Source organism: Salmo trutta, chromosome 29 (assembly GCF_901001165.1).
Source record: "Salmo trutta chromosome 29, fSalTru1.1, whole genome shotgun sequence".
Classification (NCBI taxonomy): Eukaryota; Metazoa; Chordata; class Actinopteri; order Salmoniformes; family Salmonidae; genus Salmo; species Salmo trutta.
In genome coordinates, this window is record NC_042985.1 from 8313992 (window position 1) to 8386080 (window position 72089).

The 72089-nt window shown below is 43.3% G+C and overlaps 1 protein-coding gene across 4 annotated transcripts; it reads right to left on the minus strand.

Annotated features, from left to right (window-relative positions):
* Positions 1-12029: 12029 nt before the first annotated feature.
* On the minus strand, positions 12030-59724 carry LOC115166852 (golgin subfamily B member 1). 4 transcript variants are annotated; one of them, XM_029720732.1, is made up of 28 exons: positions 59575-59724; positions 57333-57395; positions 56286-56450; positions 55070-55213; positions 54785-54898; positions 51585-51755; positions 50506-50694; positions 49519-49641; positions 49042-49155; positions 47962-48259; positions 47654-47769; positions 47220-47337; positions 46493-46584; positions 43802-43952; positions 40694-40809; positions 40156-40291; positions 39252-39385; positions 37555-37664; positions 37042-37210; positions 36852-36956; positions 24485-36619; positions 24114-24226; positions 21362-21566; positions 21053-21193; positions 20696-20796; positions 20242-20349; positions 15979-16093; positions 12030-14695 (listed from the first exon to the last, which is right to left on the minus strand). In XM_029720732.1, the coding sequence occupies exons 2-28, from the start codon at positions 57375-57377 to the stop codon at positions 14537-14539; spliced, it is 15687 nt and encodes a 5228-aa protein (XP_029576592.1). In that variant the 5' UTR covers positions 57378-57395; positions 59575-59724; the 3' UTR covers positions 12030-14536. The 4 variants fall into 4 exon arrangements, with proteins under 4 accessions (XP_029576592.1, XP_029576591.1, XP_029576589.1 ...); XM_029720731.1 differs by having other exon boundaries at positions 40189-40291; positions 40694-40853; positions 43801-43952; XM_029720729.1 differs by having other exon boundaries at positions 24114-24223; positions 40694-40853; positions 43801-43952.
* Positions 59725-72089: the final 12365 nt, after the last annotated feature.

The window sequence follows — 72089 nt, forward strand, 5'->3', positions numbered from 1 at the left end:
GAGCTGGCAGAATATGTTTTAAAGTATAACTATTTTAGGTTTGATGATGAATACTACCTCCAAACGAATGGAACATCGATGGGTTCCACATTCGGTCCGAGCTATGCTAACCTTTATGTGGGTCTATTTGAAGAATGTTTTGTCAATAATAAAAACGAAAACCAATTTTTGAATAAAATCCTGAAGTGGTATCGATATATTGACGACATTTTTTTGCATATGGGAAGGAACTGAACAAGAGCTGTCAGATTTTATGGCACTACTCAATGACATTGACCCCAATCTCAAATTCACTATTGAATGTGACACTCAACGTGTTCATTACCTCGATATGTGGATTGAGAAATCAAATGGAACCCTGTTTACAACTCTGTATAGAAAAGATACGGACAGAAATACTCTATTATAGGGGGACAGCTTCCATCCTGAGCCATTAAAAAGAGGACTTCCAAGAAGCCAATTTTTCAGACTGCGCCGTATATGCCACTCCACAGAGGATTATCTAGAAAAAGCAGCGGAGATGCGCATTAGGTTTCTAAGAAGAGGCTATTCGCCACAATGTGTGGATGACACTATCAAGAGCAGTGTGCGGTTTCCTTTTTCCTTCATCCTGTTTCAACTGTTGCCATGCACCTGCAATAAGATTGTTCAGATGTGCGAGTGCCTTTTGAATTTTCTATTAACTCATGTCCAAATAATGTTGTTGACACGTCTTATACTCATATTTGTGGCCAAAGAGAGGGTTTTTAAGATGGTGGGTGTCAGAGGTCACAAGAGTGGAAGGTCATGGGATGGTGTGCCCCTAGACACTGATCTTGGGTCAGTTTTGCACTTATGATTGGGGGAGGGGAAGCTGATCCTAGATCTGTAGCTAGGGGAAACTTCACAACTTCAGTATATGACCCCCCCCCCCCATCAGGAGGATGGCGGGGTCATATGCTGGTTGGAGTGGGATACGGGGGTGGAGGGAATGGTGGTTAGAAGCACCTCCTGTGGACGATGGAAGCTCTGGCCTCCTTGTATTCATCCTTACTGATCCACATTCGCTGGAAGGTGGACAGGGAGGCAAAGATGGAGCCACCGACTCAGACTGAGCACTTATGCTCAGGGGGATCAATCATCTACACGATACACGAGGGGGGAGGTTTAGAGAGCAGTGTTGCATATGTATGAAAGTTTTCTCTATTTTACATGTCCTTTTTATTCAGTTGCATTCTTTCATGTAGTTTTGTTATCATAAGAAATAGCAAAAATGGCAAGTGCCTGAGTGTCCAATTTCAGAATGTTAATTCCATGAATGAATGAATCTATGAAGCACACACACACCTGCTTTAATTCGTAGCCAGATACACCAACACAACGTCGCTACAGTAACGTGTGTGTGTGTATCGTAGGCCTGTTCTCAGTCATTTACCTTGATCTTCATGGTACTGGAGACCAGGGTACATGGTGGTACCACCAGATAGGACATTGTTGGAGTACAGGTCCTTACGGATGTCAGTGTCACTTCATGATGCTGTTGTATGTGGTCTCATGAATGCCACCGATTTCATACCTGGGAGGGGGCGGCACAGCATCCTTATTTCAACACAATACCCACCACCGGTTTGTGTGGCCAAGGAGCTAGATTTTAATGTTATCTGACCATAACCCCGGTCCAGTCCAAGTACCAATGCCGTTTAGCAAACTCCCTGTCAGCAAACGCTCTTGTATGACATGAAATGGAGCTCTTACGCCACACACACCAGTGGTGGGTTTGGTGTTGAAAGAAGGATGCATAAACAGAAAATAACCCCATACTTACTGTAAAAAAATTGTGGTGGATCTTTGATGTTATGGGGCTATTTTGCTTCCACTGGTCCTGGGTCCCTTGTTAAGGTCAACAGCATTATGAACTTTACCCAGTGCCACAACATTTTAGCCCAGAACCTGGTTGCCTCTGCAAAGAGGATGAAACTTGGCCACAGGTGGATCTTCCAGCAAGGCAATAACCCCAAGCACACATCAAATCTAAAAGGAAATGGTTAATTGACCACAAAGCCAACATTTTGCAATGGCCTTCTCAGTGTCCAGACTTGAATGCCATTGAAAACCTGTGGTTTGAATTGAAGAGGGCAGTCAATAAGTGCAGACGAAGGAACAATTCTGTATGGAGTGAATTCCTCTTGGCTTAGATCCCTCCCAATGTGTTCTCCAATCTCATAAAACATTTTAGAAAAATGCTCAGTGCTGTTTTCCTCGCAAGGTGAGGTGTTAAAAGGTATTGAAAACAGGTACTAATAATTTTGACACATCTCTTTTTGAGAAAAATATGAATTACTTGTTAAACAAAATCTCTTTCTCTGAGAAATAATATAACTTCAAAATATTATTTTGCATACAATATAGGTCAGTATTTGAATTATTTATTTTATACAGGTTTTTTTTCTTATCTTTATCAAGGGTGCCAATAATTTTGCATCTAACTGTATACACACACACCTGAAAAAACAGGTAACTTGAATCTCGTGTTTAGTGGGTTTAAATAGATGTATTTTGACGTCTTTTCAATCACACCATATATACAGGTGTGATGATATATGCATCATATATATCATCAGTACCATGGTACCACAACACCAACGTTAGATTGCTAATCACAATATTACTGTTGTAAAACACCGACATTCTTTCGAATTACACAGAATGGAATTTCACATAACAATAAAATAAGGTTCCTTTGAATCACTAATCAATTTGACTGTAGGATTGTTGGTTTGGATTCAAATGAACTTTGAAGTTCCAATGTACCCATCAAACAGACCATGGACCATGACAAGAAGTTTAAACTTGGTGAACTATAGTCAGTACAAAGCAGAGCAATAACTTTAGCTACACAAAATATTCTGAAACAACTCCATATTTCCTAGCCTTGTCCCAAATCTGTTTGTGCTCTCATTGTCAAGGCAAACGTGTTTGGTATAACAATGAGTGACAAAGAGTTGGCATGATGGCACAAACAGCCTGTCACTCAGGCTTCATATTTCCTAGTGCAGAGATGTAATAAACACACTTGTTACTAGTATGACATTCTCTCAGTACTTCCCATGCTAAACTTGAAACAGGTAAGATAAAACCAGAGAATGATGAGTTATACCTCAAAGGGTTCTCTTATGTAAGATACCTCCTGCTTATCAATTGTGATTTAATCAGCATGTTAACAATCAATAGATGGAGTAGAAATGAACAGTGAACAGCACAACAACGTCTTACTTTCACTCTTTCAAGGCTAAATACTCACAAACTCCAAACGTGTGTGTGTGGGGGGGTATGTGGTAGGTTTTTCTGACCATCTGACCTGACCAGGATAAACTCTAGGGCACAGTTAGATCCTACTACTAGGGCCCAGTTAAATCCTATTACTAGGGCCCAGTTAGATCCTATTACTAGGGCCCAGATAGATCCTATTACTAGGGTCCAGTTAGATCCTATTACTAGGGCCCAGTTAGATCCTATTACTAGGGCCCAGTCAGAACCTATTACTAGGGTCCAGTTAGATCCTATTACTAGAGCCCAGTCAGAACCTATTACTAGGGTCCAGTAAGATCCTATTACTAGGGTCCAGATAGATCCTATTACTAGGGTCCAGTTAGATCCTATTACTAGGGTTCAGATAGATCTTATTACTATGGTCCAGTTAGATCCTGTTACTAGGGGCCAGATAGATCCTATTACTAGGGTCCAGATAGATCCTATTACTAGGGTCCAGATCAGTATTTCCTTATCAGGACACGCGGTCAGATAAAACTCCTGGCCCTACATTATGTTGAATATCTTTGCTGAAGGAGAGAAGGGAAACCTCCACCCCCTGATGAGAGATGAGATGCATACAATTGGGAGTTTTAGTGCATAGCTTTGAATGCAGCAGTCTTGTATAACTAAGCTTGTGGGGACACAGAATTCAGTCCCATTCAAAATCCTATTTTACTAACCCTAATTCTAACCCCAAGACTAATAACCTTAACCATAAACCCCCTAGAAACAGCATTTGATTTTTGGGGGAATAACAAAATGTCCCCAGTTGGGCAAATGTTTTTTGTTTACTGTTCTTGTGGGGACTTCTGGTCCTCACGAGTATAGTTAAACACGTCCACACACACACACACCTCAAAAACAAGTAACTTGCTTCTCGTCTTTTTCAAACAGATTTATTAAAATTCCTTTCTTCGTAAAAGTCAACCTCTCTCCTAAGGTATTGCACACATTTAATGCCTGGATAGGATAGCATTGCTGTCCCAAACGATTTGACTTCTACAAAATAGACCCTATTTAGAAAATATTACATTTCAGCTTATAAATAGATGTATTTTGTCATCCTTTCCTCAATCACACCATATATACAGACCATCAGGACCACGGTAACATAACACCAACGTTAGAACAGGGTGGTATCCATAGAGATAGAGGACTCATCTTTGTATCTCTGCCATTATAGCATCTGTGACAGCATTATTATTTTTTTAATTTCACCTTTATTTAACCAGGTTGGCTAGTTGAGAACAAGTTCTCATTTGAAACTGTGACCTGGCCAATATAAAGCATAGCAATTCGACACATACAACAACACAGAGTTACAGATGGAATAAACAAAACATACAGTCAATAATACAGTAGAAATAAAGAAAACAAAAATTCTATATACGGGGAGTGCAAATGAGGTAAGATAAGGGAGTTAAGGCAATAAATAGGCCATGGTGGTGAAGTAATTACAATATAGCAATTAAACACTGGAATGGTAGATGTGCAGAAGATGAATGTGCAAGTAGAAATACTGGGGTGCAAAGGAGCAAGATAAATAAATAAATGCAGTATGGGGATGAGGTAGATAGATGGGCTGTTTACAGATGGGCTATGTACAGGTTCAGTGATCTGTGAGCTGCTCTGACAGCTGGTGCTTAAAGCTAGTGAGGGAGATATGAGTCTCCAGCTTCAGAGATTTTTGCAATTCGTTCCAGTCATTGGCAGCTGAGAACTGGAAGGAAAGGCGACCAAAGGAGGAATTGGCTTTGGGGGTGACCAGTGAGATATACCTGCTGGATTTTCCTTTTCCAAATGGGCGGTAATTTAGAATGCATAAGATACTGTATTTGCGACAGCATAGCTGCTTCCTTTGTTCCTCAGTCTTCCCGCTCTTTCATTCAAGCCCAACCCCCTCTCTTTCTGTATGACATAATTTGTATTCTGTGTATATGTAATTCTGTGTGATTAGTTAGGTATTTGGTAAATAAATAATTAAACCCATTTTTGTATTGCTGATTCAACATGTTAGCCAGGGTTCGTGAAGATAACCAAGAATTTACAACTTTCAGATGAGACTGAATAAGGTGACGATTAATATTGCCTGCTATTGATGTAAAATATTACTAGGTCTTTAAGAGTTTATTCGGAAGATAACAGCTCTATAAACACTCTTCCGTGGTGTCCCGACTTTCTAGTTAATTACATTTACATGATTAGCTAATCAGGTGATATTAATTACAGAGAAAGGATTTTATAGAATAGCATGTCATATCACTTAATCTGGCATAGCCAAAGACACGACACCTCCTAATGACCCGGTTGGACATGACTCCAACAGGGTCACCAGGAGGGATCAGCCAATGAAGTTAGAAGACCCACCCAGTTGACTACATTAAAATGGTGGAAGCCCTCAATGGCGCAGCCCATGCTAATACAGCCTTTTGGCCACTAGAGGCCTCTATCATTCTCTATGGTGGTATCCCACAAAGCAGGAGCAATGTTTTTAGCTCAGCTGGCTAACTACTGTAAATATTCTGAAACATAATATTTCCTAGCCTGGTCTCAAATCTGTTTGTGCTCTGGCCAACTCCATTGCTCATTGTCAAGCCAAATGTGTTTGGTATAACAATGATTGACAAAGAGTTGGCATGATGGCACAAACAGCCTGTCACTCAGGCTTCATATTTCCTAGTGCAGAGATGTAATAAACACACTTGTTATTAGTATGACATTCTCTCAGTACTTCCCATGCTAAACTTGAAACAGGTAAGATACGAACCAGAGAAATACAAATTATATCTCAAAGTGTCTCAAAGTAAGACGGCTGACATATTGCCTCCTGCTTTGTGAATTGCCGCCCTGCACTATCAGTCAAGTGATTAAATCAGCATGTAATCAATCAACAAATGAAGTAGAAATGTACAGTGAACAACAGAGCATTGGGGGGCACAGAGCAACAGATATAGATACATAAATACACAAAGTAGACTTTCAAGGGTGCACACTCGCACCCTTTTACAGTGGCTTGCGAAAGTATTCACCCCCTTGGCATTTTTCCTATTTTGTTGCCTTACAACCTGGAATTAAAATAGATTTTTGTGAGGTTTGTATCATTTGATTTACACAACATGCATACCACTTTGAAGATACAAAATATTTTTTATCGTGAAACAAACAAGAAATAAGACAAAAAAACTGATTTGTATTTCCGTATCAGGACACGTGGTCAGATAAAACTCCTGGCCCTACATTACGTTGAATATCTTTGCTGAAGGAGAGAAGGGAAACCTCCACCCCCTGATGAGAGATGAGATCCATACACCTTGGAGTTTTAGTGCATAGCTTTGAATGCAGCAGCTATAGAATGCACCTTATAATTGTGCCAAGGCCACCATGAGACAGTTATTACCCAGGAGACACCAGGGGGTGCCAGCGGGAACATTGTGCCATGGCCTGGTAGTGCCAGGTTGAGCACACAGTGGGTTTGGTATTAGGGAGAAGGGTTGAGCAGCAGTGCAATAACATAGGCATCTTTGCAGAAATAGTAGTATGGGTAGCTTTTCCCACCCTTCTCTCCTGAAATACCGTATCTGCGTCTTGCCAGACATCAGCATCGGTCTGAGTGGGGCATTTTCAGCATGTTGTTGATGTATCATCTCAGACTTACACCAGTCTTTGTTCTCCAAGGTGAGAGAGAGAGAGGGTGAGAGGTAGGGTCGACAACAGCAAGTTATAGACTATTGCAGCATAGACACTGGGGGCTGAGACAGGGGGGCTTGGGGGACACTGTGGCCCTGTCCGACGATACCCCCGGACAGAGCCAACCAGGCAGGATTTAACCACACCCACTTTGACAAAACACAGCCCCCACACCATTAGAGGGATATCAACAGACCACCAGCTCACTGTCCTGAGACAAGGCTGGACTTGCTTCCATTCAGCCACTAGAGCATTAGTAAGGTTGGGCACTGATGTTGGGTGATTAGGCCTGGCTCGCAGTCAGCGTTCCAATTCATCCCAAAGGTGTTTGATGGGGTTGAGGTCAGGGCGTTGTGCAGGCCAGTCAAGTTCTTCCACACCAATCTAGACAAACCATTTCTGTATGGACCTCGCTTTGTGCACTGGGGCATTGTCGTGCTAGCTGCAGACATACACTTCATAAAAACCATCGAGGAAGTAGTGGAAGTAGCCCACAGATAAAAAACAGTCAAACAGTGCCTTATGTTGCATTAGACAAGACAAAGATGAGTATAGTTCAATGTGTATTATCAGTGAACTAAAGACCAAGGCTTAAATGAAGAGAATGGATACATATCAGTTTAACAATCGAGGGAAAGGCTTGGTTGGCTTCATCCTTCTGCTGTTGGCAAAACAACTTCAAGGTACAGACTAGAATCTTTTCATTCAAATTAAGTGGAGTATTTTATTAAAGCATGAATTTACTTTCCAATGTTTTTAAAATAACCAGTGGTGTAAAGTACTTACGTAAACATACTTTATCTGGGGTATCTATACTTTACTATTTCTATTTTTGACAACTTTTACTTTTACTTCACAACATTCTTAAAGAAAATAATGTGATTTTTACACCATACATTGTCCCTGACACCGAAAAGTACTCGTTACATTTTGAATGCTTAGCAGGACAGGAAAATGGTCCAATTTATGCACTTATCAAGAGAACATCCCTGGTTATCCATACTGCCTCTGATCTGGCGGACTCACTAAACACAAATGCTTCATTTGTAAATTATGTCTGAGTGTTGGAGTCTGCTCCTGGCTCTCTGTAAATAATAAAATAAGCAAGACAATTGTGCCATTTGGTTTGCTTATTAATATAAGCCATTTGAATTTATTTATACTTTTGATACTTAAGAATATTTGTTTCAATTATATTTCATTTTGATACTTAAGTATATTTAAATCCAAATACATTTACTAAAGTAGTATTTTACTGGATGACTTTCACTTTTACTTGAGTCATTTTCTATTGAGGTATCTTCAACAAGTCACATGGTGTAAATTGGATGAACAGAGCTGCAATCCTGTGATCCAAACCACTCACATCCAAACCCAGTGGAAATCCTTAACAAGTAACTCTGGAATTTCAGTTCTGAAATTTTCTAAAGTTTCTATGGATGATGCTGGACTGTACAGCTGTCAAATGCCCAGTGTGATGAGCCATTCCATTGCTGTCATAGTCAATGGTGAGATAAGCTTTCTTTATTCAAACTCATCAATATTTAGTATCTTCTTATGTATGTCCAATAATGCACAGACTGTGCCATGTCTTTTGTGAGCTTTGATTCTTTCCATGTCATTGTCAATTGTAAGGCTCATGCAATGCTTTGTAATTCATCTGTTTCCATGTTTTACAGGGATCATTTGAAAATCTCTCATTTGTTGATCATATGCATTTTTATCCTGTGTTTGAGAGTGTTTGTTTTAATTCACAGATATTTTGAAATGTAAAACAGAGTTTTCTGTGTCTGATGACTGTTGGTGGATTGCTCCCATCTCTGGCGCTGTCACTGTGTCCTGTGGGGTGAGTTTCAGGGTTGAACCCATAGTGTCATGGTGCAGGGAAGATGGGGATACCTGTTTACCCCTAAAGGGTCAGTCCAGACACACCCTCACCTGGTATCATACAGGTTCAGGGACAGGTGTGTCCTACCTGACCCTCCACAACATCACCCTGTCTGACTCAGGATACTACCGTTGTTTCTTCTCTCTTCCTGACTACTGTGATGTAGACACCAGATCCAGCCAACCAATGGGCCTTCACGTGACCAGTAAGTACAGTATGTTAACTTTGTATTGCTGAAGTGTCCCACTGAAGGTTTATACGTTTAGATGACTAGATAGACTCAACCTGTTCTGGTCCTCTCACTCTCAGGAAGTGGTGAAGTGGTGGAACACTGTGGAGAAGATGAACATCCTGTCTTACTCTTTTCACAAGGTCAACACATGATCAACTGCAGCTATTTATTTAAGAGGAAATGTATGAGATCCAGTTGCCAATGATTTGAGATATTCAAATCACTGGCAACTGGATCTCATGACTATTTTCCTCATGAAAAAGTTGACCCTGTGGCTTAGTTTTGTCCTTTTGTTATTGTTGTGGTTGTTGTTTTACCAGACATGCTCAGGGTCATTGTGGACATCACTCGCATCATCCTGTTTGTGGTTGCCACCTTGGTTGTCATGACACTGACCCTGTGTTGGGTTCTGAAAGCTAGAGGTACTGTATGGTGCTCTAGTCTACACCACAGCATCACTAAAGAAAACACACCACAAGTACCTTGTCTATTCTAAACTCTTGTTACATGAGTTTTCCAGGTCACCAATGACCTTTCACTCATCACTTATCATCATGTCTCCTTTTATGAGAAAAGTCAGGGCTATAACTGAAACCACAGGTCTTACATATTGATGCCTTGCTACAAATATAATAATAATAATACATTAATACATTCACTGTGTCATATTATCCCTCTTGCCTTGTCAACCCCCTGGTCTATAGGAAAATGGAGTCCTCCAGAGGGGAATGCAGTGGAGCTTCCCAGAGTGGAGCCTGAGCAGAACATACCACCTGACACAGAGAGGGGTGCAGAAGACCCTGATGAGGTTTATGATGGCTGTGTGGGATTCTGTGTAGATATACTCCATTGCATTGGGTTTATGTTATAGCAGACCATTCATTTGTTCTGTTTTGGTTGTTTTCTGTGGGTCTTGCTGACGTGTGTGTTGCTAATAAATTACCAGTCATTTTCATGGCATATTATGTAGTTGGTTATTGAATGGCTTGCTTAAAATGCTCTTAAAACAGTGTAGTGTAAGAGATGACTGAATAGGTTATAGATATGTAGGCTTAGATGAGCTCAATGTCTTGTTTTGACTTTTAATGTATTTTTTACAAATAAAAAATACATGTGGACTACCATTGGAAAGTACCATCTCAGAGGCATTCTCATGATTCGGTCTGTTGAATTCTCTCAATATAAGTATTTACTTGTTTTTATCAATTGTTTAGCCAAAGTAGTTTATATGACAAGAGTCTAAATGCTACATTTGTGGCAATTACACTGAGATGGACTGGTTACAACAACAGACCTGCAGGAGAGTCAGAACAGAGTGGAACAGAGCAGGGTGAAGTTTGGGGAGGTTGTAGTAATACCATACATCAAAAACCATTCTCTGTAGAGGCAGTGGTAGAGACAGTTATTTCACTTTGCAACGTTTTCACAAATGTAGACACTGGAATTGCGCTGGAGATAATGAAAATGAGGTAGAAAAGGAAAAAGCAAAAACCAGCAGACACTAGGTGCTCCATTGAGTTTAACACCCCTGGTCTAAATGCTATAGTTGTGGAAATTACACTGAGATGGACTGATTACAAAAACAGACCTGCAGTGGATTAAGTAGGAGTGGGAGCTGATTTCAGACTGGGTGTTTCCCAACATGTTCTCAGTGGTTTAACTTGATCTTCATGTTGCTAGGGGCCAGGGCTGTGATCTCTTTCTGCATGTGGTCACCGATACCAGAGTACATGGTGGTACCACCAGAGAGGACATTGTTGGCGTACTGGTCCTTATGAATGTCAATGTCACTTCGGCACAGCATCCTTATTTCAACACCAACCCACCACCTGTGTTCGTGGCCATAGAGCCAGATTTGAATGTAATCTGACCATAGCACCGGTTCCAATCCAAGTACCAATGTCATTTAACAAACTCCAGGTGTTTACATTTCTTGGATGACATGAAATAGATCTCTTTGTTCACACACACCAGTGTTGGGTTTGTTGTTGAAAGAAGGATGCATTAACAGAAAATAACCCCATACTTACTGTAAAGAAATGGTGGTGGATCATTTATGTTTTGGGGCTATTCTGCTTCCACTGGTTTTGTGCTCTGGGCAATTCCATTGTTCATTCTCAAGCCAAACAAGTGTCAGGGATTTGGAATGATGGCACAGACTGTCACTCAGGCTACATATTTCCTAGTACAGAGAGGTAATAAACAGACTTGTTATTAGTATGCCATTCTCTCTCTAGTTCCCATGCTAAATATGAAAAAGTTAGTAAGTTTTTCTGACCATGCAACTTGACCAGGACAAAGTCTAGGTTCCAATTAGATCTTATTACTAGGGTCCAGATAGATCCTATTACTAGGTTCCAATTAGATCTTATTACTAGGGTCCAGATAGATCCTATTACTAGGTTCCAATTAGATCTTATTACTAGGGTCCAGATAGATCCTATTACTAAGTTCCAATTAGATCGTATTACTAGGGGCCAGATAGATCCTATTACCAGGGTCCAGTTAGATCCTATTACTAGGGTCCAGATTAGTATTTCCTTATCAGGACACGTGGTCAGATAAAACTCCTGGCCCTACATTATGTTGAATATCTTTGCTGAAGGAGAGAAGGGATACCTCCACCCCCTAATGTGAGATGAGATGCATACAATTGGGAGTTTTAGTGCATAACTTTGAATGCAGCAGTCTTGTATAACTAAGCTTGTGGGGACACAGAATTCAGTCCCATTCAAAATCCTATTTTCCCTAACCCCTACCCTAGCTCCTAACCCTACCACTAATTCTAACCTTAACCCTAAACCCCCTAGAAATAGCATTTGTCCTTGTGGGGACAAACAAAATGTCCCCAGTTGGTCAAATCTTTGTTGTTCATTTACTATTTTTGTGGGGACTTCACGTCCACACACACAAACCTCAAAAACAGGTAACTTGAGTCGTGTTTTTCCAAACAGATTTATTAAAATTCCTTTCTTCGTGAAAGTCAACCTCTCAAGGTATTGAACCCATTAATGCCTGGATAGGATAATATTGCTGTCCCACACAATTTGACTTCTAAAAAATAGACCCTATTTAGAAAATATGGCATTTCGGCGTCACTCAGTAGCATTTCCTCTTATAAATAGATGTATTTTGTCATCCTTTCCTCAATCACACCATATATACAGACCATCAGGACCACGGTAACATAACACCAACGTTAGAACAGGGTGGTATCCATAGAGATAGAGGACTCATTACATTTCATTACACTCATCTTTGTATCTGTGCCATTACAGCGTCTGACAGCATGGGCAGTGTCATTGAAGTAGTCAATCTTCTTCTTCACAATTAGCTGATCCCTCCTAATGACCCGGTTGGACATGACTCCAATAGGGTCACCAGGAGGGATCAGCCAATGAAGTTGGAAGTCCAACCCAGTTGACTACATTAACATGGTGGAAGCCCTCAATGGCGCTGCCCATGCTAACATAGCCTTTTGGCCACTAGAGGCCTCTATCATTGTCTATGGTGGTATCCCACAAAGCAGGTGCAATGTTTTTAGCTCAGCTGGCGAACTACCGTAAATATTCTGAAACACCACATTTCCTATTCTGGACCCAAATCTGTTTGTGCTCTGGCCAACTCCATTGCTCATTGTCAAGCCAAACGTGTTTGGTATAACAATGAGTGACAAGGAGTTGGCATGATGGCACAAACAGCCTGTCACTCAGGCTTCATATTTCCTAGTGCAGAGATGTAATAAACACACTTGTTATTAGTATGACATTCTCTCAGTACTTCCCATGCTAAACTTGAAACAGGTAAGATACGAACCAGAGAAATACAAATTATATCTCAAAGTGTCTCAAAGTAAGATGGCTGACATATTGCCTCCTGCTTTGTGAATTGCCGCCCTGTGCTATCAATCATGTGATTAAATCAGCATGTAATAAATCAACAGGTGAAGTAGAAATGTACAGTGAGCAACAGATACAGATACATAAATACACAAAGTAGACTTTCAAGGGTGCACACTCGCACCCTTTCACACTCCACCCTTAAATACAACATCTTACTTACACACTTACCAGGGTACATGCTCACAAACGGGGTAGGATATTTTTCAGACCATGTGACCTGACAAGGTAAAACCATTAGGTTCCAGAAAGATCCTATTACTAGGGGCCAGAAAGATCCTATTACTAGGGGCCAGATCAGTATTTCCTTATCAGGACACGTGGTCAGATAAAACTCCTGGCCCTACATTACGTTGAATATCTTTGCTGAAGGAGAGAAGGGAAACCTCCACCCCCTGATGAGAGATGAGATCCATACACCTTGGAGTTTTAGTGCATAGCTTTGAATGCAGCAGCTATAGAATGCACCTTATAATTGTGCCAAGGCCACCATGAGACAGTTATTACCCAGGAGACACCAGGGGGTGCCAGCGGGAACATTGTGCCATGGCCTGGTAGTGCCAGGTTGAGCACACAGTGGGTTTGGTATTAGGGAGAAGGGTTGAGCAGCAGTGCAATAACATAGGCATCTTTGCAGAAATAGTAGTATGGGTAGCTTTTCCCACCCTTCTCTCCTGAAATACCGTATCTGCGTCTTGCCAGACACCAGCATCAGTCAGTGGGGCATTTTAAGCATGTTGTTGATGTATCATCTCAGACTTACACCAATCTTTGTTCTCCAAGGTCAAATCTAAATGAGGTTACAGTGGACTAGTGTTTTTTTCTTGTACACGTGCAAATTAACACACACACCTGCACACACAAATGTGTTACACACACACACACACGTGTCTTAGGCTAGCGTTCATGTAGAATGGATATGGCTTTCTGTTCCCTCTCAGGCTTTAACACATAACAGACAGGATCGAAACGGCACTTTCTCCTGAGACACTCCAAAGGGTGAGTCTTAATAGAATAACAGTCCTCTTCCCCTCACCTCCTTCCCTTCATCTGCACTGATCTGACAAAAAAATGATGGGTGAAAACAACAAGGTAGGATCTAACCAAAGGATCCAGTTTCAGCTGTCCATTTTCTTTTCAGACCAGTGAGAACCAAGGGAAGGAGGCGAGGTGAAGAAGCCACAAGACTTTCGAGACACACCACAAAAGTCCTCACTCTTATGAAAACTCTGGATACTAGACAAAAACCTGCAGCTTCTTCTGAAAGGTGGAATAACGTTCCAGGGAAAAAACACATTGTGAACTACCTAGAAATGGAGTAGAACAGACATTCGTCTTTGTCGTGGAGGAAACGGGCCATGGTGTCTTGTCTACACATGACATCTGTATCTGCAATGTTAACACCCCCAGCGTCAAGTGAACAACATAGAAAAACATTGCGCAGAACAGACCGTCTTTGTCATGGAGGAAACGGGCCTCAGTCTGCTCTATAGATTATATTTCTATCTGCAATTTGTGATTGTTTTCACCCCCACGGCACTAGAGGGCGCCGGTGAGGCACATGAGGACAGCCACATGCAGAATCAGCAGGTAGGCAAGGAAGAGGTAGCGCGAGCGGGCCCGTGACGTCAGCAGCTTGGAGCAGTACAGGCTCCGCCCCCGAAGCCAGCGCCTGCAGGCCAGCATCCCGCCTTTCACCTGGTTAGGAGAGGGAGGGGAGGAGAGGGAGGGGGAGAGTCATTCGTCAAACAGGCATTGGTAATCATATTGGTTGCCATTGGTCATCATACATGTGATTGATGATTGGTGAGTCAAGAAGAACAGTCCTAGCCTGAGTGCCAGTCTGTTTGTGCCATCATGCCAACTCCTTGTCATGCCAAATACGTTTGCCTTGCAATGACAGTAATGGAGTTGGCCAGAGCACATAGTAGAATGAGGATGCACATGTCAAAAAACACACGTTTTAGCTTGATTCTTAATACATTTGTTGAATTCAATATTTTGGTAATCAAAATGACAGACAGTGACAGTGACACATTCAACGCAGACTTGAACACACTTGCCTGCGTTTAGCTGATCTGGGGTGTAATCATTAGTCCAAAAAGTTGCAAAAATGGAAAAATACCTGAATTTGTCCAATGAAAAGTTAAGTCTCTCCCCATTTCATTTGCTTCCATTTATTATTATTTTTACCGTTTTCTCCCCAATTTCGTGGTATCCAATTGGTAGTTACAGTCTCATCGCTGCAACTCCCGTACGGACTCGGGAGAGGCGAAGGTCGATCCCGGCCAGCCAAACCCTCCCCTAACCCGGACGACGCTGGGCCAATTGTGTGCTGCCCCATGGGTCTCCCAGTCGCGGCCGGCTGCGACAGAGCCTGGACTCGAACCCAGAATCTCTAGTGGCACAGCTAGCACTGCGATGCAGTACCTTAGACCACTGCGCCACTCGGGAGGCCCATATTAGCTTCCATTTATTTAGAAACGTTTTGAAACAGAATCGGCGGAATGAATACACCCGATCACACAGTTCACTTTCATAGTATCCACATACAGCATCAAACACTTTCCTTCTGGCATCTACAGGCTCTCCTCCTCTCACCTTTTCCCTTCGCTTGTGACTTCAGTGCACAACAGCGGTCTGTGACCAGGTGCAAAAAAAACAACATATCCAAGCCAAACCGCTACAGACTTCATTGTTGTCACCATATTAACGTTATAGTCAATCTAGAACTAAAACGTTAGTAAACCCACAATCCAATCCATGTGTACAATCACACAAAACAGTGTACAGCAAGCAGTTTAGCAGTTACACCTGGAGGGCCACGGTGGCAATAAATTAATTGGATTGAGATGCAGCAAAGAAACAGACGTCTCTAGCTTAAACAGACAGATTTTAATTGGGATTTTTTTTATTATGCCAAATAGCTTTCTACAGGGTTGCGGACATCGACTAATTTAGGTTTTGTGAGTAACACTGACCTTGCGTGTGACCAGGGGTTCGTTGGGGTTGAGGATGAGGGCCTCCCACTCCTCCTCTGTATCCAGCTGGATGCTGAAGTCTCTCTGGGTCGTCCTGGATGGACTGGAGTCAACACTGGAGAGGAAAGAGACATCCGCCTTTAGTACTAAGTGTGTGTGGGAATTCAATTCAAATCATTTTATTCATCCCTGCACAGCAATTACTTTATGCATGTGCTTCTGCAACAACAACCAAAACTACCACAGCGACAACCATTCACATCATCAAATCATCATGAACCGTTACCAGCATATCAACTACTGACCGGTCTATTTAAAAAGCACCCGTGTCAGAAAGTAGGATCATGTGCCAAAGAGAAAGGGTCTATTCTCATTGACAAGAATTAAGAATCATTTTGAAAGATTCTCGAGAGTAGGAGCTAAAGGTCTATTCTTATTCACAAGAATTAAGGAGAATTTCTAGAGATTCTTGAGAGGTACTGATTCTCGAGAGGTATCTATTCTCGAGAGACATTACTGTAATGTAAACGTAAGTATTTCTCACGTCTCAAACGATACCTCCGGAGTTCACGCACGGCACTCACCCGACAGCTGCACCTGTCTAAGCAGGACAGTGTAAACAGAATTTTCAATGTATAGTTTATTGAGTTTTCACCTGAAATTGCAGTAACAGCCTGCTACATTCTGAAATTATCACTGTATATTTAAGAAAGTGATGCTCAACAGTGTTTTTCCTTCCTTGGCTGCTCAGAGTCAACATCCAGGAAAGAAGCTGATCAACTCACTAGGACATTTATCAAAAGTATTCAGTCGCAATTTTGCATTTACCACATATAATAACTTCCACGATATTGATCAAATTAAGCCTGGTTTGTTCAAAGGTGACTTTAATACGCTGAAACTATACTTTTCGCATGAGAGGGGTAAACGTTAATGTTTGATAACGTTACTAGCTAGCATAGCTGACTAGCTGTATTATTGTCTTACATTTACATTTTAGCCAACTTTTTTTATCCAGAGCGACTTACATAAGCAATTCGGGTTAAGAACACACTAGCAGATTTCTTTCACCTAGTCGGCTCTGGGATTCGAACCAGCAAATGCTCGGTTACCTGCACAACACCCTTAAACGCTGGGCTATCTGCCCCCCATTGCAAGCTACATCTTGCAAGCTAAGTTTAGCTAATACGTGTAAGAACGAGAAGAAAAAAAACTTTAATTGTCTGCACATGCTTGTGAATTGTTGTATTATTCAAGAGTGTAATACGGTTTGGTTGCATTATTCAAGAGCGTAGTTAATATGTTTTAGAGGAAAAGTTTCTCGCATTGTTGAATAGTTTCAAAGCTTACTGGCTAGTCAGTGGCTACTGCCATACTGATATTTACAGTAAATTTGGAGCTGCAGAGCAAGAATGTCACGTTGCCAGCCTCAATGAAAGGTAAGGCAAGCTTGTAACGTAAATTGAAAAGTTGATATACATATTATGTAAATTGAAATCTTGTCATGCTGCCTCTCCTTAAATATTTGTCAATGAGAATAGCCTCTAAGTGAATTTGTGCGTGTGTATTACACCATGCCCAAACCGGGCACGTGCGCCATTGTGTGCAAATCGATATTGTCCCTCCACACCAAACGCAATCACAACACACAGGTTGAAATATCAAAACAAACTCTGAACCAATTATATTAATTTGGGGACAGGTCAAAGCATTAAACATTTATGGCAATTTATCTAGCTAGCTTGCAGTTACTGTGAGGTAAAAAAGTATTTGATCCCCTGCTGATTTTGTACATTTGCCCACTGACAAAGGAATTATCAGTCTATAATTTTAATGGTAGGTTAATTTGAACAGTGAGAGACAGAATAACAACTAAAATATCCAGAAAAAATGCATGTCAAAAATGTTATATAATGATTAGCATTTTAATGAGGGAAATAAGTATTTGACCCCTCTGCAAAACATGACTTAGTACTTGGTGGCAAAACCCTTGTTGGCAATCACAGAGGTCAGAAGTTTCTTGTAGTTGGCCACCAGGTTTGCACACATCTCAGGAGGGATTTTGTCCCACTCCTCTTTGCAGATCTTCTCCAAGTCATTAAGATTTCGAGGCTGACGTTTGGCAACTCGAACCTTCAGCTCCCTCTACAGATTTTCTATGGGATTAAGGTCTGGAGACTGGCTAGGCCACTCCAGGACCTTAATGTGCTTCTTCTTGAGCCACTCCTTTGTTGCCTTGGCCGTGTGTTTTGGGTCATTGTCATGCTGGAATACCCATCCACGACCCATTTTCAATGCCCTGGCTGAGGGAAGGAGGTTCTCACCCAAGATTAGACGGTACATGGCCCCGTCCATCGTCCCTTTGATGCAGTGAAGTTGTCCTATCCCCTTAGCAGAAAAACACCCCCGAAGCATAATATTTCCACCTCCATGTTTGACGGTGGGGATGGCGTTCTTGGGGTCATAGGCAGCATTCCTCCTCCTCCAAACACGGCGAGTTGATGCCAAAGAGCTCCATTTTGGTCTCATCTGACCACAACACTTTCACCCAGTTGTCCTCTGAATCATTCAGATGTTCATTGGCAAACTTCAGACGGGCATGTATATGTGCTTTCTTGAGCAGGGGGACCTTGCGGGCGCTGCAGGATTTCAGTCCTTCACGACGTAGTGTGTTACCAATTATTTTCTTGGTGACTATGGTCCCAGCTGCCTTGAGATCATTGAAAAGATCCTCCCGTGTAGTTCTGGACTGATTCCTCTCCGTTCTCATGATCATTGCAACTCCACGAGGTGAGATCTTGCATGGAGCCCCAGGCCGAGGCAGATTGACAGTTCTTTTGTGTTTCTTCAATTTGCGAATAATCGCTCCAACTGTTGTCACCTTCTCACCAAGCTGCTTGGCGATGGTCTTGTAGCCCATTCCAGCCTTGTGTAGGTCTACAATCTTGTCCCTGACATCCTTGGAGAGCTCTTTGGTCTTGGCCATGGTGGAGAGTTTGGAATCTGATTGATTGATTGCTTCTGTGGACAGGTGTCTTTTATACAAGTAGCAAACTGAGATTAGAAGCACTCCCTTTAAGAGTGTGCTCCTAATCTCAGCTCATTACGTGTATAAAAGACACCTGGGAGCCAGAAATCTTTCTGATTGAGAGGGGGTCAAATACTTATTTCCCTCATTAAAATGCAAATAAATTTATAACATTTTTGACATGCATTTTTCTGGATTTTTTTGTTGTTATTCTGTCTCTCACTGTTCAAATAAACCTACCATTAAAATTATAGACTGATCATTTCTTTGTCAGTGGGCAAACGTACAAAATCAGCAGGGGATCAAATACTTTTTCCCCCTCACTGTACTAGCTAATTTGTCCTATTTAGCTAGCTTTCTGTTGCTAGCTAATTTGCCCTGGAATATAAACGTTGAGTTGTTATTTTACCTGAAATGCACAAGGTCCTCTACTCAACGACAATTAATCCACACATAAAACGGTCAAACGAATAATTTCTAGTCATCTATCCTCATTTCAGGCTTTTTCTTCTTTGGACTTTATATGGCGATTGTCATCTAACTTTCATACTAAGATGTATTACCACAACCAACCGACCGACCTCAGTTCATCTTTCAATCACCCACATGGGCATAACCAATGAGGAGATGGCACGTGGGTATATGCTTCTAAAAGCCAATGAGGAGGTGGGAGAGGCAGGACTTGCACTGCGTTCAGAGTCACAAATAGAAGCAACTTCTATTTTATTGCCTGGCAACGCAGACGTTCTTTGGCACAGGCGAGCAGTGTGGGTGCAATGATTGAATAATATAATTTTTTTGCAACGCTCGCACACGCTTCCGGTATGGGTAGCGTGTTAGAGTGTGAGAGAGACAGAGACAGAGTGTGTATGTTATTAATGGTCAAATTAAAGTTTATTAGCTACATTTCCTGCCGTCTCCCCTAATGCCAGTGATGGTGTGGACATTGAAGGCTGTAGTGAACGTTGAGAATGCTATGAGGCCAGACTGCTGTTTGGCATGACAATGAGTTGGCATGGTAACTCAAACAGACTGGCACCCACACATAGTGTGAAAATAGCTGTGTGTGTGTGTGTGTGTGTGTCCGTCCAGTTGTTGCAAAATCTTTACCTTTACCACACAATCTTTACCTATCCCAGTACTACAGAATACATTTTATCCTCCTCCTCAGACCAGACCCCTCCCCTAGGCATGTCTCAACCCTGCATTAGTGTGTGTGTTTGCGCGCGCGTCACCTCTTGGCTCTGTCCTCAGCCAGTCCCAGAGCTTCCTCGGCTGCTTCCCTCCTGGTCCTCTCCTCAGCCAGACTCTCACTTAGCTGAACCACGCTCTGCTCCACCAGCCTGGAACACACACACACACACACACACACACACACACACACACACACACACACACACACACACACACACACACACACACACACACACACACACACACACACACACACACACACAATGTAGTCATTCTGACACTCCTTGTCATGCCAAACAGTCTGGCATCACGAGATTCTTAATGTTCACTATGAAACTGTATTTATGAGAGGTCACTGATTGGTTGTTGATATATATGAAGACTGTCAGGCTGTTTGGCTTGACACTGACAGCAATGGTTGGCAAGAGCATAAACACATCTGACAGACCGAGAGAGAGTTTGAGAGAGAGACAGACCGAAGGGACAGAGAGTCACCTGGTCCTGAGCTCGCCGGCCTCCATTGCTTCCATGTCTACCACAGCACTGCTCCTCTCCTGGGGAGCTCCCGGAGCCACTTCTACAGACACCGCCCCCTGCTGGACGGGAGAGCAAACAGCTGGACATTTGAGCTGATTCACTTCAGTAGGATGAGCATGTGTCCAACATTATATGCAAACGCAAACATACATATAGTAACCTACTGACACAGAGTACCGCCAGGCTACTATTCATTAAAACACACACAGACAAGGATACACACACAGTCAGACACAGATACCAGACAAACACACACAAACACACTATAGTCATTCAGACACCAGACAAGCCTGAGACACACACACAACTTTCTACCTTTGCAAGGCCCTGGTGGTGCTGGTTAGGCAGGGCCTGGTTCTCCAGCCAATAGCAGCGGTTCTGGGTGTCTCTCAGCGTCTGAGACACTGCCCTCAGCTGGGCCGACACCCCCCCTTTCTCCTCCACCACCTGCTGCAGCTGAGATGGGGAGATGAGCAGAGGAGTGGTTGGGAGGAGAGAAGATTTGTGTTGAGTATGGTGAACTTAGTGGAAACTGATTCAATACCTGTGCGTTGGTTTCTGTGTTCAGCACTTTGGTTGCTGAGTTGATTTGGGTCGTTTTGTGAGTGCGTGCGTGTTCAGTACCTTGGCATTGAGCTGCTGGCAGTGCAGATCTCTCTGCTGGATCTCATAGAGGCAGCGCTGCAGGTGACTCTGCAGCTGAGTTCTCTCTGCCTGGAGCTGGGTCAGTGACGGGTCATCAGACACATCCTTCCCCACCAGGGCCATGGTCTCCTTCCTCTCCCCAGCCAGGCGCTGGCACTCAGACTGCAGCCTGCTACTCTCAGACCTGGGGAAGAACAGAGGTCAGAGGTCATTGCCTCAACACTTGAGTGACCCACTGGTGGACCCAGTCAGTAGTGTGGTTTCTTCAGTAGTCTCTGTTTAGTAGCGGACAAGCGATCTATTTGTATGGCTGCAGTAAGCAGTGAACCACTACTGGGCAAAACAATGAACACACAGAGGTGTGGGTCAGGGGAGATTCCAATTCCACTTCAAACACAGTCAATATAAGAGGTGTATTGAAAATAGATGTTCCTTTTTTTCCCCAATTCTCTAACAAATGGAATTGAGCCCTGGTTTGTATTGGAGATGGGGTTGGCAGGAGATCTAGCAGCTGAAGGGGATTGTCATCACGAGACAACTCATATAGTGCTTGACCATGGGGACCTGCCAGGGCGAGTGGGGCTTGGGAGGGCTCTGTGTGGGTGGGGAGACAACCTGAAGGGACACAATGAGGACAGATAGATGGGCTGTCACCTGCTGGTGAGCTAAATACTTTTTCTAGTGCAGCAACACAGTTTCCACTGTGGTAACTAGATGCCATCTGTTGCATAACAATTACATAATTTTTTTTTTTTTTTTGTGAAATGTGAAGCGGGGCCTTTGTTCACCATTTACACTCAGGGGAATTGGCATTTATGAACAGGGCCAAATTGTAATTTTTCTAACAGAAAAGAATATGAGACGCATAGGCCCATGTACAATCCTGGTAGCAGTTGAAAGGGACACCTTGGAGATTATGGGGAAATGATCAGAACAAAGGTGAGGAGACAACATTTTATCTGACAAGACCGAATCCAAAAATAAACTTGTTCATTTTATGTGATTTTTACATTTACTCTACTTTCCGCAGCATCTGTATACATTTGGTAACATGATAATATTCACGCAACATTTGGGGTAATTGGAACATAAGACAATAAAATGACAAGAGCTTGAGTGAGAGGTCTGACTGGTGTCTAAGAGATCACACACCTCTCCAAACTGTGGGTTTGAGTGAGAGGTCTGACTGGTGTCTAAGAGATCACACACCTCTCCAAACTGTGGGTTTGAGTGAGAGGTCTGACTGGTGTCTAAGAGATCACACACCTCTCCAAACTGTGGGTTTGAGTGAGAGGTTTGACTGGTGTCTAAGAGATCACACACCTCTCCAAACTGTGGGTTTGAGTGAGAGGTCTGACTGGTGTCTAAGAGATCACACACCTCTCCAAACTGTGGGTTTGAGTGAGAGGTCTGACTGGTGTCTAAGAGATCACACACCTCTCCAAACTGTGGGTTTGAGTGAGAGGTCTGACTGGTGTCTAAGAGATCACACACCTCTCCAAACTGTGGGTTTGAGTGAGAGGTCTGACTGGTGTCTAAGAGATCACACACCTCTCCAACCTGTGGGTTTGAGTGAGAGGTCTGACTGGTGTCTAAGAGATCACACACCTCTCCAAACTGTGGGTTTGAGTGAGAGGTCTGACTGGTGTCTAAGAGATCACACACCTCTCCAAACTGTGGGTTTGAGTGAGAAGTCTGACTGGTGTCTCCATGAGTAAGAGGTCTGACTGGTGTCTCCAGGAGGCCACACACCTCCAAACTGTGGGTTTGAGTGAGAGGTCTGACTGGTGTCTCCATGAGGTTACACACCTCTCCAAACTGTGGGTTTGAGTGAGAGGTCTGACTGGTGTCTCCATGAGGTTACACACCTCTCCAAACTGTGGGTTTGAGTGAGAGGTCTGACTGGTGTCTCCATGAGGTTACACACCTCTCCAAACTGTGGGTTTGAGTGAGAGGTCTGACTGGTGTCTCTAAACTGTGGGTTTGAGTGAGAGGTCTGACTGGTGTCTCCATGAGGCCTCACACCTCTACAAAGTGTGCACAGTTCCGAAGTAATTCCAATAAATGTATCACTCAAAGAAAGAGCCTTCAAGCTGTGCAATTGAGGAAGTTACATAATAATAATAAAATAAAGGTTAAGTAAATACAAAAATATATATATATATTTTTTTAAAGTGAAGCAAGCACAGTGGTAGTTTTTTGTTTGGAACACAGCCCTGCATCCCCACCATTACACAATTACTGTCTTGGTCAGGTGGGCATGCTCATTCTATTGCTAACAAGACTAGCCAAGTTCTAAAATACAATTATACGGTGTTAGGATTTCACAAGGCACTTCAGAGAAAAACACACATTTTGATGAGCAAAGAACGGAGTCGTGAGGGCATTCAGGTGTGTGTTCCATTGCAGATTTTCTTCACAATAAAGCAAACATTCTGTTTAGAACAACCCAGGGTATGATGGCATGTCATCCTCGTAATTCTACATCAAACATAGAGATCATACATTTCCATACTGTGAATTGTGAAGTGCACATTTGGACTCCCGTGTGTGTGGTTTGCTTGTATTACATCAAAGACTTATTTATTATAATCCTCGACGTCTCATCTTTCAGAACACATTGAGTGCTTTCGAGCATTGACCTCACCAATGTGCAAAAGTAACCCAATTGGCAGAAGTAATACAATTTAATGGCCAACTCAAATCTTTCCAGGTGCAGTTAGGATCATACCTCAGTTCAGCCAGCTCTGCCTGGTACCCGCTGACTTCTGTTTCAGTCTGCAGTTTGAAGGCCTGTGCCTGCTGCAAGGCGCTCTGCAGCTCATCCACCCTCTGTCTCGTCTCCTTCAATAGACAAAACAAACCACTAGAGACACAACAACAACGCACATTGAGGAGACTCATTTAAACACTTCACAAAAAAACTGCATTCCTGCGACACAACCAAATTGTCATGCTTGCACACACCAAAGCCATGACAGGTAGATTCGCTTTTTGACTGGTCCCCTGCATGCTGTCAGCAAGTTCACACACACAGCCTAAACCAAAACACAACCAAATGACAACTAAACAACAAGCTTTGAGTCACAACTGGTGACTTACCAGCCCATCTCTCCCAGTCTGAAGGGCCTGAATACCACTGCTTCTATGGCTATTTGACTCCCCCGTGTTCGCGATGTCTACTACCTCTGGACCTAATCCTTTCCTGGACTCGAATGCCCTCTTTGCCCCAGCCAGCTCCTCCATCAGCCGGTCTCGGTCATCTTGGAGGCTGGCCATGGACCTAGAGAAAGCCGATACCTTACTGCTATATGTGTCGTTTTCCAGGGAAACCCGTTGGAACTGCCCTTCCTTCTCTGACAAGGCCACAGACAGCTCGTCTACCAGTGAAGTGAGCTGGGAGGGAGCATCTTTGCTCTCTAGAGCAGAGAGTTTCTGTACCAGTATGTGTCTCTCTTTGGCCAAGGTGGCCAGCTCCGAGGTCGTGTCGCCTAGATGTCTCTCCACCTTGGTCATGGCCCCCTGGGTCTCTCGGAGCTCCTTGTCGTATCGGTTCCGGAGGATCTTGAAGTCCTCGATGAGCTGGTCGCGGTCGTTCTGCAAGGCGGCCATGGCTTTACCCAGAGACTCGTTCTGAGACTTCAGGTCCGTGCTTTGGACTCTAGCATTGGACAGCAGCTGCTCAGTTTGCATCAGGTCCCTGGCCAGCTCAGCAACCCTCTGGTCAGCGGTCTCCTTCTCGTTTCTCATCAGTTCGACTTCTTGTTCAAAGGCATCGAGCTCGCTGTTGTACTTGTCCTCTGCCTCTCCCAGTTTCTCCTCAGTCTCGCGCTGCAAGAGCTGCAGGCTGCCTTTCCAGTCATCCGCTGCCACTTTCTGAGCAAACAGTTTTTGCTGGAGGTCGTTACATTCCGCAGCTTTGGCTGCCACGGCATGCTGCAAGTCGGCAATCACTTTGCCTTTATTTGTTTCTTGCATTCCCTTATTCAGGGCCAATATGTTAGCTTCCAGATCAGTGACCTGTGCTTGAAGTTTGGAATTCTCAGCTTTTAAGGCATCGCTTGCCTCTCCTTCCCTCTCGACTTCCAGAAGGGTCTTCCGGTTCTGCTTTTCAGCTGTGGCTTTTTGATTTTCCAGGTTTTTGATGGCATCTTGCTGCTTCCTGAGCAACTCTTTCAACTGGCTGTCCTTCAAGGACAGGACCTGATTCAAGTCTTCTCTATATCTGATCAGCTGTGCCCTGAGCATGGCATTCTCCGAGTTCAGATCATCCATCTGATGAAGGAGAGTCCTAATCTCGTGTTTAAGGCCCTTGGTTGCACTGAGGTCTCCTTCAGCCGACCCCTCCTTGCCTTGCATTACAGTCTGATTCCTTGCCTCAGACATCCTATATTCTGACATCAAACGCTCTCTCTCTGTCTGCAAGGAGACCATGGAGTTCCTGAATGTTTCCATCTGAGCAGCCATTTTTTCCTTTTCCTGAATGGACTTGTCAACTTTCAGTTGAAGGGATTTTACTTTGTTCTCCAGCCTTCTGAACTCCTTGTCAGCTTTCTCCCTTTCATAGTACAAGGCAGTTAGTCTGTCCTCGTAGCCTTCAACCTGGGCACGGTGATTGGCTTGCAGCTGTTCTAGATACCCAGACATCTGTCCATCTCTGGAGGACAGCAGAGAGGAGATTTCTGCATCTTTGTTCTGCAGGAGTGACTTCAGGTGCAGTGAAATGGCCTCCTGTTTCTCAAAATCAACCTGAAGCATGTCACTGTGAGACTGCGAGAGGAGTAGCTGGGACTCTGTGTCTAAAAGTGTATTTTCCAGCTGCTGAAGATCAAACTCCATTTTAGATGTGGAATCTACACTGCCAGTGAGATGTCTGTTGAGTGCACTCCTATCCTGTTCTAATCTCTCAACCTGCTCACTCAGTTCCTGCAACTGTTGATTCAGGAGCTCCACGGTTTCGTTAAGCTCTCTATTGCTGGCACCCATTATAAACAACTGCCTCTGCTGAGCTGTGGCAGCTACTGTGTAATCACCAAGTGTCCTTTCGAGCCTCGACCTGGTTACCTGCAGTTCAGTTATCTCCTTCTCTTTCACTCGAATGTCTTCAAGGAATCTCGTTATGACAAAGCCCTGTTCTAGAAGCTGGCTGTCCTTCTCATGCAAGGTATTTAGGAACATATCATTCCACTGTTTCACAGCATCGGTACCATGAGGACTAGAAGACAGAGCTGCTAACTTAGCCAAATTAGTGTCAGCCTCTCTCTTCAGAGTATTCATCTGTAAATCTTGAGAATCTATTTTCCTCTTCAATTCTAACACTACCTGACTCTCCCTCTCCTTGGAACCCAGAAGTTCCTCTATATGTTGCTGTAAAATTACCTCCCTCTCCATGAAAATACTCTTTTGCTGCTCAGCTACATGCTGTAGTGCTTTAGTTCTCTCCATGACCTGACATTCTGATTGATTGTTCTTTTCTGATACTACCTCAACCAATTGGTCTTTTTCAGAGCTAATGTTTGTCAAATCTTTCTTTGCATCATTGAGAAGGTTCTTGTGTGTGGTAAGCTCAGCTTCAAGATGCCTCCTCCCTTCTTCTAGAGAAGATATCATCTCTGTCATTTCTCTCAGCTCCTTCGCCACCTGTTCATGCGCTGACTCTGAAGACTTCAGAGACCTTTCTAGGTCTAAAATCAGCTCCTGGTATTTGATGGAGTCATGTTGCAAATGATTGATTTCATGATGCTTTTCTTTCAGCAGTTCCTGTAGCTCCTTCTTTATATTTCTGGAGCCCTCATTGCCTCTCTGGAACATTTTGAGTTTCTCCTCAAACTCCTTAACTAACTTCAGCTGCTGTTCCTCCTTCTCCTGACAAACCTGAGTCGCCTTCTCTTTGCTCTCAGTCAATTGAGAGGAGAGCTGTGTGTTCTGGGCTTGGAGAACATTGACTGTCGCTGTCAGTTCATCAATTCTTTCAGAGTTTTTGAGGATCACCATCTCCAAATATTCATTCTCATTTTTTACTTTGTCCGAGATCTCTTGGACATTTTCAAGCTCCTCTTGTAATATAGACTTGTCGTCCTCCAAGATCCTGACCTTCTCGTCCTCCAAGATCCTGACCTTCTCATTTAGGCTGATGGCCTCTTGGCTGTGTCTGTTGATCATTTCTTGGAGCTCTGAGATTGCATCGTCTTTTTCTCCCAATTCCTTTTCATGCTTATTCTGCATTTGTTTAATTCTTTCAGAGAGAGTTTCTTTCTCCTTTTGCATTAATTTATTGATTTCCTGTTGGGAAGCAAATTCTGTCTTCTGTGACTCAATCTGGGCAGTCAGTGAATTATTCAAAATGAGTGCATCATCTAGTTTAAGCTGCATGTTTTGCTCACATGCCTTTGATTCGGTGGGCCACTTCTCTAATGAACAGGTTGCTTCTTTGAGTGCCTCTGCCATACTGCCATTGTTGAGCTGAATCTCTGTTAGCTTCCTTCTGAGAGCTTCTGAGGACTCTACAAGGCTGTGGATCTCTGCTTCCAAGTGGTTGTTTTTAATAGTCAACTCTTCAACTGTGACTTTCTGCTTATCGTCAAACTCTAGCAAGTCTATTCTAATTTTTTTATTCTCCTCCTCCAGCTCTTCCATTTTCTGCTGCTTGGCCTGAGTAAACTTTCTCATCTTCTCTTTAATTTTCTCATTTTCATCCTCCATCTCCCCAACTTGCTTCTCCAGATTCTCCCTCTCAGATTCAGATTTGTTTGCTTTAAAGAGCGCTTCTTGTCTCTCTCTTCTTGCCCCCTCCAATAGTTGTCTCATCTTGTCCATTTCGCTACTGACATTCTCGTACGCTTGTAAAAGTGACTCATACTCCTGTTTCAGCTCTGTGTGCTTAGATTTCCACTCCGACAACTCATCCGTCTGCGAGTCTTTCAGGGACTCAAGCTGACACGAAAATGCCTGTTTCTGTTGGGTGATATTTTCTATGGTGAGTTTGAGGCTTTCACAGGCTGCAGATAAATTGTGATTATCATTGAGGATGCGATCAACCTCAGCAATGAGCTTCTCTTTCTCCTTGCTTAGGGATGATACAGAACTCTCCAGATCCTCTTTTTGTTGTTTCAACTTGGCAACAGACATTTCCAGTACAGTGGATGATGCCCCAATTTCTTCATTTTTAGATGAGAGTATACGCATTTGTTCCTTCAGAGAGCTATTATCTTTCAAGATTTCTTTCCTGGAAACTAAGGCTGCTTGAAGCTTCCTGGTGAGAAGTGCTGTTTTGCTTTGGTTGCCCTGATCCTTTGTTTTGCTGGCATCTTCTTGAGACCTCTGCTGAAGCTCATCAACTTCAGTCCTCATCTTTTCCATGGCAACTTCGTGAAGGTGAATCTGCCGCTGCAGTTGCTGTTCCAAGGCAGCAATAAGCTCTTCCTTTTCTGTGGCCAGAGCCTGAGAAATCACCAGGGCATCATCTCTTTCCTTGAGACTCATCTCATGTTCTTCAGGGGATATCTTAAGATACTGGACCTCCTTCCCAATTACCCCAGTCTGTTCAGAGGATGTATCCTGCAAACCAGGTATCTTTTGAAGAAGCTCCTCATAAACTTTTCCAGCTTCCTTAAGCTGAGCATCCAGCATGGCAACTTCACAGTTTAATTTTTCTATGACCATGAAGGCGCTTTCTTTTTCCTGCTGTAGTGATTCCATGTGCAGCTTATGACTTTCCATTTCAGCCTGGGACTCTGCAGAATGGGACTGTGCTTTTTCAAGCTCCACTTTCAGCTGTTCCTTTTCTTCACCGAGTTGCTGTTGAGTTTCAGCCCAAGTGTTTTGGAGGATTTGAAGTTCAGACGATTGCTGGGCGATGGTAGTGAGTGCATTCTCCAGCTCTCCTTTCATTCGATCCCTGTCCTCTATTAGTTTTTTGCTTTCACTTATAAATTTGCGCGACTGGGATTCTTTCTCACCAACAAGTGCTTCTAAGGTGTGTTTTAGCTCCTCCACTGTGGCTTGTAATGCGCCCAACTGGTTCTGCAGCACCAGGTGGTCATCTACCATAGTTTGTTTTTCTTGCTGGTGCTGCTGCTCGGCCATCTCCACTGCTTGTTGCTGTCTTGCGAGCTCTTCCATCTTCTCCTTTATCTCTGCATGGGCTTTTTCAAGTTGACTTTCTGTGCAGCTCATTCTCTCAGATAATGCTTTGGACTTCTGTTCCAGTGCTATGAGAACCTTGTCCTTATTTGCCAATTCAGAGGACATGCTTTCCAGTTTGAAGTGAAGGGTTTCTAGCTCTGCTTGATATGATGAGGAGGCATGGACTTGACTCTCCCTCTCTGATAGGGACATGTTGAGGTCTTGAAGCGTTTTATCCCGTTCCTGTACAAGCAGTCTTAGGGTCTCCAATTCACCTAGCTGAGAGACTGAGGCCTGACTGATTTCTTCGAATTTCTTGACCTTCTGGTCGTAACTTAACTGGACAGCATTAAGGTCTTTGGTCTGCTGACAGTGTTGTTCCAGGAGTGCTTTATAATCATCTTTTAATTCTGAAAGCTTTTGGATGTACTTTTTCTCACTTTCTTGAGACTTCTTTATAGTCTCTTTTCGTGCCAGTAAAGCAGCTTGAGCCTTTTTCTGCATCATTGCCTTTTCTTGCTTCACCTTTGTCAACTCATTTTCAATGTCAACAGCTGTAGCACTGGAGCTTGACATGTCCTCCTTCAAACTCTCCTCGCTCTTTTTCATATCCTCTTGAAGCTTCTCTAACTTCAGCATCATACCACTTCTCTCCTGTTCAAAAGCCTCCTCTTTCTCAGAGATGTTGGAATTAAGTTGATCAATGATGATGCTCTTTTCATTGAGATTATGCAGTGCTGTTGTCAAACTTGCTTCTTGTTCATCTAGTTTCGCTTGCAAAGTTTGCATATTTATTTCAAAATGTTCTACAAGACTGTCTCGCACTGTTAAGACCTTGGCCAGTTCTAGGAATTCACCCTCTTTTTGATGTACTTGCCGTTTAATATCTGCAACAATGTCTTCATGCTCTTTTGTAGTAGCTTGAGCTTGTAAAGTGAGTTCTTGCAACCGATCCTGTAAGCCTGAAATCTCAATTCCTTTATTCACATTCTGCTCTATTTGATGTTCATGCTCCTCTAGCTTCTTCAAAAGTTCTTTCCTTACAACCAGGGCAGCTTGGAGCTTATTTTTCATTACCTCTTTTTCTTTGGTTAACTTAGTGAGCTGAGTGTTGAGATTATCCCTTTCTTTAACCAAATCTCCATTCTCCAAATCCTTGGTCTCAAGTTCACTTTGAGAGCGTGACAGATGAGCTTTGCTCTCTTCTAGTTGCAAGGACATATGTTCAAGCTGTTTCATAGAGCTACTTTGTGCATTTTCCAAGCTTTCCAGCTGTGAGAGGAAATTACTATTTTCCTCTGCGTATTTCGTCCTTTCGTTTGAGGCGGATTCAATTACCTGTGCTACTGAAGCATCTTTCTCCCTCAAATGTTGACTGAGACCTGCTAGCAATTCCTTCTGGTGACTTATTTGGATGGTCATGCAGCTGACCTGCTCATCTTTCGTTTGGATGTCACTAAGTAGAGCTGTCTGTTTAATACCTGCCTCTCTCAGATTCTCAGTCTCAGTTTGGAGCTGTGCATGAAGGTGCTGGATCTTTTCTTGCAATAAAACATTCTGTTGATTCTCACCTTGATTGCCCATTTCTTTATCATTAAGGGTACACTCTGTCCGTTTCAACAATTCTGAAACTTTATTTAATTCACCCCTCAAAGAATCTACCTCACACTGATGTCTTTCTCTCAACTGTTTGAGCATAGTCTGTAGGGAGACCTTTTCCTCCTCTAAAGCAACTAATCTATCAGACATGGTTAATGACAATACAGACAAATCTTTGTCAGAACACTCTTTGCTGACCTCCAATTGTCTTAACTCACTTTCCATATCTTGAAGTGCCTGACTTAATTCTATGTTATGCTTGTCTTTTTCCTGAACAGATACTAAGATGTTTTCAATCTGAACTGTGGATGTGGATGCCTCTACCTCTTTCGCTTTAAGCAGATCTGAACCCTGTCTAATTGCTGTTGCTGCCTCTGCCAACTTTTCATGCAAACTATCTAGGTCTTGTTTCAATGCTTGAACTTTAAAATCTTTTGACTTAATTTCATTTTCAACACTTTTCAACTGCTCCGCAATGAGATTTTTATCCTGCGTCTCTCTATCCAGGACCGATAGCCACTCCTTCTCAGAGTCCTGAAGAGTTTGCCCTATCTTTTGAATGTCTGATTTCAATCCAGTGATTTCTTCACCTTTGACACTAACCTCAACCTGTAGTCTTTCCTTCTCAGCCCCCATTTTCTCCATGACTTCATTCATGCTGCTAGATTGCTGCTGCTTTTGGAGATGCAACTGCTCCTGCATTGTTTGTATCTGGCTGCTGTACCTCTTGCCATGTTCATCTCTCTCAATTATGAGTTTCTGAACTTCTTGCTGCAGACGTTCTTTTTCACTGATTGCTGCATCCAGCCGCTGTTGATTTTCTTGCTTTGACAGTGCGATCTCCTCTCTTAGCTTCTTATTTTGCTCTTCTAGTTTCTGCATTTCTGACACTACGTGCTCTGCCTGTTTCACCTGGGCTGTGTACTGACTGTTAATGGCATGAAGAGACATCTCTCTCTGCTCAAGGTTTTCTGTCAGTGCATTTACCTGAGCAGCCACATGCAAATACTGAGATTTTAGTCTCTCAATTTCGACAGTGAATGTTGAGGTGCTCCTTTGATGGGTAGCAAGGGCATCTTCCTTTTGTTTTGAAAGGTCAACATTCAGTGTTTGGATTTGCCAAAGGTCTTGACGTAGCAAGGAAGACTCATTCCTCAGCACCTCTATGGTGTTTTCTGCTGCCTGAACTGCGCCGTTGCTGTCACTGAGGGCCTTGTTAAGACTGGACATCTCCTCGGCCCTTTGAGAAAGCATCGTCCGAGCTTCCTGGAGCTCCTCTAAATGAGCAGCATACTTCTCCTGAAGATTTACAAAGGCACTTTGGTTCTCCTCTGCTGCCTGGCTGAGGCTTGCAGACTTAGTGGAGAGTTCCTGAATCTGACCCTGCAGTTGTGACACCAACTCTGTGCTCTCCATGAACTGGGTTTTGAAGAGGGCTGCTTCATCTGCCCTTCTCTGCAGCTCCTGAAGGGCCTTTGACTGGTCCATAAAGGCAGTCCCTCTTTCCTCTAAGGCTTGTTGAAGGCGTGCCACTTCAGAGGACTGGGCACTGAGGCTACTATTGAGCTTTGAAACAGACTCTTGGAGGTGTGAAAGCTGCTCTTTTAAGCTCTCACATTCTGCATCTTTGGTATTGAGCTTTAAAACAGACTCTTGGAGTTGCGAAAGCTGCTCTTTTAAGCTCTCACATTCTGTATCTTTGGTTTTGAGTTTTGAATTTAGGCTTTCGCTAACAGCTGAGGAGGTGCTCTGGGCCTCAAGGATGAACTTGACTTTCTCTTTCAGGGTCTCTTTTAACAGGGATGACTCAGAGGTCAGGCTGTCAACTTGACCTCTGAGCTTTGTGGTGGAATCCTCCAGCTCTGAAACATATGTCCTTAAACTCACATAATCATCAACTTTCTGCTTAAGCTGTGCCTCTTGTTCTTCAAGCCTCCCACTGAGCTGGTTACTCTGTTCCACCGCATTACGCAGATCACCCTGAAGCTGTTTCATTGTTTCCGCATTTGAATTCAGCTGGGTTTTGAAATCCTCAGATTCTAAGGTGAACTTCTCTCTGAGCAGACTCAGCCGTTTCTCCGCCTCATGCAGCGAAACATCTTTGTCTTGAAGGCTTTTCTGAAGACTCTGAGCTTGTGTCTGCAGCTCAGTTATGGCCTGGCTCATCTGACCCTCACCCTCTACTGACTTAGCTTGTAACTGCTTAATAAACATCTCCTGCTGATTTAGGGACTCACCTCTCTGCTGCAAATTCAAACCTAAGCTATCCCTGTCCGAGCAGGCTGCTGTCAGTTGCTTTGTTAAATTAGACACATAACTGTCCCTGTTAGAGATCTCTGCCTTGAGAACTGAAATCTCCTCAAGTTTCTTGGATGCCTCTGTGACAGAGTTTTTGAGTTCGGTTTTTAGTCTGACATTCTGTTCATTCAATGCTTGGATGTTGTCCCTAAGATCTAATATCTCAGTTTGCCTCTGTTCCATCTCTTCCCTTAGCTTCTTGTTTTCTGCTGCGTGGTTCTCCAGAGTGGTCTTCAGCTCTGTATTTTCAGACTCCAACTTCGCACTGCTCTCGTTTATGACACCAAGCTGACTGCTTAGTGACTTCAATGACTCATTCCTCTGGTTCAGCTCGTCTTTGTGGTTTTCACAGTCCTGTGTCATTTGTCTGAAGGTCTCTTCTTTTTCTTCCAGACGCTGAGTCAGTTGTGAGCATTGCCCTTCAAGTGATCTAGTCTCGCCCTGCAGTTGATTAAGTTTATTCTGTAAAGAGCTCCACTCCTCTGCTTTCTGCTGCAACAGGGTGTCTTTCTCTGTGAGCCCAGATTTCAGTGCGGTCCCCTGCTCCTGTAATAGAGCCAATGTCTCCTGGAGTTGCGACAACTCTCTCTGCTGGGCCTCTAATTGTGAGTTTTGATTTCTGATAGTCTTCTCTTTTTCGGTCATGTTGTTGTTCAGTTGATCAAGTTGGGTGATCAAGCTGTCAACTTGGTCTTGTGAATGTTCAAGTGCCTCTTCACTCCCTCTAAGCAATTTGGTGAGATTAGTACATTTATTTGTTTTGTCCAGCAAACTCTCTGAAATGGTCTGTTTGTTTTGCTCTAGGACCTTGTTTAGTTCCTCTACTGCTACACTGAGCTCCTTTTTGTCTTTCAGTAGCCCGTCAATAATTTTGCAGTTTTCTGAATGTTGCATTTCAAAATTGGATAGTGTATCTAGAAGTAAGTTCTTCTCCTTGGTTAATTCAGAAATGGACTCCGACTGTACAGCTAATTCCTGTTGCACTATCTGCTTCTCCTCTGTCAGACTGTTCAGTTGTGAGCACAGGTTTGTGTTCTGCTCAAGAGTCACATTTACCCTTCTATCAAGCTCAGATGCAACCTGCATTTGCTGGGCAAGTTCCTTATCTCTGATCTCATAAGCAGCTCGGAGTTGTTGGTTTTGCTCACTCAGTGCCTGGATGTGACTGTGGAGGCCAACCACCTCAGCTTGCCTCTGTTCCATCTCATGCCTCAGCTTGTTGTTTTCTGCTTCGTGGTTCTCCAGAGTGGTTTTCAGCTCTGTATTTTCAGACTCCAACTTCACACTGCTCTCGTTCATGACACCAAGCTGACTGCTTAGTGACTTCAATGACTCGTTCCTCTTGTTAAGCTCGTCTTTGTGGCTTTCACAGTCCTGTGTAATTTGTCTGAAGGTCTCTTCTTTTTCTTCCAGACGCTGGGTCAGTTGTGAGCATTGTCCTTTAAGTGATTTAGTCTCACCCTGTAACTTAGATAGAAGCTTTTTCTGCTGCCCAAGTTTATTCTGTAAAGAGCTACACTCATCAGATTTCTGCTGCAATACGGTGTCTTTCTCCGTGAGCCCAGTTTTCAGGGCAGTTACCTGCTCCTGCAGTAAATACATTGTTTCCTGTAGTTGCGACAGCTGGCTCTGCTGTGCCTCTACTTGTGAGTTTTGATCAGTGACAGACTTCTCTTTTTCAGCAATGTTGTGATGGAACTGCTCCACCTGAGTGTTCAAACTGTCAATTTGCACCTGTAAACGTGCAACTGTCTCCTCCTTTTCCCTGAGTGTTTTAGTTAGAAGACTACATTCATTTGTTTTCTCAAATAGACTCTCGGAAATTGACTGTTTATTTTGCTCCAGGGCCTTGTTCAGTTCATTGGCTCTAACACTCAGCTCCTCCTTGTCTTTCAGAAGCCCTTCAATGACTTTGCTGTTTTCTGAATGCTGTGTTTCGAAGTTGGAGACTTTGCTTCTCAGAGAATCCCTTTCATCTGTCATCTCTGAAATGGATTTCTGCTTTCCAGCTACATCCTGTTGCAATCTCTGATTCTCCTCTCTGAGGCCATTTGCTTGAGAGTTCAAACTGCTGTTAAGTTCAAGAGCTGCCGTAGATTTTTTATTAAGCTCATCTACAAGCTGCTTTTGAGATTTAAGTTCATCTGCCTTCTCCTTCAGGTCAGCTTGCAGTTGTTGTTTTTCAGTCTTCAAGTTTTTCAAGAGCTTCTTCATACTTGAGATATTTTCCAATTTAACCTGCAGGTCTTTCGTCAACTTCTCCTTTTCAGAATCTCTGACTTGCAGTTCTGTGTTAAATTTCTGTTGCTCTACTTCGGCCTCTTCCTGGATGGCCCTGAGTTTTTCCTCAAGAGAGGATATTGTCTCCAGTTTTTCTTGCACCTCTTTTTTCAACTGTACCTGACACTCTGTCTGCTTCTCTAGCTGGTTGGACAGGGTCTTAAGGTCATCGTTGTGTTTGGACACCTCTGCGCGAAGCTTGTTCCGTTCCTCCTCGACCGATTTGAGTTCTTTCTCATACGTCTGCTCCTTGTCCTGGAGCTGGTCTTTCAGTGTCTTGCTGGATGTACTTGCTTCCCTCAACTGAGAGATGAGACCCTCGGACTCCTGTAGTTTCTGGGAAGCAACAGTCACACTCTCCTTCAGTGAAGAGATCTGAGTTTCGCACTCCAAGAGATGATTACGATGGCCCACATTGTGCTGCTGGATCTCCCCTCGAAGTTCCAGGATGATCCGCTTGTCCTCTTCCACTTGCTTACTCAGCTCCTCCACCTCTACTGTCCTCGACTCCTTCTCCTCTTTGGCCTTGCTCAGCTCAGTCTCTGCATCCTTCAGCTGTTCCACCAGCTCTGCCGTCCTGGTGTTCAGAGCCTGCTGGTCCGAGTTCTGAGAGTCTCTGATGATCTGTGCCTCCCGCTCCGATTTGGTGAGGGCGGTCTCGATGCGAACCAGGTCCTCGTCCTTGTGCTTGATCTCCTGCTTCAGCCCCATGATCTGCTCTGCGTACTCCGCCATGTTGCCCGAGAGGGCTAAGATCTCCTTGTCCTTGTCTGAGAGGACGTCTCTGAGGTTATCAATCTCCCGTTCACAGCTTTGAAGGTTGTGGATCAGCTGAGACCTTTCTTCCAGATGGGTGGTGTTCAACTTGTCCAGTTCATCGTTTGTCTGATCCAGGTCATTTTTAAGAGTCTTTATTGTGGCCTCTTGTTTCTGTGTCTACGGGTTTGGAAAAAATACAAATATGTTACTGGAGGCAGAAATCTCCTAAAGTACTGTCAATATCATTGCCATTTAATGAGTGTGAAGGTAATAGTTCGCCTAAACTATTAAATCTGAGATAAACATGTCTTCTGGTTTCTTATATGCAAAAACTGTAACCTGGATTCCAATTAATATTTATATTTCATCACAGTAATTAAGCCATGGTAGTCATATCCCGAAACCTTACCTTCTCTTTAAGCACACTCAGCTTATGTGTGAGATCTGCAACCGCTGTCTTCAGTTCTGAACACTGTTTTTCAAAGGTACGGCATTTTGTGGAGACTTCAGTGAGCTGAAAGAAGAAAAGAAGGTGTCATGACTTACTATAAAACAGATTTGACTATTAATTGATGGCCAAAACAGGCTACTGTACTTACATTGTTCTCAGATTGAAGCAGCTTGTCGGAGACCTCTTTGTGCTGCGCCTCCTTTTCCTTTAAAGAATCTCGGAGGCTGTCGATGAGCTCCAGTTTCTCAGAGGTCTTGACTAATGTGTTCTCCTTCTCTATAAGAGAGGTTTCGAGACACTCTTGGGTGTCGCTCAGTCTAAAAGGCATCAAAGAGAAAGGAGATGTTTTAGAGGTTACAAATGAGAACATGGTGATAATCTTACATTCTCCAATGCAAAATAGCACAAACACATGATCATCATCAGTGCACAACTTTACACATGCTTTATTGTATTTGTTTATTTATAACTTGTGTATGACTGCAGTTAGATGCATGGAGCTAAACTATTCAGTACAAAAACCTTACATTCCTTTTACTCTTAAATGAGTAACTGGCACTAAATACAAATTTGGGAAATGAACCGGTTTACTATTTATGTGTGTGACCCGTGACCTTTTTTGGTTTAGCACTTTGATTGAGGATGAATTGTGTGGGCTTACCCTTTGAGCTGCTCGTTGAGGCTGGTGACCAGGAGATGGTGTTTCTCTGCATCCCTGCTCTGCTGGCTCCGAAGGCTGACCAGTTGACCCTGTAGTCTCTCTGACTCGTTCTGTGGGGAGGGGGAGGAGAGGGAAGGTTTAACATGGTTTGGAGAAAAGCTCAGAGTAAAGCCAGTAGGAAGCTCACTCCATCCCACTGCACACATATTGACCCAAAATACTACTCCCTTTCTTCTATGTACAGTGTTAGGTTTAGTCCAAACACAGCATAAAAGGAACACATTTCAGCTTTCAGGACATTTTCACTTAGTATCATTTCTATTATCTATTTTGCCTTAGGATAAAAAAATGCTTTGAACTTGGCCGGATTAGAATTGTCATATACTTTTGTATGCTCCTTATATGATGGTTGAACAATTAACCAACCAAGTGAGTTTGTTCTCCACACCGAGTGAATTTGTGGGCAAAATATGCTCAACATAGCACTCGCTTATTAGAAGACTGCTCGCAAGCCGTGAACACAGAACAGTGGGTTTCCAAAACAAACAAGCCAAAGGATTAGCCTTCACCGCCGGAGGTGCTCTCTCTAGCGCACACAAACACACCTGGGAAACCCAAAATGGCCGCCTTTCTTCATCTACATCAAACGTCACCTGTGTTAGAGGAGTTTGTTACAAAATCCTAGTCCTCGGGAGGAAACATGCAATGAACTGAATAGTACAAATTAATTCAGTAAAAAGTCAATCCAAAAGCAAAGGCAAAACAAACTCCCAAACACAAAGGAGAACTTATAAGATGCAACATGTTGATAATGGGAGCAGCTGACAAAGTTACAATATACTGGGTTAGATTTCCACTACCTCAGGAACTGGCACAGGTAAGTAAGCCGTGAACAAAATCAGTTGTGTGCTTCTTTTTATTAACAGACCAGGAGGTATAGGAGGGTATAAGCGGGTAATCTATGGTGAGTGGTATGGAAGTGTGAGAGGGGAGTAAGAAAGGTCCCTTTAGTCAGTGGTTCCTAAATTGTGGAGTTCCTAAACTGTGGGCCCCCCCCCCCAAAAAAAAATTTGATATTATTTTTAGGGAACTCAGTCCGGCTTTCAACTTACTCTTGAAAGTTGTAATTATAGAATGGACAAGGGGTAATTTCGAATTGGGTAGTAAATTATCAGTATTCCTCTTGTCATGTCGGTCATTGTATACCTTAGAGATCTATTTATAACTTGTCAGAAATGTCCAGATCAACTAGCAACTGTCAGCTAATGTTTTTTAGCTAGGTTTTTAGCACAGATTTTGTAGTAACGTTTGAGTCACTCAAATATTAAATGAATAGATTAGACATGGCAGGATGTATATAATTGCAAGAAAATTTGCATTACAACTGCAACATTTTCTCTACAACCCATAACAAAATGTGTAGAATTCCAGGAAATAAGCTTAAAACCTGCAAAATGTGTGAACAGTTTGTGTCATGAACAGTGCTTGTGCCCATAGAAACAGACGTGGGGCGTGGGATGTTCCCCAATGCTGGAAGAGGGGCCTGAGTGAAAAGGTTTAGGAACCCCTGCTTTAAGTGTCTTTATGGAGGCTATCTTGGTACAGTGTGGCATTCTGCAAGGTGCATGTAGGTCTGATAGCTCTACAAGGTGTGAGATATGAGGTTCCAACCAGGTCTGTGAGACGTGAGAGTTTACCTGTAGGGACTCGATGCGAGCCTGCAGCTGCAGCCGGTCCTCAAGGTCCTGACAGCGGTCCTCCAGTCCTAGGATCTGTTCCTGCAGCTGGTTCCTCTCCAGCTCCAACTCCTCCACTACCGACCGCAGGCCACCTGCAAGGGCAGTCGCATAGACAAGAAAGAGACAATCAACTCAGTGGTTGAGAAATCTGGTAGTTATCTATCATCATCAACAATAATTTGCGAAAATGGATGCAAATTGTAATCATAGAATCAGCACTTTATACAATACAACTGAAACGTTTCCATGCAAACATATTGTTGTGATGGATTACAAAGTTTATGATAGTTGGCCTGCTACTTGCCCCATGCAAGGTCACTGGTTTTTGTACATTTATTTATATATTTTTGTCCCATTAAAAACCATGAACCTTTCAACACAGTGAATGTGTCAAACACAAGGAGAGATGAGAGGAAAAAGAAGAACAGACAGAGCATGCAAAACAGCATAAAAGCCAAACACTTACCACAGACGGGGGAAACTCTCCACCTAAATTCATATGAACTGACAAGAGTTCAATGCATTCGACATGGACCAACATCGTAGCGAGCCAAATACTAGCCAGTTCAACCAGCATGCACATGTTCAAATAATAACCACCTCAACTTGTGATGAGATGACACAAAACCCCACAGATGAGTCAACTCTGGGGTTGAATGTGTTTGACTGGGGGGAGAAAAAACACCCACATGTAAAACCCCAAAAACGGCGGAGGAGTGTTAGGCCTACGTTGACAAAATGACAACAAAACAACCCAAATGACTAAAACATCTCAAGCTCCCAAAATGGTGGTGGGTGGGTGACAAATACACAAAAAGCGACAACGTGCATGCTAGCGTAAACTGTCTAGTGGGTCTCACACCTGTGTTGGGGGAAGTGTACTCAGGCCACCAACCTCCCATGTTCTCCCCCTCCTCCTCCATCGGGGTGGTGCTCTCAGATACGCCACTGTGTGGGTCCTGGTGGAACGCCTGCTTGCCATCAAACTCAAAGTCCTCCTGCATGGGGGTGGGGTGACAATACTCATTTTAGTCTAGTGACTGAAGTACATTTTGTCTGGGATGTTACAGAGGATAGCGTACAAATCTAACGTCAGACAGAACTACAGTAACATTTAATCTCCCTTGTTATACTGATCATCTACAGGCATCCTTGCTGGCCGTGACCATGTGACCACACTCTGAGGGTGTCTCAGGGAGAGTTGGGATATGCAAAAATTCACACGTGTATTAATACACTTGTACTTGAAATAGGACAAATATTAGCACACACCAATTTATTATTATTGCTGCCTTATTCCTTCCCAGCTCTGAACTCACCCCCCCCTCTACCAAATCACTCACCCATCTTGCCACCTCCCGTCCATCATTCATTCTCCCCCTCTCCCTTTTACTCCGTACCTGCAGGCTGTGTTGGTGGGCGGTGCCTCCCATTTTCTTGCCGCTCCTATGTGGCCCTGTGAGACCCCGGGCCTGCACCAGCTCCTCCTCCAACTCCTGCTGCCGGCTGGCCAGCGCTGGATCGGAGCAGCCGGGAAAGAACCAGTCATCCTCAATCAGTTTTGTGCCACAGGGAAGGGGAGGGAGCGATGAGGGGGGTGTTTTGGGGTTACAGAGTTGAACCCCATTACAGGAGATGGAGAGAGCGAGATGGAGAGAGCGAGATGGAGAGAGCGAGATGGAGAGAGCGAGATGGAGAGATAGAGGATGGTTTAAGAAAGACAGATGATACAGGTAAAGGAGGGAGTGAGACAGAGAATGGATAGGGAGAGAAGAGTGAGAGAGGGTGAAAGACAAGAGGGAAAGACTGCAAAAGAGCACGCTCACCCAATGGATGAACACACAACAGCAGCATTGCACACAAGGAAACGTGCAGACTCACTCCAGAGAGAGAAAGAGAGCTAGAGCACTCCAGACTCCTGTGAGCGTGTGTTCATTACATACGTGTGTGTGTGTGTGTGTGTGTGTGATGATTGTGTGGCTCTGTAGACTTTCCTAAAAGCAGAGTTTCTGGTCAAAGCCATGCACAGCTAATAGGGAGGGAGACAGGCTGCAACCAAACACGAGGAGGATGGAAGGGGGGCGGGCCGGGGCAGTGGTTGTCTTTACGGCTCAAGGAGACTGTACTGCAACAACATTTTCAATGGTGATTTGGCATACTGGAAAGCAGGGAGGTCACAGCCATTCCGACTGAAAGCTGCCCACATTGTGATTGGACCGTGATCAGTGGTCACTACATTTTTAATTATCAGTGGTCACTAGTCAGTGATTGGACCATCAAGGGGAAGGGGAGGGGGCAGCAATCACATTTATGTCAAATTGATCAATCAGGGCCACCAATTTGCACAAAACTCATTCCCATCTGTTTTGTGATATCAGGTAGATGGGGGAGGGGTGGGGGAGGACTAGCTAAAAGCAAAGAGTGACAGAGAGAAGGGTTTCATTGGGTGACAGAGAGAAGGGTTTCACTGGGTAAGGATTGCAGATGTGGTAGTGCAAAGTGGTCAATGTAGCCAAGCGAATAAAAAAAAGTATCATTTATTTTCAATGAGGACACTTTAGATTCTTGAATTCCAAGGAATCTCCTTGAACGGACTGAACTGATATGGAATTGACTCCATATAATTTATTAAATGATGAGCAATCATTGAATGGACATGACAATATTTCATTGACAGCCAGTTGTTATTTAGATGTTAAGATGAGCTCCAGAAACCAAGTTTGAGTAGGAATGCACCAATCAGATATTGCAACAGTTAGCTACTTCAGCAACTAAAAGCAGCAAGGGTGGCAGCGTTACACAGGCAAATGACAGCAATGAGGTTAGCAAGCGTTAGTAAAGATGGATAGATGATTGGAGAGGACGAAAGCGTTGAAAAACAGCACCACTTGCTGTGTATGAGTGTGCACGCGTGTGTGTTAGAACACCTAAAACTCCCTCAAGCTATTATGTCAGTATAATATATAATTCCAGTCCACATCATCTGTCAAGTAAATATGCTCACAATGACATTACGACTGTAGCCTAGAATTTTCACTTTAGTGTTATTAGTGGTTTAGATATAGCCTCATTCTTCTATAAATTAAACAATAAGGATATTTCATAATTCTATTAGAGGAGAGTCCTCTAAGGCTCTTTTGATTGGTTTATTTCTTCTTTATAAACAAGATCATTGGTTTATTTCTTCTTTATAAACAAAATCATTGGTTTATTTCTTCTTTATAAACAAGATCATTGGTTTATTTCTTCTTTATAAACAAGATCATTGGTTTATTTCTTCTTTATAAACAAGATCATTGGTTTATTTCTTCTTTATAAATGAGATCATTGGTTTATTTCTTCTTTATAAACAAGATCATTGGTTTATTTCTTCTTTATAAATGACATCATTGGTTTATTTCTTTTTTATAAAGAAGATCATTGGTTTATTTCTTTTTTATAAACAAGATCATTGGTTTATTTCTTCTTTATAAATGAGATCATTGGTTTATTTATTTTTTATAAAGAAGATCATTGGTTTATTTCTTTTTTATAAAGAAGATAATTCGTTTAATTCTTTTTTATAAAGATCATTGGTTAATTTACGTTTTCCATATAAGCTCCGCCCTCAGTTAGTCCTCATTCCAGTGTTAGCGTTAGCCTTCCCACCACCATTGAAGCCTTGTCATTTTGTTGTGTTAATATGTTTTGTAAATCAGTTCAAGGACAGCGTCATTGTGAAGTCATAACGGAGTCCGAAGGTGGCAGGGAAAGTTGGGAGAAGGAGAGACGGAAGGAAGGAGAGAGGGAGGGGAAAGTGGGAGGAAAGGAAACTTAAAAAGAGAGGGAGATACTGAAAGAAAGAAACACTACATGGAGGAGGGACTAATAAAAAACACAGGCCTCCACTGTACTGCCTCCAGTTTACCCCGGAGGAGGTGAAAAGGATCCTGGGAAACTGAGGACAGTACAGTGGGGGCAGGCTTTTGCTGAGGGGTATGGGCCTGCATGCACAAAACTGATGGGAAACAGGTTCTTGTTGGCTGCCCCCATCCCAGGAGCAGGGAGCGGAGGAGGAGGGGGGAGGACATGGGGTAGGGGTTGGGGGGGGCGCAGAGCCAAAATGAAAAGCTCGCCGGGGACGGATGGGTTGGAGGGAAAAAATGAAAGAAAAAATAAACATGCTCAGTTGGACAGTGATGGGCTCTCAAACAACAGAAGACATTGAACTTTAACAGATAACTTCTCTAGAATTCCCTCCCACCTTCCTTCCTCCCTGTTTTCCTTGGGTAAAATATGTATGCTGTTTGACAGTATGTAACAAAAGGTTACTGGTAGCTGAGTGGTAGCTGTGTTCTGTGTCGTCGAGGGAGGCGGGTTGGCGGCTGCTGGGTGATACGACTTTTGCATTTTGGTCTGAGGTGAGGTTTAGTGTCTGTGGTGTGTTGTGTCACAGTGTGTCAGCCCCGTGGTAGTGCCAGTGCACCCTGTGTGTGTGGATCACCCCCCAGCGGTGGCGGGGCCCTTACCCTCTCTCTCCTCCTCCATGTGGCTCATGCGCAGGGCCATGGTGGCCTTCTCCTCGCGGGCACGGTCCCTGGCCGTCACCGCCTCCGACACCATCTCCTGCCAGTCCAGCACCTGGCTCTGGGCGTCGTCGGCGCTACCTGACTCGCTGGCCTAGTGTGTATAGGATCAGAAAGACATGAGAAGCAGGATATTGGTTTGGGGTGGAGGAAGTATTGGGTCCAGAGATAAGGCACAGGGGGCGTTCTTTTAGTCTCATCCAGAGATTACTCAACATGGGAGAATGTGGTGTTTGATTTCATCTGAGGACAAGTGGCTTTCCATCAGAGAAGTGAAGTTGTCAATAGCATGGATGTGTCAGATGTGTTTGTTGTACAGTGCCAGCAGGGTTTCCGTTGGGAAAATGAGGCGCCGGACATTTGACCGGCAGCATTTGCATTTACCAGATGGGTGTGTAACCTGATTACGTCATCCACCCAAGGTGCTGAGAAATCCCATTTAGATGATGGTAATTCATCTGAACAGAACATGCAACAGGAGGATGCAACGTTGTGAATCCTCCTTACTGAATTCTGATGAGCACTTTGAAGATGTTAGAATAACTGTCCACATTTACTGTTCCTGAGTCAACAAGGAGTAACCAACAGCAACATCACTAGCCTATGACAATCTACTATCCCCCATAGTAGAAAAGTTGACCTATTCTATTGTTCAGCTTCTCGTTCTGTGCAAGAAAGAAATAGGCTATTCCAAACAGACTCTGGTACAGTTGTGGGACGATAGATCCCAAATTCATACAACCAGTAGGTTGTACACAACCATTCATACAACCAGTAGGTTGTACACAACCATTCATACAACCAGTAGGTTGTATACAACCATTCATACAACCAGTAGGTTGTATACAACCATTCATACAACCAGTAGGTTGTATACAACCATTCATACAACCAGTAGGTTGTACACAACCATTCATACAACCAGTAGGTTGTATACAACCATTCATACAACCAGTAGGTTGTATACAACCATTCATACAACCAGTAGGTTGTATACAACCATTCATACAACCAGTAGGTTGTATACAACCATTCATACAACCAGTAGGTTGTATACAACCATTCATACAACCAGTAGGTTGTATACAACCATTCACACAACCAGTTGCATTAAAAAGCAATAAGGCTGATGCAACAGATCAGAACGTTTTGCTTGAAATGTTGATAAACTATTATTTCTTCACATTATAAGTGCAGCAATGCGCACAAGGCAGTAGGCTACACACGAATGTTTGTTCCATAATGCAATTAGCGGACCGCACATGAAAGCAGGTTCATGAGACAGAGATAAAACATTTAGCAGGGGAGATCTAATAATGCAACAACTAGCATGGGTTGCTAATATGACTAGGGTTGAAGTTTGGCTACTGGTCAATGAAAGAAAGTTGATTTGAAAACCAATAGAACAATAGACATCTCTCTAGTGGTGTGGGGGCTGTGCTTTGGCAAAGTGGGTGGGGTTATATCCTGCCTGTTTGGCCCTGTCCGGGGGTATCATCGGATGGGGCCACAGTGTCTTCTGATCCCTCCTGTCTCAGCCTCCAGTATTTATGCTGCAGTAGTTTATGTGTCGGGGGGCTAGGGTCAGTCTGTTACATCTGGAGTATTTCTCTTGTCTTATCCGGTGTCCTGTGTGAATTTAAATATGCTCTCTCTAATTCTCTCTTTCTTTCTTTCTCTCGGAGGACCTGAGCCCTAGGACCATGCCTCAAGACTACCTGGCATGATGACTCCTTGCTGTCCCCAGTCCACCTGGCCATGCTGCTGCTCCAGTTTCAACTGTTCTGCCTGCGGCTATGGAACCCTGACCTGTTCACCGAACGTGCTTGTTGCACCCTCGACAACTACTATGATTATTATTATTTGACCATGCTGGTCATTTATGAACATTTTGACATTTTGACCATGTTCTGTTATAATATCCACCCGGCACAGCCAGAAGAGGACTGGCCACCCCTCATAGCCTGGTTCCTCTCTAGGTTTCTTCCTAGGTTTTTGGCCTTTCTAGTGAGTTTTTCCTAGGGAGTTTTTCCTAGCCACCGTGCTTCTTTCACATGCATTGCTTGCTGTTTGGGGTTTTAGGCTGGGTTTCTGTACAGCACTTTGAGATTTCAGCTGATGTACGAAGGGCTATATAAATAAATTTGATTTGAACATGAGAGAAACAGGCTGCTGGTTTCAATGGCATAAGCCTATGGAAGTCTTTATATAATACTTTTGGCTAGGCTACTTTGATGCAAGGTAAGACATGCCTCATAATATGAAGTAAAACATTCAGGTTTCAAACAATTAAGTGTACGTTTTCAAAATGCATACTGCTTCCAGCTCATTGCAAAGTGGTGTGGGACATGCTGAAGCCTGCCTACCTATGCACTTGATTGGCGAATGTAAAGCGCGCTTCAATTACCAGTTGGGGGGGGCAAAAGCCGGCTATTACTGGTTAACGGAAACCTTGAGTGCCAGTCAAGGTATGCATCCATAGATGAATCCATCTACCCCTCACCGTTTTCCCCAACATTGATTCTCAAGAATCATGACTAGACACCACTACCGCACTGCATGCCGGGATGTAGGTGGTACTTCCTCGTTGCAGTGCATGTTGGGGGTACCGTCTGGTGGGGTTTGAACTCTGACCTGAGAGGCGGCTCTCTTGGTGACCTGCTCCAGGTCGGAGGCCATCTTCCTCTGCTGCTCCTCGTACACCACCAGCTTGGCCTCCAGTACATCTACAGGAGGACATGTTAACATCTACATGAGGACAGAGGATATGTTAACCCCCTCCAGCACATCTACAGGAGGACAGAGGACATGTTAACCACCTCCAGCACATCTACAGGAGGACATGTTAGAGACAGAACACAATGTAAACAGATTCTGAATAACACGCTGAAGGTACATTGACAAAGATCAAACGGAACAAGCGACCAAAATAACATACAGATGTACAAGGCGGAAACAGATCACTTGTAAACATGGGGAGCCGTTGCTCATTTAGATGGGTCTTCAAACCTCTTGTAAATCATCACCAGACTACACAGAGATTAGTTTCAGTACAGAGAACATCTAGAGAACATCTGCAGTAAAAAACCCTTTTGTTAAAGAGATAGTTCACTTTGAATTTAAAGAAATGCTTTTTTTTCTAGCATTGCTAAATTCTCCAAAAACGCTAGACAAAAGAGGGGGTGGGGTGTTTGCTAAATACCCAATTAACACAGTTTTTTAAAGAGTTATAAATGATAACACCAAGGAGAAGTCCGCAATAAGATAACACTTACAAAACTAGCTAGCACGTTAAGTTCATTACACCATGGTCCAGATAAGTGTAGTCAGGTGATTGATGATAGTTGAAGAATCTCCTCACCGTTCTTGGCCTTGATCTCATCGTACTGCTCCAGCTTCCACAGCGTCTCCTCCCGCTCCTCTTCCAGATCTGTGATGCGGCTACGCAGGGACGTCACGTCAGGGACCACTCTGCCAGACTGGAGGAGGGTCAAAGCTCACAGGTCAAGGAAAGCTCAGCGCAACATGTCTGGTTCTTTAATGAGACTAAACGTGTACGACATACATTCAGGACAACCTTTTCCCTCTCCCAAAGACACGTGCCCTCTGAGCATACTAATCACAGAAGTCTAAATAGATGGGAGCTCTGAATTAAACTCTGCTAAAATAATTGCCCTCTTCTCACAGACCATTGTTACAGAAAAGTTACAACATTGATCATCACGCTATAAATTTACTCATCCCGCCTAATTAAAATGTTACAGTTAGTTTGCTAGATATAACTGAATCTCTTACCTGGCTTTTCCTCAGCTCGTCCTCCAGCTGTCGAATACGAGACTTTGACCAGGCTTTCATCTTTAGGAACTTGGCTTCCGATTTACTGGCCTCCTCAAATTTCAGCTTGGCTTGTGCTGCGAGAGACGAGAAAGAAGGGGGGGGGGGGACAGAGAGAGAAAGGAGAGTGACAGGAGAAAAGCAGATCATGAGATCTTCACAAGACCTGAAGAAGAGCTTAACATCCCAGGAAGCCCATCAACATTAAAAAGCATCCTATGGTCTGTAGAATGTGTGTGCATCTGTCCACATCTGTACCGACTACCTACCTTCCAGCTCGATCATCCTCTGGGCTGTGGCTGGAGAATCCCTGCCGCTCCCTGCTTGCGTCTGGGTCTGAAGCTCGGTGACAGGGGTCCTTCCCAGCTCCTCCTGTAGCTGCCCGCGAAGTGCCTGCTCCCGCTCGGCCAGCTGGGCCTCGTGGCACTCGGTGGCACGGCGCAGCTCGCCCTGATGCTTCTCCAAGAGGTCACGCAGCTGAGCCCGCATCACGTGCTTCTCAGCCTCCATCTTGGACCCGAGGCTCTCGCGCTCCACCTGCAGCCGCCGCGCCCGCTCCACCAGGTCCTGGGAGAGAAAAGGAGGGATGAGGGAAGAGCAGGAGGAGGGGAGAGAGAGGGATGGATGAGGAAAGGAGGGACAATTGGTGATCACTGTTCTAGGCTAGGGTTGTCGCGAGAGAGATGACATCATAAGGGGATTGGTCTCCCTCATCTGAAGTTAATTACTCCAGGGTCACCGTTGATAGTGGCAGACCCTGGCCGTCACGCCACTCTCCGAGGGTGTCCGGAGAGATGGGATACACAAAAAAGACATTTAGAATTCACACAGGCGTATTAATACACACTTGTACATGTATGAAATAGGACAAATATAAGCACCCACCAAATTATTATTATTATTCATTATAGTAGTAGCCATCACCAAGACTGTATCCTTGATTCTCCACCCTTTTCCTAGTAGTGTGCACTTGCACACTCCCTTTAAGGGATCTAAAAGCATTGGATTGATTTAAGAGTAGTCTAGAGAGAGTTCTCGTCATTGTTAAATGAATGCAGGAAGGTTTGGAAGTGGACACACACTTTGGGAGAAAGAAAGAAAATTGGAACGTAGCCCATATTGTTTTGGCCCACCCTTCCAATGGGTATAGCTGTTAACACCCATGTGGTTCCTTATAATAAATCATAATATATGCCATTTAGCAGAAGCTTTTATTCAAAGCGACGTACAGTCATGTGTGCATACATTCTTCATATGCAAGCGCCATGCTCTACCTGAGACACAAAGAGGACCCCTTAAAGGGATAGTTCACCTTAAATAAAGTTTGACCTATTTAAATAACCTCTCACCTTGATCTGCTGGTCTCTGGAGTCCACCTCCCCCTGGAGGACGTCAATCACCTGGTTTTTACCCTGCAGCACCACCTCCTTCTCATGTAGTTTCTGTTTCAGAGCCTTCAGGAGCTGGGGAGGACAGACAGCCATGTCAGCAACTACACTACCCACGGTGCACAGCAGTGATACTGTACATCACAACTTGGTCTTGTGGTCACACTAGGACATTGCATGTTGTAACTGGAAATTTGAACTTTTGGTACAATTTGCTGGATGTATAACTGTTTTGAAACAGAATGTTCCTTCCAATGACTTAAGATACACTATAGATTATTCTATCTACAGCTAGCATGCAGCCGTGTTACAGAGTTCAGAATGAATAGAGTAACTTCACGGAATAAGGACCATTTAAAGTGGGTTCATCGTTGATTTTACTGGTCATTTTAATGGTAAAACAAAAGTAACAGCGGTAAATCCTCTAGTCTAGTTTACCTGTTCCAGATCAGCGCTGGCGTCAGACTTGGCGGCTAACTTGAAGAGCTCCTGTTCATGCATCTGGTTGACCTCCGTTAGCTTGTTGTCTTTCTGCAGAATGATGTCTTTAAACGTCTGGATCTGAAACGACAGTTCATTCAGAAGACATTTGTGAAGCTTGAATACACGGCTGGTCACGGCTGGTCTGACAGGGAAGCTTGAATACATGGCTGGTCACGGCTGGTCTGACAGGGAAGCTTGAATACATGGCTGGTCACGGCTGGTCTGACAGGGAAGCTTGAATACACGGCTGGTCTGACAGGGAAGCTTGAATACACGGCTGGTCACGGCTGGTCTGACAGGGAAGCTTGAATACACGGCTGGTCTGACAGGGAAGCTTGAATACACGGCTGGTCTGACAGGGAAGCTTGAATACGCCTTCCCTGTGGCTCAGTTGGTAGAGCATGGTGTTTGCAACGCCAGCATGGTGTGTGCCATGCCAGGGTTGTGGGTTTGATACCAACAGGGGGCCAGTACAAAAATAAAAAATAAAAATAGAAAAGGCATGAAATGAAAATGAAATGTATGGATTCACTACTGTAAGTCACTCTGGATAAGAGCGTCTGCTAAATGACTAAAATGTAAATGTAAATGTAATACACGGCTGGTCAAGGCTGGTCTGACAGGGAAATAGAGCACTTGCGATTTCTTCAGCTGATGAGGTGAACAGTGATGTTATTGGCCATGACACAGCAAACATGAAAAAGCTTCTTTTTTTAAAAGATTTTACAGGGACGGGGGGAGGAGCTGAGTTGTAACTGGATTTTTTGTTTTTATATGTTTATCTGTCATTAATAAACGTGACGCTAAATAATGTGATGATTAAAAAAAATTGTACATACCTCTTATATAAAACAAATCTAAAGTCATAAGCAGATTTGCTGATAAATCACGTAAAAAAAAAAATCAAATCTGCGAAATCTGTGATTTTTCACCATAACCTACGTTTTGCTTGTACATGTTCTCCTTGTCCTCGAAGGCAGCCTTCTCTGTGACTAGGAGCTCCTTGAGGCTCTCAGTCTGCTCCTGCAGCAGGCTGTAACGTTCATCACCCTCGCCCACCTTCCTGGTCAGACTTAGGACCAGCAGCTGCAGCTCCGCCAGGGAGCCCGCTCCGCTCTCCTCCGGCAACGCCTGGAAAACCACCCAAAAACCTTGTATTAGATTGTGTGGTGGGAATGAGAAACCTCGTATTAGATTGTGTGGTGGGAAACCTCGTATTAGACTGTGTGGTGGGAAACCTCGTATTAGACTGTGTGGTGGGAAACCTCGTCTTAGACTGTGTGGTGGGAAACCTCGTCTTAGACTGTGTGGTGGGAAACCTCGTATTAGATTGTGTGGTGGGAAACCTCATATTAGACTGAGTGGTGGGAAACCTCGTATTAGATTGTGTGGTGGGAATGGGAAACCTCGTATTAGATTGTGTGGTGGGAAACCTCGTATTAGATTGTGTGGTGGGAAATCTCGTATTAGATTGTGTGGTGGGAAACCTCGTATTAGATTGTGTGGTGGGAAACCTCATATTAGACTGAGTGGTGGGAAACCTCGTATTAGATTGTGTGGTGGGAAACCTCGTATTAGATTGTGTGGTGGGAAACCTCGTATTAGATTGTGTGGTGGGAAACCTCGTATTAGATTGTGTGGTGGGAAACCTCGTATTAGATTGTGTGGTGGGAAACCTCGTATTAGATTGTGTGGTGGGAAACCTCATATTAGATTGTGTGGTGGGAAACCTCGTATTAGATTGTGTGGTGGGAAAGCTCGTATTAGACTGTGTGGTGGGAAACCTCGTATTAGACTGTGTGCATGAGATCATGGATAATATGACTGTGCTGGTCTGGAACAAAAAGCTGCACACCCTGTGTATCTCCAGGACCAGGGCTGGTGATACTGTTACTGGTACCCCCAACTTCTCTCTGAAATCCGTAGTGTCCCAATAGCAGAAGCATCATTGTTCGGTCGTGCCAATTTGTCCATGTGATGTATATCTCAAGGACAATAAAGCTTCTGGAATTTGTATTTACCCTGTGCTCCGTGTCGGGTTGGGCTGTAGGCGTGGCCGTCTGCTCTCCGGTGGCCATGCCCATCTGCAGGTGGACTATGTAGGCCTCCTTCTCTGACAGCTTCCTGTTTTGCTCCACCAGCATGGCGTCCATGTCCGCCCCACGCTGCCTCTGGTCCTCCAGCTCTCGTGACTGGTAGAGGGAAAGACGTGGGCATGGGTCAGATGCACATCGGTGCACACCCACACACACACACAGTAGACACAACAACACTCAAACACAAAAAATATATTCTCATTCACACACACAACAACACTCAAACACAAAAAATATATACTCATTCACACACAAAACACACACACACACACACACAGTAGACACAACAACACTCAAACACAAAAAAATATACTCATTCACACACAATTTTGAGAATTTTCCAAACACCTTGAAGATACTGGATCAGATACAACTAAGTATGAAAAGACAGACACACTATACAAACACACTTGATGGACAAAGCAACCTGAACCACAAACATGACTAAAGACCTATTCTCTATTTAACAGAGTAGGCCTTGGCTACAAGATCGACCTGGGACGGATCGACCTGGGACGGATCGACCTGGGACGGATCGACCTGGGACGGATCGACCTGGGACGGATCGACCTGGGACGGATCGACCTAGGTCTAGTTGTTATCAGGTAATATTATCAGCTAATGTTATCAGGTAATACTATTAATAAAGCATGCCACCTTATCCTCCAAAGGAGACATGTCTTTATAAGGGACCAACTGTCCTTTTGTCTACTATACGTCGTTCTGTTTATGCATACATGTGTATAGATGATGTAATGCACTATAGATGATGCCTCTACCATGTTTGACTAGGATTGTTTTTAGTGTCTCAAAACTGAGTGGTCCACAATGTGGTTTGAAAAATCTATATTTTGTATCATTGTGGAGTGACACTAAAATACATTTTTCTAAACTCTAGGACACAACCCCTCATATCTCACTGACAAGGCCACACTGTATTAAAACATAGCCATGGGATATGAACATTCCCATAGTTAAGGAAATGAGAGCTGAGCACTGTGAGACAGTCTGAATAGGCCTAGTAGGAGAAATTACTTTGTAGATAAGAGGATGAGGCAAACACTTCGGACACATTCATTAGGGCATGACGTAGCAAAACAGTTTGCAACAGAAAACAAGTCCAGGCAGTACTTCTCCGTTTCAGTTCGTTTTCTTGCACTTGGTGCCTAATGAACAGGACCCATATTAGCTGTGGCCTGAGGGCACCTTGCAGGAGATAATAACACTACGCCAACTCATTCCTCACATCCTTGCAGGAGGATATTGGCTTCCCTATTCTGTCCGCTGGCTAAGGAAACATGGACCTGGGCTTTCTGCTCAGGAACAATGTTTCTATTTGGAGTGGTGACATTCTCTTGTTACTACCGGTATGTAGGCAAAAAATAAAGGGTTGTTTGAAAAGGTTAGTTCACAATCACACTGGATTGACGAAAGCCATGTTCTATACTACACATACACAGTATTAAAGCATTTTTACTGTGGAATGTTTTAGTGACACACTAAAGTCCACTGGAACACTAACAACATTGTTATGGCCTTAGCTTAGTAACACAGTATTCATTTATTTGTGTACTGTAGTTATGTACACTGCATTTGGAAAGTATTCAGACCCCTTCCTTTTTTCCAAATGTTGTTACGTATTATTCTAAAAAACTGAAATACCTTATTTACATAAGTATTCAGACCCTTTGCTATGAGACTCGAAATTAAGCTCAGGTGCATCCTGTTTCCATTGGTCATCCTTGAGATGTTTCTACAACTTGATTGGAGTCCACCTGGGGTAAATTCAATTGATTGGGCATGATTTAGAAAGGCACACACCTGTCTATATAAGGTCCCACAGTTGACAGTGCATGTCAGAGCAAAAACCAAGCCATGAGGTCGAAGGAATTGTCTGTAGAGCTCCGAAACAGAATTGTGTAGAGGCACAGATCTGGGGAAGGGTACCAAAACATTTCTGCAACATTGAATGTCCCTAAGAACACAGTGGCCTCCATCATTCTTAAAAATGGAAGAAGTTTGGAACCACCAAGACTCTTCCTAGAACTGGCCGTCCGGCCAAACTGAGCAATCGGGGGAGAAGGGACTTGGTCAGGGAGGTGACCAAGAACCCGATGGTCACGCTGACAGAGCTCCAGAGTTCCTCTGTGGAGATGGGAGAACCTTCCAGAAGGACAATCATCTCTGCAGCACTCCACCAATCAGGCCTGAATGGTAGAGTGGCCAGACAGAAGCCACTTCAGTAAAAGGCACATGAGAGCCAGCTAGGATTTTGCCAAAAGGCATCTAAAGGACTAAAAAAGATTCTCTGGTCTGATGAAACCAAGATTGAACTATTTGGCTGGTGAAGCATGGTGGTGACAGAATCATACTGTGAGGATGTTTTTCAGCGGCAGGGACTGGGAGACTAGTCAGCATCGAGGGAAAGCTGATCGGAGAAAAGTACAGAGAGATCCTTGATGAAAACCTGCTCCAGAGCGCTCAGGACCTCAGACTGCAGCGAAGGTTCACCTCCAACAGAACAATGACCCTAAGCACACAGCCAAGGCAACGCAGGAGTGGCTTCGGGACAAGTCTCAATGTCCTTGAGTGGGCCAGCCAGAGCCCGGACTTGAACCCAATCGAACATCTCTGGAGAGACCTGGAAATAGCTGTGCAGCGACACTCCCCATCCAACCTGACAGAGCTTGAGAGGATCTGCAGAGAAGAATGGGAGAAACTCCCCAAAAACAGGTGTGCCAAGCTTGTAACGTCATACCCAAGAAGACTTTAATCGCTGCCAAAGGTGCTTCAACAAAGTACTGAGTAAAGGGTCTGAATACTTATCTAATTGCGATATTTTAGTTTTTATGTTGTATAAATGTGCAAAAATGTCAGAATAAGGTTGTAACATAACAAAATGTGGAAAAGGTCTAGGGGTCTGAATACTTTCCAAATGCACTGTATATAGCAACTAAGCTTTAAACTGTGAATGTGTACATTCCCTAAACCAAACCAAGTTTTATAAGGTATTGTAAAGCTAGTATGAATGCATGTACAATGCCTAAAGAAAGTTTACACCCCTTTGAACTTCCTTCACATTTTGCTGCTTCAAAATTCAAATCTAAAAAGGATGTAGGTAGTACCTTGACTTCCAGTTCCTCATCTCTCTGTGACAGCTGATGCTCTAGCTCCTCCACCTTCTTCCTAAGGAGGAGGATCTTCCCACGGCTGGCCTGCTCGCTTCCCTCTGCAGCTCCCTACAGGGGTCACATGCAGGGAAAAACAGGGTCAAAGGTCAGAAGGGTTACTGTGCTTTCCTGTTGCTATTGCTCGCTGAACTTGTGTGGGTGGATGGTTGTGTCTGTCTGTCCGTCTGCATGTGTACGCACGTGCAAATATATGTGCATATATGTGCGTGAGCGTGTTACCTTCTTACTGTGGGTGGGAGTCCCCTGGCCCCCAGCTCCACCTCCTTTCTTCAGCTCCTCCAGCTGGGCGCTGAGGGAGGTGACCTTGGCTTTGTTCTGGAGACGCATCTTGGACAGCTTGGCCTCGCACGCCTCCTTCTCTGCCTGTGTAGAAAAGAAGGGGTGGGAGAGAGAGAGAGACATGGTACCTTTAGTTAAAACTAAGGGTGTCACACATTCACTGCATTTCTTGCTCCGATTTGGAGGGGTATCCTACTCTTTGGAGTTGTCATGTCTACGGCATCAAGTCTTAATAAGCATAACTGTAAAAAGCTAATTTGGGCTAACTATGCCTTAAAAAGGCCATATGGACACTGCGTTTATGAGTTGTGTTTTTTTTTATGTGATGCACTGTGCTGTGATCTCAGACTGCCTGAATACCTCTCACATATTAGCCAGTCTGTTTCTTCATTCATGTACCTTGGTTGGACTGTGAGTTAGCGATAATAGCCTATACTATTCCCTGTGGACTCTAATCCTGTTTTACTATATAGTCTATCTATGGAGCCTCTCAGGTAGACAGTGATAAGCTATGGTCTGCCATCTATGGCTGTAGTATCAGTAGACCAGTGTTTCTATTGGACAAAATAAATTGGTTGTATATTCCTCAGCAGCCCTCTTGTAGACATGGGCTGTATCCCAAATTTCACTCTATTCCCTATGTAGTGCACTACTTTTGACCAGGGCCCATCTAATCCCTATATAGTGCACTACTTTTGACCAGGGCCCATCTAATCCCTATATAGTGCACATCTTTTGACCAGTACCCGGTAGTGAACTATATCGGGAATAGGGTGACATTTGGGATGCAGAAATGATGTCAGCACTCTGTGCAGCACAAGTGGACTTTGACTTGTAAATGAATAGATAGAAGTAACTAAACCACTCCCTGCCATTGAAACAGGATGAGTGATTCTATTGGCTTGAATTAAAAACAAACTGACAGCATATGGGCCTCACTCTGCCGTGGCCGTGTTTGCATTGCACTTTCTGATAAATGCCTCTGCTTTGTCCGTCACCAATCCCTGTGGCTTTAGGAGGGCCTTGAACTGCCACAATGTTGCAGTTGGTAAGAACTGATCCACGGTCAGTTTAAACATGTTCACCTCCTAATGGTTAGGGTTAGGCATTCGGGAGTGTCTAGGGGCATCATCAAACTGGAGCACCCAGGACGTACCTTGAGCTGCTCGTCCTTGGTGCGCAGCGAGCCATCCTTCTCCCGGATCAGCTCCTTCAGCTGGGACACCAGCTGCTCTGTCTGGGCCAGCCGCTCCGCCAACTCCACCAGGGCTGCCTGGCCTCCTTCTCCAGCACCAGCACCACCCTGGGGGGAGCCGAGCCCCTGGAGAGAGACCGGGGACCAAGGGTAGGATGGGGGAGGGAGATATGGTACAGAGCCAGGAGGGGGAGATAGACAGACGAGGAGAGAGAGAGACGAGGAGAAAGAGAGACAAGGAGAGAGAGAGAGAGAAGGAGAGAGAGACAAGGAGAGAGAGAGAGACAGAGAGAGAGGTGAGGAGAGACGAGGAGAGAGAGAGCGACGAGGAGAGACAAGCAGAGAGAGAGATGAGGAGAGAAGAGGAGAGAGAGAGAAGAGGAGAGAGAGCGACGAGGAGAGAGAGCGACGAGGAGAGAGAGCGACGAGGAGAGAGAGCGACGAGGAGAGAGACACGAGAGACAGACAAGGAGAGAGAGAGACAATATGTTAGTGAAAACAGAAAGCCAGCCTTCGCTGGGACAGAGGAGGGCACAGTATGGATGAGAAAGAGATCGGGTATACACAGGGGGACAGCTCCATGTCGTCACTATGATAATGTTTGGAAGGATTCTAGATGTGTGAGGACTGGATAGGTTTCAGCTAATAACATAGCCCCACTCCAATAAACGTATTATACAAACAGCTAAGGGATAAGAACAAGGAGAATGGGCTAGGCTAGGGACTGAAAGGAAAAGTCTGTGGGGTTGTTGTTAGGGGTTGATTGTCGTGAATTGGGGCGGAGGTGGGGTAGTTGTGGCTTCACTACAGGAAGTACAAGTTCTGATCCTCACAGTCAAAAGCTGTGTGCTCAGCACTCTCCCTAATCCCCCCCCCCCCCCCCCCCCATCTATGGGGTTACGGGCTGATGGATTTGAAAGAACACACACGACATTGCACACACATGCGTGCACACACAGACATACAGGTGCATTCCTTCACAAACAGACATGTTGGTTTGATACTTACTCCCTGGCCAGGAGCACCATCTTCATTGGAAAACCACTTCAGCATGGTTTAGAGTGCTACTTCCTGGGGTCAAATAAACAACAGGGACATTTAATCCACAACCAAAGCATTTAACAAATAGGCTACCCTACACATAACCTTGACAACTAACACAGGACATTCAATGGAATTCAGGATAACAATGGCTAAACCTCATCTGAGCTGGAAGCACTGCTGCGGCTAGGCTAAAACTTAAGCGGCCTATCAAATTCAAGCTTCAGTGAAGCTCTGAAGGTCTTGCATCAGAAGTTGAGTCACTGAGCTGTCTTGAGGGCTGTTTTCAACAACAACATACCAATGTCAGTTTCAGATCCTGGGGCTTTTTCAAGGCCTGTGCCACATAATTAATTTGGGAACACCAAACATATCCCGGTCCACAGAAATGTTGGAATGTCCCCCAAGAGGTTCCTCAGGCTCTAGGACCCAATACTAGCCAAGGTATTGTGAGTAGTGTGGAATATATGAGTGAAAACAAGCATGCAAGCTTACATATAGTAGATTTTGACATGTTTTAAAGCAAACTCAAAAAAATTGTTTTTACTTGTTTTGTTCTTGTGACAGCAAATCCGTTTGCTTTTTAATTTGCACAACTACACTAGGGTGTCAAATAGCCTGTGTTTGTGAAATGATGTCTATCCATAGCCTAACTGACATAACGCAAGACTAAGATAAGACATAGGCCTACGGTATTCACCCCCTCTTGCAACAGACTTTTTTCAACAGGATCCGACTAATGAATACACCCATTTGTTGAGCTACTGCACCTTCGAATGCACCAGTGAGGCTACATTGGTTCCCACAGACTAGCCTATTCCATGAACAGCTTGTTACATGCCAGGGATCAAGCATTTCAGAGTAGGAGTGCTGATCAAGGACCCCCCCTGTCCATATAACCTTACTCATTATGACTGAAAAGACTAAACTGATCCAAGATCAGCACTCTGAGACTCGTTGTCAATACAGGCCCAGGTCTGTAACCGGTGCCCCTGCACATTGACTGTACCGGTACCCCCGGTATATAGTCTCGCTATTGTTCTTTTAATTACTTGTTACTTTTATTTCTTGTTCTTATTCATATATTTTTTTAACTGCATTGTTGATTAGGGGCTCGTAAGTAAATATTTCACTGTAAGGTCTATTATATAATAATATTTCACTGTTGTATTCGGCACATGTGACTAATACAATTTGATTTGAGGTCATGTTAGTGGAGAGGAGTGAGGAATCACTCAATTCTGGCTGCTACTAATGACAATGAGCAGTGTGTTGTTTATGATTCTGCAATCTAGACAGTTAAGGTGAGTTGTTATATTGCACAACAAGGGCTGGAAGCCAGTCATTTAACGGAATGCCCTGAGATGCTGGCAGCCAAAAGCACTTAGCTGTTTGACGCACATGTCACATGACATACAGCCAGGAGAAAATCAGGCCAAACCAGTTCACTCATGCATACTGTACCACAGCAAGTCCTGCCGTTCCCTCTGTGCCCAGCTGCCCAAATCTCATTCCTCGGTTTCACTGGCCCGTAACAGAGCGTTAATAATCTACAGCAAAAAATGCAGGGTTGGCCCTACGAGGTTTATTACATTATCAGCCGCAGGCACCGCTGAACGTTATCGACATTATTAGCTACTCGCTGACTGCGCCATTGTATATATAGTCATCTTTTTTTGCTGCTGGTTTTGCATCCTTAGTAGCATGGTAACGTTAGTAATGGTTTAATAATGGCTTTGAAAGAAAGCCGGTTCACCGTTCACGTGTTTGTACATGTCCGCAAACCATTGTAAACTAGCTGGAATGGGGGTGAATGTTCTATTCATTGTGTTTACACTTGCTAACTACATTTATATGTCTTTTAGCAGACGATCTTATCCAGCGCGACTCAGCCTGTGACATAGGAGCTAACTAACGTTGCCCCCCCAAGTATCTAGCTAACTAAGGTTACTGTAACATGACCATTTACATTTTAGCTAGCTACCTTAGCCAGCTCGATTTGGCATGCCAAATGTATCAGCATGCAAAACCTGTTCTATAACGTTGCCTCCACTATGTAACTAAAGGCTACTTAATGAGTATTATAATATAATGAATGTCAGCTAGGAGCCTTATAAGCCAGTCGGCAGCTGACAATTTTGCTAACACTAACGTTAGCTAGCATTAACAGCTGCTTGCACTGGTCAGATAGCAAAACCCAAACGCTTACCCAATTTATCGCTTCATAAAGATGTTCATTCACATATTCTATAATGAAATCGTCAAAAAGCGCATGTTTATTGCTCAAGTTAAGAAATCACAAGAGATCCGAGGTATCCTTCAATCATCAGCGGCCATGTTCGTCAGGTGAATAAAAACAGCGAAGGCACGCACGCGCTGTGAAGGCAGGCAACGACGCTCCTACTGCGATGCTGCGTGCGCTTGCCCGAAGTCCGCGTGCCCACGAATAAGGTATGTGTCAGGGAGGACGAGGTAAATCATCTTTATAAGTACAGTATGTGTATCCCTTCATACATACAGCGAGTCATTATTGTAGCCCAGGGATGGGCAACTTTGATGATGGGGGAGACTGTTGGCTGTTGAGACTGTTCTGTTATTTGTTTTATTTTGTTTGAAATTCACTACAAAGCTGTATTCTGTTTTTTTTTGGGGGGGGGGGGTGTTGATCCAAGGGCCTTCTAAAGGGGGTCGCATGGGTGCCGCCAGTTGCCCATCCCAGGTGTTTTTTATTTTGTGTTTAATTAGGCCAGTCAGTTAAGAACAAATTCTTATTTACAATGACGGCCTACAACGGCCAAACCCGGACGACGCTGAGCCAATTGTGCGCCTCCCTAAGGGATCCCAATCACGGCCGGCTGTGATACAGCCTGGATTCGAACCAGGCTGTCTGTTGTGACGCCTCTAGCACTGAAATGCAGTACCTCAGACCGCTGCGCCACTCGGGAGCCTATCTAGGTTTCTAGGGTACAACTTTTCATGTTTTTTTATGCCATGTAAAATCTGACAATTCAAATTGGAGGAAATAAATCAACCCTGAAGTCTGTAGATCTTCAGTAATTTTAACAAATTAAAATGTTATGATTTTCAAGAATTTACTTCCAAATTGACGGAGTCTACAATCATCCTACATTGAGACTGCATTTTTTTCTTCTTTAAAATGCATACTGAACAAAACCAATTGATTTCAAAGTTTAAAGGGGTACTTCAGGATTTTGGCAATGAAGCACTTTACTTACACAGAGTCAGATGAACTCGTGGATACCATTTGTCTCTGCATGCAGTTTGAAGTAAGTTGCTAACTAGCATTAGCGCAATTGCTAACTAGCGTTAGAGCAATGACTGGAAGTCTATGGTAACTGATAGCAAGCTAGTAAATACCACTGACTTCCAGTCATTGCACTAACGCAATAACTTCCTTCATACTGGATGTAGAGACCAGTGGAGGATGCTGAGGGGAGGACGGCTCATAATAATGGCCGGAATGGAGCAAATGGAATGGCATCAAACACACGGAAACCATGTTTGATGGATTTAATACCATTCCACATATTCCACTCCAGCCATTACCAAGAGCCCGTCCTCCCCAACTAAGATGCCACCAACCTCCTGTGGTAGAGACATAAAAATGGCATCTGACTCTGGGGAAGTAGATAAAGGTCTTCATTGACAAAATCCCAAAGTTTCCTTTTAACAAACCATAGAACTCTTTGCACAATGACTAATTTTAACAATTTACATGGAACATTTTACAAAAACACATTAACAGGAAGAACTGTGCAGATACAACGTTTGGTAACATAATAAAACAGGGAGATTTTACTGTAATTCTGCAACCAAATTTAGCATCTGCAATTCTTCCACTATATATATGATTATTATTTACTGTATAAATTGGTCAAAGTAGTCATTGTGCATAGTTGTATGTTTTGTTCAACTTTGAAATCATTGTTTTTTGTTTGGTATACATTTTAAAGGGTAAAAATTGGAGTCGCAGCATAAATCCGTTACCGTGGAATTTCTCTTATAATCACACACAAAAAACAAAGACCTATGTCTCCATTGTTTATATTTTTGTAGCTGATATATATTTGTTATAATTACATTATATTTTTGATAATTGTGATCATGTTTTATATTTGACTTTTAAAAGTAAATGTGTATCATTACAAGAGCTTGTGACTATGAGGTTTTAACTGCAAAAAAAGGATTCTGAGATAGTCGGCTTTAATATTCTGAACCCTCATTGGTTTGAATGGTGTCAGTGATCTTTTTTAAATCATATTCTTTATTTAACAACATGAATTGGAGTATTTAGAGTACTATATAGGGAGAGAACATTGAACAGAACAAACCTATGTCAATAACTACATTTAGACAAAAATGCAGATAGAACCTTACAGTCCCAAGCTCTTGATTGGCTGATTTGCCCTTCTCTTCCTTGTTGGTCAGCTTTGGTCAGACATTTGAACCTGTGTAATGGCCATCAGTGTAATGCCTCTCTTTAAACTTGAAAGAGCTTAGGACAGCATTCTTACTTTTCTTACCTTAAATATTTGTTGCTTAGTTTATACTTTTAACCCAGGAATAAGAGCCAATCATGTAACTGGAAGATGCTGCTGTTTGTGTACACTGAATGTGGCCAGAATCTCACTTGCCATTAAACCTTCAACTTCTTAGCAATATCGAAGAATGTTTATTTTTTTCAAGGCATTTTATTAATTTACGACTACAGATATACAGTATTATAGACATTAAGGATATTGCATGTGAAACATTTTCAGGATACACAAACAAGGTTGCTCCTAAACACAATAAAATAACAATTACACACACACACACACACACACACTGTACTGAAGACAAAGACACTCATACGAAGCTGGATAAAAGTGGATACCCTGTGAAATGTTTCAAAAGTTACCTTATATGAGATCGGTAGCTCACCCATTGTCAAAGCTCTAAACCTCTTCTTACATAGTAAGCCTCAGTTGCTTCCCTTGTTCATCTCTTGGTCTTTGAGACTGAGTGGCTGGCCAGTGGTAATTGGTAGGCCAGGGTCCTGATCACCAGTCACAGAACAGGACAAAAATGGTCCGAAACAGAGAGTAGGTTTCAATCTGAAAATGACCCATGCCTATTCCTCACTGAGGCCTTAGGCCTTCAGCTCTTAAGACTCTTCAGCTAAAAACCTTATCCTCACAGAGCTGGTGTAACTGAGTCAGGTTTGTAGGCCTCCTGGCTCGCACTCACACTTTTTCAGTTCTGCCCACAAATTTTCTATGGGATTGAGGTCAGGGCTTTGCGATGGCCACTTCAATACCCTGACTTTGATGTCCTTAAGCCATTTTGCCACAACTTTGGAAGTATGCTTGGGGTCATTGTCCATTTGGAAGACCAATTTGCGACCAAGCTTTAACTTCCTGACTGATGTCTTGAGATGTTGCTTCAATATATCCACATAATTTTCCCTCCTCATGATGCCATCTATTTTGCGAAGTGCACCAATCCGTCCTGCAGCAAAGCACCCCCACAACATGATGCTGCCACCCCGGTGCTTCACGGTTGGGATGGTGTTCTTCGGCTTGCAAACCTCCCACTTTATCCTTCAAACATAATGATGGTCATTATGGCCAAACAGTTCTGTTTTTGTTTCATCAGACCAGAGGACATTTCTCCAAAAAGTACGATCTTTGTCCCCATGTGCAGTTGCAAAACGTAGTCTGGCTTTTTTTATGGCGGTTTTGGAGCAGTGGCTTCTTCCTTGCTGAGCGGCCTTTCAGGTTATGTCGATTATAAGACTCGTTTTACTGTGGATATAGATACGTTGTACCTGTTTCCTCCAGCATCTTCACAAGGTCCTTTGCTGTTGTTCTGGGATTGATTAGCATTTTTCGCACCAAAGTACGTTCATCTCTAGGTGACAGAACGCGTCTACTTCCTGAGCGGTATGACGGTTGCGTGGTCCCATGGTGTTTATACTGGCGTACAATTGTTTGTACAGATGAACGTGGTACCTTCAGGCATTTGGAAATTGCTCCCAAGGATGAACCAGACTGGTGGAGGTCTACAATTTTCTTTCTGAGGTCTTGGCTGATTTCTTTTGATTTCCACCATGATGTCAAGCAAAGAGGCACTGAGTTTGAAGGTAGGCCTTGAAATACATCCACAGGTACACCTCCAATTGACTCAAATGATGTCAATTAGCCTATCAGAAGCTTCTAAAGCTATGCCATAATTTTCTGGAATTTTCCAAGCTGTTTAAAGGCACAGTCAACTTAGTGTATGTAAACTTCCGACCCACTGGAATTGTGATACAGTGAATTATAAGTGAAATTATCTGTCTGTAAACAATTGTTGGTAAAATGACTTGTCATGCACAAAGTAAATGTCCTAACCGACTTGCCAAAACTATAGTATGTTAACAAGAAATTTGTGGAGTGGTTGAAAAACGAGTTTTAATGACTCCAACCTAAGTGTATGTAAACTTCCGACTTCAACTGTATACTGTACATATATACCATATACATAATCAATGGCCAGTTTATTAGGTAGACCACCCAGTTCACAAAATTAGTATGCTACTACAGACAGTTAGTCACATGGCCATGGCTTACTATATAAAGCAGGCAGACAGGCATGGAGGCATTCAGTTACTGTTTGATTGAAAATTAGAATGGGCAAAACAAGTGACCTAAGCAACTTTGAGCGTGATATGATCATCAGTGCCAGGCACGCCGGTTCCAGTATCTCAGAAACGGACGGCCTCCTGGGCTTTTCACGCACGACAGTGTTTAGGGTTTTCAAGAGTGGTGCAAAAAACAAAAAACAACCAGTCAGTGGCAATCCTGTGGGTGAAAACAGCTCGTTGATGAGAGGTCGAAGGAGAATGGCAAGAATCGTGCAAGCTAAAAGGCAGGCCACAAACAGGCAAATAACGGCACAGTACAACAGTGGTGTGCAGAATGGTCCTTGTCACAGATGGGTTACTGCAGCAGATGACCACACCGGGTTCTACTCCTATCAGCTAATAACAAGAAGAAGCCGAGGCCAAATACCTCTATTTTCGTGTCATATGACCATAGCACCGGTTCCGATCCAAGCGCCAATGCCGTTTAGCAAACTCCTGGTGGTGCTATGGTCAGATGCCATGAAAATAGAGCTCTTAGGCCACGCACTCGTCATCTCAACATTGCTGACTCTGGGTATATACCTTAATTTGCCGAGCTGAAATGTTTTTGTATTTCCTTACTACACCCACAATGTAATGAGTGTATTGCACAAATACAGGCCTACACAGATACAACATTTCTATTGCTAGACAGACACCTCACACCTTGCAAGGTAGCAGGGTACATACACACATTTTGTCTAGATTGAAGCAGATATTAAGCCTCAATATCCTGCATATCATATCAAACGTATAGAGTCATATCCCTGCATATAATTAGGCTTGCTGGTTATAGGGTTTTGGTATGCACAGTGCATTAAAAAGTACAATTAGCATGGGAAAATATTAAGGCATCTCAATTTGATGAGAGGATAATACACAGTATCTTGTTTACATGCATCACGTTCAGAGAGGATCTCCGGCAGCATACACCGCTGTTTAGCTTCAGGGCACTTATAGGGGATGTTCCAAGCCAACTCCCTCCACAATGTCTCTGACAATTGATCCCCTAGAACTCAACAATCTAATTGGTCGAAGTTACCATCTAAACTAGGCTAAGTGTTCCTGGAAACCTTTCAAATCCATAGAGACTAAACAAGATGAAGCTCATTTTAAATGTGATGCTATTATGGCCATTCACTGGGTGGGCGTCACGTAGGTCTTTAACCTCTTACATCTAGGGGGCAGTAATTTCACGGCTGGATAAAAAACGTACCCGATTTAATCTGATTATTAGTCCTGCCCAGAAACTGGAATATGCATATAATTATTAGCTTTGGAGAGAAAACACTCCAAAGTTTCTGAAACTGTTTGAATGGTGTCTGTGAGTATAACAGAACTCCTATGGCAGGCAAAAACCTGAGATGCTTCTGTTCAGGAAGTACCCTGTCTGAACATTTCTTGCCCTTCTTGATTATCTCTATCGTTTACAAAGGATCTCTGCTCTTACGTGACACTTCTCACGTCAACAATGGAGTCTCACAGCCCGGGAAAAACAGGAATGATGTAATTCAAAGCCCTGGCTGAAGCACACGAGAGCAAAAGCTGAGTGGTCAGTCAATGGACTAAGCCTTAGGCGCGTGACACGCCCCGCCCCCGGCTTTCGGTTTTTTCCTCAGTTTACAGACAGGCAGATTCCCGGTCGGAATATTATCGCTTCTCTACGAGATAAATTGCATAAATATTGGTTTTAAACAGCGGTTGACATGCTTCGAAGTACGGTAATGGAATATTTAGAAATTTTTTGTCATATTTTGCGTCATGCTCGTGGCCGAGATTTAGCGTTGGGATAGTGTCTAGAACGCACGAACAAAACGTCGCTGTTTGGATATAACGATGGATTATTTGGGACCAAACCTACATTTGTTATTGAAGTAGAAGTCCTGGCAGTGTATTCTGATGAAGAACAAGCAAGGTAAGAACATTTTTCTTATAGGAAATGTGATTTTGGTGAAGGCTAAACTTGCAGGGTGTCTAAATAGCTAGCCCTGTAACGCCGGGCTATGTACTTACATTATTGCAAAATGTGCTTCATCCGAAAAGCTATTTTAAAATCGGACATATCGAGTGCATAGAGGAGTTCTGTATCTATAATTCTTAAAATAATTGTTATGCTTTTTGTGAACGTTTATCGTGAGTAATTTAGTAAAATCACCGGAAGTGTTCGGTGGGAATGCTAGTTCTGAACGTCACATGCTAATGTAAAAAGCTGTTTTTTGATATAAATATGAACTTGATTGAACAGACATGCATGTATTGTATAACACAATGTCCTAGGTGTGTCATCTGATGAAGATCATCAAAGGTTAGTGCTGCATTTAGATATGGTTTGGGTTTATGTGACATGATATGCTAGCTTGAAAAATGGCTGTGTGATTATTCCTGGCTGGGTACTCTGCTGACATAATCTAATGTTTTGCTTTCGCTGTAAAGCCTTTTTGAAATCGGACAGTTTGGTTAGATAAAGGAGAGTCTTGTCTTTAAATAGCTGTAAAATAGTCATATGTTTGAAAAGTGTAAGTTTTCGGATTTAGAGGAGTTTGAATTTCGCGCCCCGCCCATCATTGGATATTGGAGCAGACGTTCCGCTAGCGGAACGTGTAGAACATCGGCAGGCCAGTTTGTAGTATAACATATTTGAGAGGACTTTGGCTTCTCTGTGTTTAAGACAGGACTTAAACAACAACAAAAACACACATATAAAAACGAAGCCCCTATACACTTACTTTGACAACTTGTTTTAGCTCCTTTTTGTCAAGGTGTCTGTTTCATCTCTGTCGTACAATTTGAACGTCCACCTCAGTCGGTCCTCGAGCTTTCCTCTAAGAACGAGGTGCACTGCTGCCACATACTCCATAAAGTCTAGTGTGTTGTCCTACGGATAAAAACAATTATTGTAGAAGCAAAAATAAGGAATTAAATAAACTTAACACCAATTAATGTGATGTAGGAGAGGATCTTTGTGTGACGTTGTTACGTATTTAAGAGTTTCAGCACCACGGACAGCGCGCGGGGATACCCAAAACAGAACGTGCATACAAGCCAGGACAGACATTTACATTTTAGTAATTTATATTGAGTCACTTATCCAGAGCAACTTACAGTTGCAATTAGGGTTAAGTGCCTCGCTCAAGGGCACATCAACATATTTTTCACTGGCTCGGGATTCGAACCAGGCTAGCGACCTTACGGTTACTGGTCCAAAGCTCTTAACAGCTATATATTTTTTTCATATTTTTAATTTTGTATTTCTTTAGGCTATATAACCAAGATAATATCAGAATTAATGAATTGTTGTATAATCTACAACTGTCTCAGCTTCTGACGAAGGCTACTAGCCTACCGATGTCCATGATCCCTTCCTCTAAAGATGCTTAGCTCTTACATCTAGCGGAACACCTGCTCCAATATCCAATGATGGGCGTGGCGCGGAATACAAACTCCTCTAAAATCCGAAAACTTTCATTTTTCAAACATATGACTATTTTACAGCATTTTAAAGACAAGACTCTCGTTAATCTAACCACACTGTCCGATTTCAAAAAGGCTTTACAGCGAAAGCAAAACGTTAGATTATGTCAGCAGAGTACCCAGCCAGAAATAATCAGACACCCATTTTTCAAGCTAGCATATAATGTCACAAAAAACAAAACCACAGCTAAATGCAGCACTAACCTTTGATGATCTTCATCAGATGACAACCCTAGGACATTATGTTATACAATGCATGCATGTTTTGTTCAATCAAGTTCATATTTATATCAAAAAACAGCTTTTTTACATTAGCATGTGACGTTCAGAACTAGCATACCCCGCAAACTTCCGGTGAATTTACTAAATTACTCACGATAAACGTTCACAAAAAGCATAACAATTATTTTAAGAATTATAGATACAGAACTCCTCTATGCACTCGATATGTCCGATTTTAAAATAGCTTTTCGGTGAAAGCACATTTTGCAATATTCTCAGTAGATAGCCCGGCATCACAGGGCTAGCTATTTAGACACCCAGCAAGTTTAGCCTTCACCAAACTCCGATTTACTATTAGAAAAGTTTGATTACCTTTGGTGTTCTTCGTCAGAATGCACTCCCAGGACTTCTACTTCAATAACAAATGTTGGTTTGGTCCAAAATAATCCATAGTTATATCCAAACAGCGGCGTTTTGTTCCTGCGTTCAAGACACTATCCGAAGTGTAAATAAGGGTCACGAGCATGGCGCATTTCGTGACAAAAGATTTCTAAATATTCCATTACCGTACTTCGAAGCATGTCAACCGCTGTTTAAAATCAATTTTTATGCCACTTTTCTCGTAAAAAAGCGATAATATTCCGACCGGGAAAGCGTGTATATGTACAAAGAGAGAGAAAATAAAAGCATGCTATCCCCTCTGCACGAGCCTGAGTCTCATAGTACTGTTACTGGCCACTATCCAAACGCGCTAATGTTTTTCAGCCAGAGCCTGCAAAGCCACGATTCAGCTTTTTGCCGCCTTCTGAGATCCCATGGGAGCCGTAGGAAGTGTCACGTAACAGCAGAGATCCCCTGTAATGGATAGAGATAATCAACAAGGGCAAGAAATGGTCAGACAGGGTACTTCCTGTACAGAATCTTCTCAGGTTTTGGCCTGCCAAATGAGTTCGGTTATACTCACAGACACCATTCAAACAGTTTTAGAAACTTTGGAGTGTTTTCTATCCAAAGCTAATTATATGCATATTCTATTTTCTGGGCAGGAGTAATAATCAGATTAAATCGGGTACGTTTTTTATCCGGCCGTGAAAATACTGCCCCCTAGCCATAACAGGTTAATAAATCAGTACACAGGTACCTAAAACCGTACATTGTTTGCATCAAACGATCGAAACACATTGTCCAAGTATGCGGATTCCTCTATCGAATCGCTGTTAATTCCAAAGATCTTCTTGAATTCTGTAAATGCATGTTGCCACTGGGACACTCACTGGCGAACTTTCGGTAGAGTTCCTGGATATGTGTGAGGGCCACCTCGTCGTCTAGCTCACTGTGTGATTGACCCATGGTTTCAGCAGATCCAAGTCCTTTAAAGGTAGTCTATGATGTTTCAATGACTAACTTGAATCGATTTCAATCGATGGTAAAAGTCATCTACCACAGCCATTCCTTCCACGCGTTCAGAGACCACACAACAGGCTTGCGCCACGTCAATGAGTTTGAGGATTAACCCAACATTGCAACATTTGGCGATATTTTAGATCCGTTATTAAGCAATCCAATCAAGACAAGCGGGAACAAATCAAGATACATCAAGCACCAAAACCCGTGTTAGATAAGGTACTATTCCATTCTTTGGATATTTGAGGGGATTATTTAACAATTCACCAAGATTAATGACTGGTGAAGTCAACCGATGACCCTCCACACTCAAAAGGGTTATACCTAGAACCAAAATGGTTCTACCTGGAACCAAAAAGAGTTCTTCAAAGGGTTGTCCTATGGGGACAGCTGAATAACCCTTTTCTAAGAGGGTATAGCCTACTTAGACCACAAAGTCTAAGTCATTTAATTAGCCTTATGTCTCCCTCTCCAAATTTGCCTCTCTGCTCTTTATCAGACAAGTCATCAAAGCTAACATGAAGCTTCATTTGCTTGGTATTTATTCAACCTTAGTTTAAATCCAGGGTAGTCTCATTGGAATAAATCTATTTTGCAAGAGCGACCTGAGTAGATTCATGTTTAAGCATATGGATATATTCATTAAACACTGAATACCACATGCCAATGACCTGGTATGTGGGTAAATAGCTAGGATTAATTGAGTGTATTTATTCATTAAACAATTTGAGATGACTGAATAGCCTAAGCGAGCACTTTGTATATGTGTTTCAGAGTGTTTGCCAGTAATATATTCATTGACTTGGATTTAATTAACTTCAGGTGTGTGTCCCAGGTCATCGTGTAACTCACACCTGTGCTCACCGACACATGAACAAAGCAAGGCCTCCAACTTTACATTCCAGAAAAACAAATGTGAAGTAGTCTTTGTTTCCCATATATGCATTTAGCAGCGACACTGAACAAAAATTGTGTGTGTGTGTGTGTGTGTTGTGTAATAATTAGCCTTAGCTGTGAAATCCAGTTAAGTATTAGCTGAACACTCACCTCTCACCGTGTTATCAACCTACTGTAGTCTGACCCTAAGAGGACAGTTAACCTCAGGGGAATCAATCACCTAAAAAACAGACTGGGGGTGAACAGACAGATGGACGGACAGCCCCACAGACAGACAGACGGACGAATGGACGGAAAAGGCATACAGAGGTGTCTCACAACACATGTTGCACAAGGAAGTGTGTGTGCATGCATGTCTGTGTGTGTTAGGAGGATACATCCCTTCATTAATTGCACAGGGAATTAATTATATGAATAAAAATGAAATGTGGTCATCAAAAACAAAAAACCAACTGTCACATCCTGACCAGTAAAAGGGGTTATTTGTTATTGTAGTTTGGTCAGGGGGTGTTTGTTTTGTGTGTTTTGGGGTTTTTGGGTTATGTTCTATGTTAGTCTATTTCTATGTTTATTCTAGGTTGTCTATGTCTAGGTTGGAAGTGTTTGGGATTGTTCTCTAATTGGAGGCAGCTGTATCTCGTTGCCTCTGATTAGAGACTATATTTAAGTAGTTTTTTTTCCTCATTGTGTTTGTGGGTGGTTATTTTCTGTTCAGTGTACCTAACAGTACTGTTTGGCTGTCGTGGTTTTCTTGTTTTGTTTAGTGGTCTAAATAAAGTGAATTATGAGCACTCAACCCGCTGCGCCTTGGTCTACTCCCTTCGACGGCCGTTATACCTACAGGTGACCTAAATCCACTTTATATTCTGCATATGGACATACAGCCCTAAACATATGGATAAAGAGAGATATACGGCAGATAATCCGTATAACATATGGATAAAGAGACATACAGGGGAGAATCCATATAACTTATGGACAGAGAGAGACATACGGCGGAGAATCCGTATAAAGCTACATTGTAATACAATGAGTCATCACAGGTAAGTGCAAAATACAGTGCATCTGGAGCGTCTGAAAGGTTCACAGTGAATGTACTGTACACACATTGGAGAGCATAGAGAAGACCGTTCATGAACCCTGGACACTCTCTCACTTCCCCTCTTTCTCACTCTTCCATCCTCACAGAGACTCAGACAGTTGGGTGTGATTTATTGTTATAAAACAGGTAGGTTGGATCCTGGATGCTGATTGGATCCTGGATGCTGATTGCTCGGTATTTGTATGCATGTTGTGAACATTTTTTTAAAAGCAGTAAGGCATGTGACACTACACTATAATGAATATAGTCCCAGGTAAATGGGTTGAAAGGCCTTCTGCTAGCACTATCATGACACAACGCAGGACCCAGATGCAGACACAGGAGGCAGATGGTTGGAGTTTAAGATGTTTAATAATCCAAAAGGAGTAGGCAAGAGAATGGCCGTGGACAGGCAAAAGGTCAAAACCAGTTCAGAGTCCAGGAGGTACAGAGTGGCAGACAGGCTTGAGGTCAAGGCAGGCAGAATGGTCATGCAGGTGGGTACATAGTCCAGAAACAGGCAAGGGTCAAAACCGGGAGGACTACAAAAAGGAGAATAGCAAAAGCAGGAGAATGGGGAAAAACCGCTGGTTGACTTGGAAACATACAAGACGAACTGGCACGGAGAGACAGGAAACACAGGGATAAATACACTGGGGAAACAAGTGACACCTGGAGGGGGTGGAGACAATAACAAGGACAGGTGAAACAGATCAGGGTGTGACAAGCACATCAGGACGAACAACGGCATTTACCTGTGACTATATTCATGATATAGCATGGACTCTTGTCTTACTGTTTGAACAAACCTCTGCTCTGAGACAACTATGCCTTGTGCGTAGAAATGTTATGTATCACAATGTCATGTAACAGAGTGGGTGGCAGTGTAGCCTAGTGGTTAGAGCGTTGGACTAGTAACTGAAAGGTTGCAAGTTCGAATCTCTGAGCTGACAAGGTACAAATCTGTAGTTCTGCCCCTGAA

Excerpts from the sequence above, each read along its gene's own strand:
- LOC115166852 (XM_029720729.1), bottom strand. The coding sequence starts at position 57,377 with ATGCTGAAGTGGTTTTCCAATGAAGATGGTGCTCCTGGCCAGGGA. Across the intron at positions 55,214-56,285 it reads CCAAGGACGAGCAGCTCAAG|GCAGAGAAGGAGGCGTGCGA; the intron begins GTACGTCCTGGG and ends TTTTCTACACAG. Across the intron at positions 20,350-20,695 it reads GCCGGCGAGCTCAGGACCAG|GCTGGTGGAGCAGAGCGTGG; the intron begins GTGACTCTCTGT and ends TGTGTGTTCCAG.